The 59,249-nt window shown below is 39.8% G+C and overlaps 2 protein-coding genes across 2 annotated transcripts in view; both read left to right on the top strand.

Moving 5' to 3' along the window:
• The first annotated feature begins 12,644 nt into the window (after positions 1-12,644).
• On the top strand, positions 12,645-45,292 carry chrnb1 (cholinergic receptor, nicotinic, beta 1 (muscle)). Its single transcript, XM_084712229.1, is given in 12 exon segments — positions 12,645-12,987; positions 16,932-17,065; positions 21,435-21,479; positions 22,730-22,839; positions 26,739-26,847; positions 26,932-27,076; positions 28,169-28,354; positions 30,593-30,816; positions 37,811-37,986; positions 43,855-44,002; positions 44,519-44,653; positions 44,656-45,292. Coding segments are annotated over 12 exon segments (1,509 nt in total). The 5' UTR covers positions 12,645-12,926; the 3' UTR covers positions 44,692-45,292.
• A 5,879-nt stretch (positions 45,293-51,171) lies between these two features.
• The window catches only part of chrnb1l (cholinergic receptor, nicotinic, beta 1 (muscle) like), a 19,223-nt gene continuing 11,145 nt past the window's right edge, over positions 51,172-59,249 (top strand). Inside the window, exons 1-6 of the mRNA XM_084712517.1 lie at positions 51,172-51,598; positions 54,927-55,060; positions 55,896-55,940; positions 56,372-56,481; positions 58,495-58,603; positions 58,806-58,953. Of these exons, the coding sequence (XP_084568643.1) occupies positions 51,499-51,598; positions 54,927-55,060; positions 55,896-55,940; positions 56,372-56,481; positions 58,495-58,603; positions 58,806-58,953 (646 nt within the window). The 5' untranslated portion in view covers positions 51,172-51,498. The remainder of the gene's footprint in view (positions 51,599-54,926; positions 55,061-55,895; positions 55,941-56,371; positions 56,482-58,494; positions 58,604-58,805; positions 58,954-59,249) is intronic.

The following is a 59,249-nucleotide window of genomic DNA, read 5'->3' on the forward strand; positions in this document are numbered from 1 at the left end:
CTTATGATGAATTTGAAAAGAACGTATGATAATAGTTTACCCCAGCACTGCCCTCATGACAGAATTATTATGTGTACTGTATGTGGGCTGTTTTTTAAAGGGACACACTACCCATTTTACGGAGTTTCATTCCGCCTGTAAAAACAGTTGAAAACAGTGTCTTCCATGGGTCTGGAGGAGCTCTCTCAAGTCTGAGAAAATAACTTTAGGGACACCACTTATGTAATCAGTCAGGTCGTCAGATGCCAGTGTTTTGTCACGCCCCTCAATGTCTCATACAGATGCACTGACAAGGTACCTTTCAGTCTCTGTACGAATGATGTGTCGGGCTTTTACGTAACTTAAATGCAAACCCATCCACGTCAGGTGACGCAGTATAAAGAGCAAGCGAGTCTGTGTCTGGTGGAAGTGGGATGGACAGACAAAGGATTTTGTCCCAGGACACCGGGGGTTATGTCCTGCGTGTAACCCAAAGTAAACATTATTTCAAGTTTTAGGTTCAGTAAGGACCTGGTGCTTGAACCTGAACAAACTGTGACCATTTCACAATATCAACAATGTGTTAAAAGGCTTTCTGGCAGAAATGTCTCATACAGATGCACAAATTACTCTTTTGCATTAGAGGCATGACAAAGCAGTGTCAGTATTTGATGACCTGGGATTAGTGCATCTTGCCAAGTTCTAAAACTGAGTCCCAAACTTGGAGTATCCCCCATCCTAATCTTACTCTCAGTACCAATTGGGTACACAAAGCTATAGTTTTTGTTTAAGTTTATTCATTACTGACTATTAGGCTAATGCAACACAGACTACACTATAGCTGTGTCCCAGTTTGACACTAGACGGTTGTAGCAGGCTGTGGAGGTTTGGTAAAGTCATTGCTTTCTACCTCCATAGCCCAGTGGTTCCCAAACTGCAGGGTGGGCCCCCTTCATTGACCGCAGAGCCACTGTAGGGGGGTCGTAAAAGACCAGGCTGACCATTTGATTTAAGGAGGGAAAATAAACAAGAGTTTACTGATGCTTTTATTTCACTAAAATTCAACTTTTTATGACTTCCACAATATTTGTTAATAATTGATAAGGATTGCGGGGTGCGTGAACTTTTTTTTGCTTCTGAAAGGGAGGCAAACCATAAAAGTTTGAGAACCACTGCCATAGCCTGAGATTCTCTTAATTTTTAATCTTGGACCCTTTAGCCCTAACGGTTTCTAAACGTGGCTTAGGAAGAGTTAAATTGACACTCCTCAGACCTGTAGTACATAAGATGGAAAGATGGGTCTGTTATATTGATTGGATCTTTTCAGTGTTTATCTTGTAGCTTCCCCTGGTAAAAAAAAAAAAAAAAAGACGTAACTATTTCAAGTATTTAAAATATATATATGTTGCCCTTCAGGAGACCTTGTTTTGTGTGTTTCCATTTGTTCTTCCCATTCAACATGAAAAGCAATCATTTTTCATATCAAACGTTCATGGTACGATATGCCAGGCAGGGTAATTGTTTCTGCCTAATGTTTATGTATTGTGTGAAGCGGGGGGAGCCCTGTGTGTTCAGGAGGTGGAGGCGAGGCCAGATTGATGATCAGGACTCAGAGAGAGGGACGCACCAAAGAAAAGAAGACAGAGATTTTTTAGGGGAGAATCATTTGCAGTGATGAGAACGGAAAGCGTTTTAAGAGGGAATTATGGTAATGTGGAGAGAGTTCCCCGAGCACACACATTTACACACACTTCTCATTTCATGCATAATCCTCTGCTCCCCTGTAACCTGTGGTTGTAAATAATAATAGCTGATAACCCGTGCAGAATAGAGGCGAGCTGCTGAGCAAAGTAATCTGCTACCTGAGAGATGAAGCAAACTTTACCTCGGGTTTCCTGAGGAGAGAGAGGAGGTGAGAAGAATAAAAATGGGTCGTTTGAGAGGGAAAGACAGGGGAAAGCTAAGTAAGGGCAAAGAAAGATTATTTAACAAATAAACTGAAGGGAGGACTTGCAAGGAATGGAAAAGAAACGTCCAGTTCAATGAATTCCAACCAATTAGCGATTGATTCCCATTATTTTTGATTTATTCAACACAAGCTACTGTTAAAACCTCACTGACACACTAAAGACCTTAATTAAACCGTTAAATAGAGCCTTAGGTTGGTGCGTCTGACCAGTCACCCCCTATGGATCGCTAAATCCAGAACACAATGTTTGAGTACCATTCGCAAAGTAATTACACAAATATTTAATTAAATCAGGCTCATGCCGACTAGAATAGAATTAAGACTGTCTGGGAGCAGATAGAGAGATACTGTACTGTTAGGTGGGAGGAGAGGAGGGGTTTAGCAAAAAGACATGGCCATGACTTCTGTGACAACTGATATATTTTAAGGGCTGGGAAATCTATGTTGCAATATTTTCTTACGTATGTGTCATGTTTATTGTTTTCAGAATCAAAGAATAAACAGCTGAAAAGGAGAGTTAAGGGCTACAATTTTAAATGAAAACTGTATGTGTGCTGTACTTTAGGTAAAGTTCAGAACAGAGATATGGACAAGTATATGCACACAAGTATAATTAAAGGAGCACCGCTCAAACTGAGGAGACAGTTATATAAGTCCTATGTGGTTCTGGAGGTAGTTTTCTAAAGGTGTGTTTGGACAGAAAGTGAAGCAAATTTTCGCCTCGATATTCATACAAATTTGACCGCTGGAGCAGTGTGCAGGCACTGCTTACTCCTCCCAAACAACCAATGTACTGACTGTACTAGTCTTGCATAGCCATAGCCTTGTTCCCCAGTGCTTATTACTGCTGAGAGGTTTCCAAACCAATCACAATGGTCTTGGGCAGTGCCAAGCAAAGGATGCAGCAAAGGCGCCCTTGTAACATAGTGTTTGGGGAATTTGTTTTGGTGAAAAATTTGGGAGGTTAATGCTGGATTTAAAATGTCTCAATCACTGCAGCTGCCAGCTTGTTAATCTCTCTATTTTGTCAAAGCAAACAGACATGAAGACGAGCTTAACTGCCTTGCTAATCCATCAAAAAACACACTTCATTTAAACCAAAAGAAAGAAACCAAAAAAAACAAAAACAAATATAACTCACCAAAACCATGTTGGTTCCAGTGATCCAAAAATCACCAGCTTTGATCGTTTGGTCAAAATGATTCCTTCAGCGGTTGTGTTCTGTGCCGCTGAATTAGAATCGGTCCCCACGTCCCAGCGTCGGCACCACATTATGGAGATAGGCCTGGCTATGTGAGACTAGTCCCTGACCATCTGCTTATGTTCGTTCTTCAGAGGTGGACCATTAAATTTGCAAAATGACGAAAATCGATCAAAAAGACTCCCCTAAAGAGTTGATTTATTTGTCTATTCATCCAATTATCCAGCCCAGATAAGCACTAATTTTTGGCGAAGTAAAAGCATTTTTTATTCTATGCCAATGTGTCATAGCTCAGTAGTAACATGTCTAAAATTTGCCTTGCCTTCTGTTTGAATACACTTTTTAGAAAAATTAATAAATGAATAAATAACCATGGAGATGTTATCATTAGGGTTATTATGGATCAGGCTTAATATATATATTTTTTTAACCGTGAGGCTGCATTACATATTGGAGGTAAGGGCTTTGAAATGAGTGAGGATTTAGAAGGCATGCAGGATCTAATGAAAGACGAGTTGCAGTATGGGAAATGTAGGCTCCAGCATTTTTTGGAGCTTATTTGAGACTAAAAGTCAGGATATCTCAACCTCTGCTGCTTCAGTTTTCAACATACTTTAAAGTTCTGTCTACCGTGAGTGCGTCAACTGTATGGAAGTGCAATATGAAATTGCTCAAGAGCCCCTTTAAACCTCAACCTGCAGTATAATTTTCTGTTGTCATATGCCTGTACAGATGCAAAAAATAATAGCACATGAGGTGGCATTTATAGAAAAGAGGACGTGAATCCAGACTTTGTTTGTAGGGCTACAATTATGTCATTTCCTGCCTCAAACTCTATGTTTAAGTGACTTCAAAGCAACGAAAGCCAAGATTTTATCAAACGAAGCCATCAGCTCTCGTGACTGAGCGTCAGTCAACACTGACATCTAGTGAGTGATGGATTCATATCTCAGTTTACTGAGATATTCATACTGTGTGTGGACGATACAAATGATCCATCAGCCACTTATAGTTTCATCAGTCATTTTGCCACTTTAGAAGATGCTGATAGAGCAGCATTTTATTCCAGTTTGCAGACTGTTATTTGAACACTTATCCTCATGCTATACCACTAGGATTAACTCTCTATTTGTGACACAAGAATTTATGTTAGCGTCCATACTTTTTTGAGTAATTTGACAGTTAGCCTCATATTTTTTTTCCACAAACATTCACACTAATTACTGTAATTTTTTGCATATATTATATTTTGTAATCAGATTAATCCTATTAGATGTTACCTGTTATTGGGGTATTTTTAAATGATATATTTGGGAAAGCAGGTAGGGGTAAAATGTATCTCGTTCTGTTTGCAGTGTTATTGATTTCACTTTGCAGAAAGAGTAGAAAATCATTTATTGCGTGTGGAAAGTTTGCATGATTGCATGTGTGTGTGTGTACCACAGACTTGTGTGTGTGTTTTGCAGTGTTCATACTCCCATTTCTCTCTGCTGTAAGTCCTTTGTGAAGCCTGAAATCAGCTTCTCTGTTCCAGCCTGTCTGCTGCCCGGCCTTCAGGCTTCACTTCAAACGATTCGGCATGAATTACAGGATGTAAAGATTGCCATTTATCTCAGCGGCCGTCTATCTGAGACACATGTTTGATTAGTGAAAGCCCCCCATGGCTGAATTTACTGCTTTTAACTCACTGATAAATGTTTCTGGATTTAAATGTTCCATGCTGGCCTTTTGGAGGGCTTTGGCATCGCCATTTCTTTGAGGTGTGAGTGTGTATGTGTGTGGATATCGAAGGGGGTTAAATGATGTATATCTGATTCAGCTTCACACATCACATACACACACACCTCTCTCCCAGGGGACTCCCTTCCCTCCCATTTCTTCCGAGTCAGGGCCCTCCCTGCTTACTGAGCGAATTACAACTGCAGAGGGGGTCATCCGGGGTTGTGAAGGACTCAGAGAGGAGGAGAGAGGCGTGTGTCTCACACTGTAGTGTAGCTAAATCGTGCCCTCGCAGCCTCCCTTTGAAGTTCCACTTCCTCTCTCCCATCCCTTTCTGCAAACACAACTTCCCTTTAACCTAGCGGCAGTATGCGTGTGTGCATTCAGTGTGTGTGTGTGTGTATGTATTTTCTAGATCTCACTCATCAGCTTTCGTCTTTGTGTGTAATCGTTGTGTAACTGTGATTGAATATCTCTGTATGTTCATTATGTGTATCCGAGAAGGGAGAGAAGAAAGTCGAGGCAGAGAGAGGAAAATAGAGGATAAATCAGAGGCCAAATCAATGAGCACGAGTCCTTGGGCAGAAAGCAATAAAGTCCATTAACAAGGTGCAGCCACATTATCTGGGAGGGTGTGAAAAAAAAGGATTAATATTGATATAGAACCCAACTGTGTGTTTTATTAGAGCTTTTATTTTTCTAACACTTTGCCCTTTTTGTGAGCTGGGTTGCTGTTTAAGGGTGTGTGTGTGTGTGTGTGTGTGTTACTTTGAGGTGGAGTCCCTTCACCACATCTGCAATGCAGCAGAAAACACAAAAAAGAGAGGGAGGAAGAGAGAGAGACTCACGTGACAAAAGAGTGACGCTGTCCTCGGACAGATTTTCTCTCCCTCTTTCTCTTTTTTTTTTCAGCCCTCCTCATAAAAAAGTGCTTTTATATTGGAATCCGGAGCCTGTCACATCCTGTATAGTACTAACCAACAGATTAACTTATATAAATCAGGTTGTATTTCTAAAAAGCACCCCCTCACGATCCTGGACACATCTGCATTGCACACACACACACACACACAGAGCACCCTGCACCAAGGCAGCGCAGATGTGGCTAAATGGGGTGACCTTTACAAGCAGATCATGGAGGGACTTTACCTCTCCCAAGCTAATGCACCAACAATGTTTTACTGGTGACTTTACATTGTACACTTTGCTAAAAATGTCTGGAAATGCTGTTTTTGAAGTGATCGTATGAGACTGTCATTACACTGTCATAACCATGTTATGACATGAAGGAGTCTTTATGAATGTTTGACTGTCATTCAGTCAATGATGTCATTTTTAAAAGCGAAGTTGACATTGTTGAAAAGCCTACGAGGCCAGTTTGACGACAGGGAATACAGTACCGAGGTGGCACTCTGGGGCTGACTCAGCTAATCAGGCAGCTAGCTCCACGGCTAAGTGAGCTAAGTAGCCAATGCCAGCTACAGTTAACAGCAGACAGCAGTTTGCCGACTTTTATCTGTACATCAGATAAATCACCTTGGTACTGTACTCTATTTTTGTTGTACTCTATGCTAAAATGTCTGGTAACATTTCATTTGGATGTGTGTGCATAAGACTGTCATTACACTGTCAACACCTGTCATGAACATGAAGTTGTCTCTATGAATATTTATGAATATTTATGATTTAAGTAAAACACATTTTGAGATGTCTTTGTTATGACAGCTTGACATTGTCGATCTTAAGGAAACTGTTTAGCTTAATGTTTTAACATAATTGTTACCTGATGGAGAGAGAGTGGATGTCTAGCTTTTGTTAAAGTGGTTATTATTTTTGGCTACTGTTAACTAGTTAGCTCTGTTACCCTTGGAGCTGGCAACCTAATTAGGTGACTCAGTCCCAAAGTGTCAGGAGCCAAACCAAACAACAACAGCAAGAAGACTTGTATTCCCAGTCATGCCTGGCCACCTTCAGTCTCAGAGGCTTTTTAAACAATGTCAACTTTGCATTGTCATGTGTCGTATAATTTCCCAGACATCAACTAAAGTGATACTATCTGGTCTCTCATGAAGATGACATTGAATGTTATGAAGCCAGTTTGATGACAGAGTACAGTAACAAGGTGATTTAGCTGACAGAGTTACTTGATGGGCAGATAGCAGTTAGCTCCTTTAATTGTTGCTAAAATAGGCTAACCGCTGTCTGTGGTTTTCTGTAGCTGCTGTTAGCTAGTTAGTTTGGTTAGCCTAGACACTTAATTAGCTGACTCAGCTGCTAACAAGACCAAACCCAGAAAACCTCTGTACTACATTTCCTGTCATCAAACTTGCCATTATCAGTATTGGATGTGTCAACTTTGCATTAAAAAAGACATAATTGACAGAATGAAACTTAAGGAGCCATAACTAGTCATAAACATGATTATAGCATTGTATGGACAATGTTATGCACAGTCCTTCATATAAAGTGTCACCAAATGTCTTTATTTACCCCCTTTTTTCAATTGTATTTTGGATTGTATTTGGGGTATTTCTCAGTGACTGTAACTTGTAATGAAATATATGAGTGGAATACTGAGTATTGATATCCATTGTAATTCCCTTTATGAATCATTGTTGCTCTGTCCATGTGTGTTTGTTGATTTGATGTGTTAATTTTGCTGTTTAAATGCATATCTATTCTCCTATCACATAATGTGGGATATTGAACGATAAGAGCTTAATCTACAAAGAAAGGAAAGCTAAGTACGCCAAGACTGTGGGGTCTCACACCTCCTCCTCCTGCTCCCCCACAATCCTCCAGCACTCACCTGTCAATCAATCAAAGACCGACTGACTGACCTCTGACTTTTGATCTCTTAATGGGATTTTAATTGGCTCACCGGCAGCATGTGGACTGCTCATTCACAGTCTGTCTCTCCCTCAAACACACACACACACACATCTTCTACCTGTGTGTGTGAGATTCTGTGATCGATCCTTGAAGGATTTTTTGACTTTTTTTTGTTGCTTTTCTTTGTACTGCATGGACGATCCAAGTTATTGTGACAAAGTCTTCCAGAAAAGATTTTAAGGAAATCACCATAATCTTACTTTCCTTCTTGTCTTCCAAATGCAAAAAGAGTGCTTCAGTCTTCCAGCTATCAAAGCCACAATGACACTATTTTTGTATACAAATGGGGCAAAAAATATATCTATATATCTCTATATATAAATATATCCATGCAAATGTGGTTGGGGTGCAATAACTCCCCCTGTTGCTGGCAAGGTGGAATAACACATCTACTAAACGCCATCCAAACCCATGGACCACTCGGAGAAAAGAGCTGTCAAGGACTTCTGAGAGCAGTTTGAAACTCCTGGGTTGAGGTAGAGGATCACAGACGGACGGGACTACAAGCATGCATGCGCCAATCATTTACTGGACACCTTCAAAGAAACAGTCTTTACCCAATATTTACTCTTTAACCCCTTTAACCCCTTTAACCCCCTAATCCCCCCTCCTCAACACTCTATTATCCCCCAAATCTTGTCTCTGCATTTGCAATATGATCTGTATTTATTTCTATAATAACTTACACAAAGTCAAGGGAGACGTATTATTGGATATAATTGAATAAAACAAACTAATATATTTGTATGATTGTAACACTGATCTGCTGCGAGTTTTATTGGGTGTTTCTTTTCATTCCCACAACATACAGGCTACATTTTCACTTTTAAAATGGCATCTGTTTCTTAAATCATATAGTATGTATGTGTCTCCAACAGGGGACCCTCATATTTCCTGCATGGGGGGCTAACAAATTGTTTTGTTGTTTTTTTCAAAAAAATGAAAAACTGAACATACACATTACCATGAATCCATTAATCTAGCATATTATTAGCAAAGATAAATTGGCCTATTCATAAAGAAGAAAACCGAAACATTTAATTTACATAACACTGACAAAAGCTTGCTAGCCGACTAAATCTGTCCTATCCATAACGGTGAGCTATACCTGTTATTGAAATATTGTGGTCAAATAGCTGTAATATTAAATCCAGTACAGCTTGCAGACACTCTTGTGAGCCACATGGGTCATTTTATAACTTCACAAGCAAGACCTTACATAAGCATACCCTCCACCTCAGGAACCACCTGAAAAGTGTAGACGATGAGACTGTCGCACCTAACTGTAACCACGCTGCTGATTTAGCAGCTATGGGTTGCATTTTTTTTTTTTTTTACCAGGATGGTGAAGTCTGAATATTTAATGAGTGCTAAACATGATTTATGGTAATGTTTTTACATGATTTATATATATATACATACAACAATATATATATGGCCACTCAACCTAAGATGGTTTAGTTACCCACTTTTTTGACTGACTTTTCAAAACCAGTATATCTGTCTCTCCATGTCACACATAAGGATGATAATAAAGACTAAAGACAGTTTCACTGAATTTAAACTATGAATAATAAGCTTGTTGAGAATAAATTTTAGACCCTTCTTTTGGGAGTTTAATGTCAAACACATCTGTTCACTGTGATAACAATAATTCACGTGTATTAAATATTGATAACTTGACTTCAGCATCCTGAGAAAAAAAAAACACAATATATAAATATAAATGTTCAATGCAACATATCCAGTAGGGGTCTGTGCTCCATCTCTATAAGCTAAGGGGTTGATGGCCCGCGTGCACTAAGACAGGTCCATAAAAAATGTTTTTCTGGTGTGGAAGAACTTGACTTGCCTACACAAAGCCTCGACTTTAACTCAATTCAATAGCTATGGGATAAATGGATTATCTTGTCTCCCAGCATCAGTGGGAGACCTCTTGTGGAGCAAATCCCTGCAGCCAGGTTGCTGAGTCTGATGAAACCTTTCCAGGAGAGTGGAGGCTGTTAAAGCAGCAGATTCCTGCCCATGATTTGGAATAAGATGTTCAGCAGTATAAGATCAGGGTGTGTTCAGGTACCCACAAACTTTCTCTCCATGTAGTGTACTTTGATTACTTTCAATGGAAGTCTGAAGACTCAATTGGCAGACTTTTAATTTCAAAACTCAGATAAGACAAACTTTATCTCTTTGCAGTAATTAGGAGAATAAACTAAAAAGAAAGTGATTACACTGATGCATTTTCAATGCAATTAAAGTCAGAAAGAAAGTGGGAACTTTGACACTGTCTTGGAATAAAATATGATGATCTCCAACTGGGCAACATAATCATTACAATGACATCATCAATTTTTGATGTAATCTGATTACTATAATCCTGTTACATGTCATCTGTTACTTGTTCCAACCCATGAACATAACAATCATGGGTGAACAATCAATCTAATTTAACTTAACTACTTACCTCTGCATTAAACAGTGATCTATTATGGTTGCTCTGGGAGAGATCCCTGAATTTGAGTCACTGCCAACAGGGGCTTTATACACTCCCTCATGACCACAGATTTGATGTGTGACTTGACACTGGCTGCTAGCTGTTAATAGTTAGCTTCTATGGTAATTAAATTGGCGACAGGCCAAATGGCAGTGACAGTGGATCGTAAATTAGGGTGGCGTGGATGGCCGATGAATGTGAGTGAGAGCAGAGTGGCATGAAGAGATGAGCGGAGGGACACAGGGAGGTGGAAAGAGATATTTTACTGCAGGGGCCTTCAGAAAATACAGCATCGCGTGGCAGTTAAACGGGTTGATCAACTTAGCGTTATACTGTAAGAATAATGGCTGCTGTATCACCTCTATATGTCCTGTTATTACAGGGGATGACAGTACAAGATGGCCATGCATCCTTTAGCATAAAAGCCCACTTTGGCAACACTTTAAAATATGGTACAGGAAATCTTGAGTAGTTATCAGGGAACAAATGAGTAATGGATGAGGGACTAACTATCAGTAAACAATTGAGTTGCTTAATTAGTTAATTAAGAAACAAGCAAGGTACGAATCTGAGACAACTTGATAATTAATGAATCATTAACAAGTACGTCCCTAAGAAGTCCTAATGGAGGACAATATAGTAGATAATGATGACTTACTAGAGAACCGACTGGGAGATCCTTTATTAATGAGTCATTAGCAAATAAATTGGATCATGAATATCTTGTGAATCGATCATACAGACCAGTGTCTTTATGAATAGTTCCTGAATACGTCTGAACCAGGCAGTTATCAGCACAAAGCTAGTAATGACTCATTAATTACCAATTATTTAAACATTAGTTACTCTTTTTCTGTTCCCTTAAGTAAAGAGAGATATAATACTGAGTAGCTACTAACGTCATTATGATTACTTATCCTTTTTGTGTCCCTTTGAGTTAAGTCATGCACTGTACTGAGTAGTTACTAAGTAATCCCTTATTACTACATCATTATCTCATGATTACTTACCCCTTTATGTCTCCTAAAGTAAAGTGATATAATGATGAGTAGTTACTAAGAAGTGTCTCATTACGTCATCAGTATTTTAGGATTACTTACTCTTTTTATGTCCCTTCAAGTTAAGTTAGAATATGATAGTTACTCATTAAGTAAGGGTTCACAAGCAGTGAGTTCCTCGTTTGTTCCGTATTTGTTACATGGTAACTACTGAGACTAGACACTATGTGGAAAACCTTAGTTCTCTTCTATTTCTGTGTATTAAGCCACCAGCTGCAAAGTGTTTCAGCCACAACATGATCGGCCTTGTTTTCACACTGCTCTTTGGTGAGGATGGCTACGATGGGTGGAGGCAGCTGAGGACCCAGACACAGGGTGAGTAAAGCCTGGATTTTACTCTCAGTTGGTCACATACATGGACAGCTGCAGACACCATGGACACATAGTAGTTCTGAGACAGAAGCAGGCATTTAGAATAAATAAATAGAGAAAGCAGTCTAAGACCTTCTGTTATATCTGCATATGGCAACTGCAGAAAAAAAGGTTAAAGAGATTACTTAAAGAGATTACTGTTAGGCAACAAAACACTAAATCAATGCTATGTTGAAAGAGAAAGCCGTTCTTCTTGCATCATTGCTCTCATAGTGATGTAGTTTGTGTCAAAGAGGAACTACAGTCTATTTTAGCTTGGTTTTCTAGTCTCCTCCTCTGGGTTGCCAGGTGGTGCGCTAGATGAGTATTTTTATAAGCTAACGTTACGTTTTGGACAGTAAAATAATAGCTATAGGCGATGCATGGCAACATGGGTCCCTGCCACATAAGGAGCACACTAGTGATAAAAACTTAGCAATGACAGGGATTTAGTACCTCTGCTTTTTAGTGTTATAAACTTAGACAAGCACTAGATGTTGCTCTTCACCAGAGAGGCCTCAACTGATCCTGACTTCTAAATGTATGTATTAAATTTTGTTTACCTGCATGGACAGATATAATTATAACCCATGGTAATGTTTTCTGGCAATGACCAGTCATTCCCTTTGAACCATCATGTATTAAATGACTGCAGAAGACACTCAAATGTCTCCTCATTCATAGCAGACATTAACACCATTTTCCGAGCATACTCTCCTTGATTAATGTGGTTTATTAGTCATTATTTGTGACATCAAGATGTAAGGTATGTAGGGTTGTAAAATCTCTCATCTCAATAAAATATAAGCTTTGTCAGTATGAAGGGGTAATTAAATGGCTGGTTGAGCCGGAGAGACTGAAGCCCCTTACCGTCATATCACCATTCGATCCTCTTAGTGACATTTAACCTTCACGCTTTTTCTCAAGGACCTGTCTGGAAACCCTACAAGGACTCTTGGGGGTACCTCAGCCACAGCTTGAGAAACAGTGGTGTGTAAGGTCCACACTGACAGAGGGGGGTTAACAGTGGCACTCACCCTCCCCTCCCCAAGGATGTAATTGGAGCAGACAGCAGTTGGCCAGGCCGGCCTGACTGACAGACAACAACAGTCCAAACTGAACAAACCAAAACTTAAACTAAAGAGTTCCAGTCAGCTGCACTGGAAAAGAAAAAGAAGACAAAAAAAAAAGACGTTAAAGAGCTTGGATTAATCGCTCGAGGATCTGTTCTGCGGAGGAGAGATCGGTTTGGTTTTAGGGGTCGCCATGAAAAGCCTGGATCTGCTCCTGTTGGCATGTTGCTTATGTAGCCTGAGCACACTGGGAGGTAAGGCACAAGCTGACACAATATACCCATGTAATAAAGCTGTAGTGGTCATGTAATAATTCTTATGTGCATACTACACTAATAACACAAGTGCCACATGGAACAAAAAAAAACAACCTAGGACCCATCAGAAAATATAGTTCAACATTGGAAGCCACCAAGCGTTATCATAGCAATAGTGCTGTCTCTCTGGGACATCGTGTAAAGTCTTATTGGAATATTAAAGGTATAGCCCTTTAAATATTTCATATTATATATTTTAGGTGCAGAGAAACATGCTTAGATAGGTCCTGCCCATGTAAAAAGCTGTAGTAAACTCATACTTACTGCTTTCTTACACTCATGCTGCTTTAGTGTTTATGAATGCCTTTCCCTAGAGCCTCTATGCCAATTCCAGTAGTACTAAGTAGGCTGAGTTATTTGTCACAACAAACACACAGAATGTATCGCTGGTAAATAGGTAAACAGACCACAGAAATACTATGGAAATATTGAACACATAGCAAATATAGCAAGACTACAATTCTACAGCCATGGTAGCAGCTCTGTGAAGCTTTACTTTGACACAACAGTGCTTTGAGCTAATTGCTAACATCAGCATGCTAACACACTTTTTGTGACATGCTAACATGTTGATGTTTAGCAGGTACCTAATATTTACTAGGTTTACATTTTTAACCTTCTCTTTTTTGTATGTGAGGTTTGCTAACATTTGCTAAATTAACACTGATTAGGGTGATGGGACACCACTAGTTTTACAGATATATGTTCATTTTAAAAAGGAATTGGAAATTTTTAAATTTTGGCCTGATGACTTAAACAGACAGGGTGAATGATACTTCAGAAAGAGTCGGTGGATCCCAAAAGTCATCAGGGTTCATCCTCTGATGAACATGAATGTCTGTACAACTGATATGTATAAATTGAGAGCTCCCCAAAAATTCAATACCACTGGCATTTTGTCAGATAGTCTTTAAGGATTGATTTTATCCTTTTGCCAACTAGGCTGTGATAATAGAAAGAGCTACAAAGACAGATACATTTTTATATAGAAACCAAACCATCTTATATCCCTCACATCAACAAACCAATGCAAAGCACCAGTGAATTTATAGTAATGTTGAAACAAGGGAGATGGAATAAAATATGGAAGGAATAAAGAAAGGTAACCCAAAATTGGAAAGGAAATTGTATCTCTGCGAAAAAGACCAGTGTTACTGCTGCCAGCAGTCATAAACTTAACTAAATATCATCGGAGACTCTAAGGCCGTAAACAATCATTGCCAGGCATCCATTTGGTCAGAGAGATCAATGTCTCTCTTGTCTTCAGGCAGCTGATTTGATAACAGACCACTGGTTCCTGGACAAAAGCGGTGCACTCTCAGAGGAAGATATAGTTCATATTGAACTTCACTGCTGTCATCGTCGATTTTTAAATCATCTTTATCACTCCCTTGTTTTCAGTCAAGTTATTATGAAGGAAAACAGCTGAAAGCATATTTTTAGGGCCTTTTCAAGTAGGATGACTCATAATTTCTTCTGTCTCTTTATCAACACGACTGCAGAAGAGCAAAGTTTACAAATGACCATTCAGATTTGCCACTGTATTTTATTGCTGTCAGTATATATTCATAGTGAGCATCCTTCACACTAGCCTCCAGCGTGGTCTCACCTCATCTGATCTCACTGGTCGCGGTTGTTACTTTAGTTTAGTCTGACTTATTTACCGAGTCATCTGAACTGGGCAGGGAGAAGAAAATGCTAATTTCCAGCCTTCTACAAGCAGCCTCGCCCATCAGCAGCCATGCTTCCCTGTGCCTGGCTAATGGGGGTGCCTTGCTGGGTGATCGTTGTCATTTATTCCTGTCAGGTCAGATCCTGCCGGGGCCACGGCTACGCCAAACGTGATGAATGCTGCGTCACCGGAGCTGCTGATTATAAATGCTTCTAACCTTCCAACACTGAGGAGGAAATAGGGAGAAATAAAACTGAGAAGAATACTGTGGAATGTAAGCATTTGGGTTTTGGTAGATACACATTAAAGGTGAGACACTTACTGGCCAATGATACAGTCAGCAGGCCATACACAGGCATTAAGGGCTAAGGGGTATTAATTTGATCACTTAATGAGTTTTATCTGTTGCAGTAGTGTTAAATATTAATGGAAGACACAGCTATGTTTAGTTTTATGTATGTATTAGCTAATATATTCATATAAAGTGCATTTTTCTTAAAAAATATAGAAGATTGTCTTTTCAAATTGATGTTGGCAGGAGAGGCTAAACTGACTTGTTGGACATACTTACCCAGTATGCTTTGGAAAACCTGCACCTACACTGTCTTTGATTGGCTATGCCCTTCAAAGGCTAACATATGAAGCTAAGAAGCTTCATGAACCAGGACTAAGAGGAGACAGACTGAGCCACGGCAGCTCACATTTTTGTTCCCAGTGTTGCGTCGAAGTATGTGTCCCTGCCTAAATGTGTTTCCCCTACACCTCACCCCAACATGCAGGGTGCAGAAGCACTGCAAAACGCCCCAAAGCAACCTGCAGTGCTGCCTTGATTCAGCTGCACAGAAAGAGTGTGCTGTGACTCAGACCAATAGTTTCAGGGCTGTTCTACTTGATATATTGATATATCATATATTATAAATGATCTGGTTCTGATAAATGATGAAATATGCATCCCCTCCTGTGTGAGTGTTTTCATTTCTCTGCATGTGAACCATTGCCTCCTCATGCATGTTGTGTTAACAAATGTGACCAAATTGATAAAAAGTAAAAGTAAAAACATTTCCTGCATATTTTTATTTTATTTTAGTTAGTTCTTTAATATTTCATTTAGTTTTTGTTGCTTTTTCTAAAGTCTAGTTTTTATTTTTATTTCGGTTAACTGAAATGCTTCTTCACACCCAGTTTTAGTTTTTAGTTTAGTTTTGGTTAACTATGATAACCTTAGTTAGAATAAGTGGTAGCACCTGTGATTGATTATGACCAAGGAGGCGGACTGACTTACTTCCAGTAGCTGCAACAGCCCCCTCTGAGTAGGGTTAGGGATAAGGTGTAGGGTGAGGGTAGTTCTTGTTCCAGTCTGTCTAGTTCGCACTGGTTAGCTTCATAACTGGGAAAACAGAGTGTTAGAGATGTTAGCACATACATGGAAAAAGTCTGTGGCTACAGACAGATCTGGCTACCATTTTAGTACTTTTAGTACCACCACTCATTTGCATTGAAGTTGTGGGTTACCTGTTACTTTGTCATGGCTTTGCAGTCAGTGTGAGTGGGTGGTTGAGGCAGAAGGGTCAGTTCCATTGTTCCATTGATTGTGGTGGTTTGGATTTCCAGAGATTGGATCTCTTCTTCCTTTAATTTACCTACAACTAGCCTGGCTATCTCCTGCTGGGCGACACATCCTCCTATAATAACTAATTCTGGGAAGCATCCGCTCGCCGTGCACTATTGACTCAGCCGCTGAGCTAGAGGGTTCATTGGTCCCCCTATTTGAATGCACAACACACCTTGGCTGCCAATCAGTTCTCTTCGCCCCTACTTGTCACCAGTGTGATGGGTTTTTTGCACAGAGCACCCTGCAGAAACTTTAGTTAAAAGTGGTTGGGTTCAGTTTATGAATTTTCAGCTGTGAGAAGAACAGACGATGGACAATAAAAATGGAAATTGGTTCACAACAAACTTGAGCCAAAATAGCCACATCATTACGATTATTGTCTGCTGATGGGTTGTGAACATATCCAGCTGCCCCCAAGGCTTTTGCAGCTACTAAATAATAACTGAACGATGCAGTTGCAATCTAATTTGGCTGATGGTGTATTAAAGGGGCTACTAGCTATGGGTCTCTCCAAATCCATACTTAAAGTCGAAATGATCAATCAGCTTAAGTCATGACTGACTCTTTCATATTTACCCTTCATCATGTGTCATACAGGTGCGTCTGATGTGGAAAAGGCTCTGATGAAGTCGCTTTTTTCCGACTACAACCTTAAGGTGCGGCCAGCACTCAACCCTGAGGACAAGGTGGTGGTCCGTGTGGGTATGGTCCTCTCCTCCTTTGTTGGACTGGTGAGGCACGAGACTGTACCATGTACATTTAATTACACACATACATGCACAACAAGAATATAACAAAGCAGTTCTTGAAAGGGTATGAAAAAAGGCCTGTCCATGCATAAATCTCAAAATTAAAAAAAACACAAACGTATCATGACTGCACAATGCAGCTGGTTTCTATAGTGACGACGAGCCTAGTTTGTGGCTATCAAAAGCTAAAACTTTTTGTGACCTTTTACATGCAGAAAAGCCACTAACAAAATTATTCTCGCAGTCTTTCAGCGCACCAAAAACCTCCCAAATGTCCGACTTGGCCTTCGATGATGTATTTTGCATAACTTGGTATCCTCCATCGGCTACTTTTGCTTTTATGTCTTCCATTTTAGCCAGCAGCTAGCCTTCATTGCTATTAAATCACACAGTCGCATCCCATTATGTTTGGCAGGATGTGGGGTCAAAGGATGTGTCATAGCCTTTTACAATAAAATCCTGGCAGCTGAGCATATGTATTAGTATAAGTAAATGCTAAAAAATACTACATGATCATTTTCATTTCTGATTTCTCTAGGGAAAAAATATATTATTGTATAATGTTGTTGTGATCACCTGCTGACCTCCTGCAGTTAGTTCATTTTTACCCATAACCACACCTGTCGATTTATATGAATATATTTTTTTACCCACAGGTACCCGACCTGCAGGGTAAAAGTCTCTAATCTGGCTTATATAACAGCAGTTTCCTGTCGAAAAAAACTGATATGTTTTATTAATAATGCTTTCTTTAGGTGACTGGTGGTGTGTTGGCTGCCATCTACTGTTGAAGTTTACCACTTCAAATAATCTGAGCTGTCCATTCAAAACAAAACAGACAAACAGCCTTAAAAAATGGGATTTTTGATGTGTTTCATGTGACTGTCAGGAAATGACACCTCCTGAGACGCCTCTATCTCCTGTGCTTCTCTTCTCTTATTACCTAACATTTTGCTCTGCTTCAATACTGTAACTTAAGCACAAATACTGGGCTTACCATATTTAAAAATCACATCTGATTTCCACAGACAGATGTATCTGAATGTTTTAAGCTCAGTGGTTGCTCCCCATGCTGAGAACCACCTATATCCCTATAATCAAATATGACAGGATCACAGAATGTAGCATATTTAGCACAAAATATAGTGCTAATTTTAATTCAAAACTGTGAATATATCTGAGAGCCATCTGGTTCTGAACTCAGCACTTGCTGGCCTGCTGAGTCGAATGGCACAAAGAGTCATGCTACTGCTGGGAAATGGTGTATTAGCAGCATGCACTGACTGGGCAGCTGCCTGTGGGACTACAGACGCAACAGTGCACACACACTCAAACACACACACACACACACACACACACACACACACACCAGGTCACTATCGGTTCCTTAATTTCACCTTGACTCTCTTCTCCATATACGCTATGAAAGATCATACAGGACTTTAGTGGAACAGAGTTCAATAAACTAATTAAATTAAGTTACTAAAGAAAAATGATCAGCAGATTCCCAGCATGCATTGTTTGAGAGCCAAGACTCTCCAGAGACCCTTCTTTATTATAGTTGAAAGAAAATATATATAATAACTGGCTTTCTAAAGTCAGTAAGTCATGGTTACTTGTTTTCACAATGAAAACACTACAAGGTTAGTGTACCCGCACACACGCACACACACACTTGATTTTTTTATGTTCATCAGTGTAACTCAATGAAGAAAGCCCAACTCAAACTCTCAAGTTTTGAAAGAATTTAACCAACTACTAATCTTTTGTTGAGATAATAATTTTTCTTCTTTAGAAAAATTACAGTGTTTTAGTTTGAGGATCCCCAAAAATGATCGATTAAACTCCCTGAAGTGATAGTATTTTAATATTTTCACTTAAAACCATCACCACACCCAAATATTGGTAAAGCAGGTTCACATATCACTGTGACCATTTTTTGACCAATACATTTTTTTCTGTTTCTAAAAAAAGATTCAAGTTTGTCCAAAGAAGAAAAGTACATTATCTCAACTAAAAGTAATAATTCACAAAAAAGTTTATGTTAAGAGATTTTTTTTTTACAGTGTTTAACTTCTAACATCAAGTGTATTTGACTATTTATGTTTACTTGTTTTGAATCATTACAAAATTATCTCAACTTGACTCTTCAAATTCAGTCAGCTTTTTTTTTTCAGCAGTCCAGGCACTATTTTTCAAGTTGAAACAAATAGTTTATTTTTACAGTGTATGCACACATCAACACATGTATCCACACAGCATCACATGAACATGCACATCTACAGTGAGCATGTTCTTTACACCTCCACTCAAGGTCAGTCTAGCCCTGGAGAGGAAGTCACACGGGGCCGTTAAGTTCTGGAGTGGAACGATCTTGAACACAGGCCCACTTGGACGTTCAGTCCCCATCTGCCCAGAAGTCAGCTGGAGAGCAGCAGCGTTGTTATTAACATCACCCCCCCCCCCCCCCCCCCCATCATCCTGAGCTCATTTCAAACAGTTACAGGAAGTATGAGTGAGTGATGAGGTAGGTGTTTGTGAGAGATGGTTTAAGTGAACCTCGATCAACCCCACCCCCCTCCTCCGTGTTCCTGTCCCAGCTGTCTCCCTGACATTCCTCCCAGCGTTTTAAATAGCAGGCCTGGCTCAGGCAAGCTCCAACCTCCTGCTGCACAGACAATCACATGTATACAGACACACATCCCCAGACACACACACACACACACACACACACACACACACACACACACACACACACACACACACTCACATGCAAACATCTTTACCAAAGATCATCATGAACATCATGAACTCTGTCCTGGAAGTAGCTGGTGTGTGTCCAATACGGTCAAACCAGCCAGCTTCTCAAATGACAATCAGCTGTTTTTTCTGTTGGTGTAAAGCTACACTGTAAAAAAAAAAAAAAGGAAAAAAAACTCATCATTTCAAAGTCAACACTAATTTCTTGAGTTAAGTCAAACTAAAACTATTCTTTTTTAAAATTTGCCAGTTTACAAAAACTTTAGATAAACTTGAATGTTTGGGTTTAAAATTTTACATTGCAATAAACGTTCACTGTTCAAATACTACATTCACTACTTTTTTGAGTTTTGAATCAAACACAAACTCTTAAGGCTTAAAATAAACCAAACAAAGTTTTGCCACCCTAGAATGTTTTGTTGAGATAATTTACTTTTCTTCTTTAGATAAATTTGAATCTTTGAGATTGACAAAGAAAAAAATTATATTTCAAACATTGTTCACAATGAGCTGAAAATTAAATGGTTGCAATTTTAGATTTCTAAAACTCAAAAGATTCAAGTTTATCTAAAGAAGTAAAGTAAATTATCTCAACAAAACATTATTACTTGGTAAAACACTTTTCAAAACTGAGTTGGGCTCAAAACTCAACAATCTATTGAAGTAAGCTGCAGGGAAATTTTACATTTCCTCAACTTTTTAATTTTTACAGAACTGAAAAATAAATGGTTGCCATTGAAGATATAATATCTTTAAGCATTACTGACTTTCAGTTTAATCAGCCTACTCAATGATTTTTGAAATGCAATGTTTTTATCTCTAAAACTCATAGAGTCAAGGTTTTCTCAGAAGAAAAGGAAGTTAGCTCAACAAAAACTATTATAAATACTGGCTATATTTCAAGCATATAGCTGTGACTCTTGATGTAATTTGTGTCATTACTCTTCTGGCAGTCATGTTCTGTATGGTCTGATCATACAAGTCCAACAGCAGCACTGAAGCTGTGTTTAATTGGGCAGGACAAAAACATTTAAATAATTTAATTCAAGTATGACCTAAAAACATAAGTTCCTCTTAAAAATGTGAGTTGACTGAACTTAAGTAATTAGTTAATACCCAGAAAATATTAGCTGAAAGGCCCTGATGGACTGTTTTGTTACAGTAGATGACTATTAAAGGGACATTCCCCCTTCAGGCATGCATCCCTTTACATTAATCTCATAGCAATATAATGTGTTAGTCTTGTATCTGAATAAGATCCCTGGTCACTTCTAGAGTCATGATGCCAGTTATATTAGGTTGAGCCCAATATTTGCGTACCACTGTCAACACATCTGACTTGAATGGCATCAGATTAATGTGAAGGCTTCAGCAGCAGCAGGTGAAACATGCAGAGAAAGAAATATGGGTCTTGTTCTGCCCTCTAATAACACTGTATTAAATAGATCCAGGTTGAATAATATCAGAATTTTCCACCTGAGTGTTGAACACTGCTTGGAAAATGCCGTGTTGTGAGTGCTTTGTGTACATGAATGTGTGTGATCAATTTAAAAGCACCAATAATACTTATTTTTAAATCTTTTTGTTGCAGAATATGAAAAATGAAGAAATGAGCACAATTGTTGTCATGAATCTGGTAAGTGTGTTTATGTGTCACCGGTTGTTGCACCGGAGCTGCAAATTGGAATTGGTTGTTGAAATTTTGGTGGTAAATTTCAAGCCTTCTCAACACACAATAAATGATCTGTCAGCAGTCCTTTTTCACACTAGATGTGCCAGAATTCCTTGACTACCAGAATAGCCATAAGTAGTCGTTTTGACCTTTGACTCTATTATCTCTCATGATAAATACCAGACTAAGAGATTAATGCATTTATTCGGTTAGTTTATCTTTTTAAAAATAAAGTAACACCAAAACATTTGCATGCCATCACATGTAAATTGTTATGTGCATATATTCACAGCAGTATTCCTCTGTAGGATTATAGCCAAGAGTGATCCAATTAAAATTTTATGTTCATCAGTGTGACTCAATGAAGAAAGCCCAGAGTGAGAAACAGTATATTTCAGTGTATTTTGTAAGATTAGAAACATGTTATTTTAATATTAATAATAAGAAATTACCACCTAAAGCCATAAAAACATAGCTATGTGAAAAATACAAACAAAAAAGTTAGAAACATTTAGAGGATATTTGTAATGAGTAAAGGTACTTTGTTTCAAAATTTGAGAACTTTAAAACAAAAATTCAGTGTGTTATAGGTACTGAGACTAAAAGTGTTACAAACATCCCTGGTCTCCCCTATTTTATTTTTAATTGATATTTTTGGATTTTAATGTTGGGAAATTGGGAGTTGAGGCTACTTTAAAAATGGTCAAAATGAGGTGTTAAGGACACAACAGTTTATTGTTACTAAAGCATAAAGGTGAATGAATGGGAAGCCCTACACACAATCTTTGAAAGTGTATAACTTCTCAATATTCACATTATTTTGACCAACTGATCCGTGACTCCAGCTCCACTGAGACGGAGTGTATTACCATAACACCTCCTCCTTCATGTACAATTCAGTACCAATACGCTACACAAATAACCAAGCGAGAAAACTTGAAGTAGTCATAATAATACAGAGTATATGCAAAATGAAAAATTATGCAAATGCTGTTTTGTTATGCAAGGACCAACGCACAGGGGAGCGGTCCCTGTGGAATCTAATTACAGCAGTAGAGAAATGAAAAATAAACTGATGAAATGACAAATTGGTTACATTTGTAAATGCAAAGTTTCTCCCTTCTGTCACTCTCTGTTCTCCTCTGCCCTTTTTCATGTACCAGTGTGTGATTTTCCCACACATAAACAACACAAACACTCATTTCTTTAAACAGGAGTGGACAGATCATCGGTTGCAATGGAAACCAAAAGAACACGATGGGATCAAGGTGTTGCGTATCCCTTCAGGGAAGGTTTGGCTGCCTGACATCGTCCTCATCAATAAGTAAGCACTGCACTCACATTGACATGAATTAATCAGAAAGAGCTGAGAGGAGAACCCATTTGGCCACTTTCCTCTATTTTGGGGATTTTAGTTTTTGTCTAGGATTGTTTCTTCCCAGGCCCCTAAGGGGTATTTTGTTTTTTACCCTCCCGTACATGTTGATATGCCTGTTCTTTGTGTGAGTGACGTGTAGAAATGTTGCATTCACATGTTCACAGATGGTCACATGTTGGGAAGTTGTTCTTTTTTTAACATGGAAACAACATGGACACAAAGGGTACAGTACCACAGTAGTAGTGAAGATTCATGTTGCTATTCAAGTATACCAAAACAGTAATTTTGTCCTGAATTTTTGTTGCACCAGTACATCTAACTAATCTAGGTCACTCTACAAGGCTGATTACAACCTAATGCCATATTACAAATTATATCTGAACAAAAGATTGATATGAAATATGTGAATTCACATATTCATATTCATTTGCCATCTTTCTGTGTAGACTGTCTACACACAACAACTCAGCACATGGTATGCTAAAAATTTCACCAACTTTTTAAGTTGTTTTCTGACATAAAGGAGCATTCACGTGAATTTTCCCAATCAGAAACTTATTCTTTGAATTATTGCAACACCACATGAAAGAAAACAATAAGACAATAAGACAATATGGCAAATGTCTTAAAGAAATTAAAACTTGGTCGTAAAATGAAAATTCAGTCATTGTCTGCTCACCCCCATGTGGATTGAAGGTCGGGTTAAGTTTTTTAGTCCTCAAAACACTGCTGGAGTTTCACAGGAAAACAGCATTGTAGAATCTCACAAACAATGTACGTAAATGGTCACCAGCTTTCAAACATAAAAACAATGGGAAAAAAAAACATAAAATGCTTCCACACTGCTCATCTTATTTAATCCAAGTCTTCAAAAGCCCCAGCATGCCACGTTGACTTGAAAGACGTCATTTACACCCTGTTTTGGACCTAAATCTTCACAGTAGATCCTTAGCTTGGAGCCATGTTCATTGTGCATGTGTAGCGCGACAGAGTTTGAAACCTGGTCACCATTCCCTTACATTATTTGGGAAATTCTGCACTGTTTTTTTCCCGAGGAACTCCAGCAGCATTTTGTGGAAAAACAGTAATTTTACCTCACAGAATACAGGAGCTGTTGGACATTTCTGGCCACATCACTAAATATGATTGTCTTATCGCTTCATCAGCTACATGCAAGCCTTCAGTTGGGCTCTAGGCTGATACAGACTTTGGCTGGAATAGCAGCTAATTGTTGGTAGGTTTAATGAAGCCAGAAGAACACCATATTGCTGCAGTGGAGATTAAGTTGAAGACTGAGGACAGGTACAGTACAGTACAGTACCTATATAATGGAACAAGTCTGTCACAGCATTAAATTTGGAAATTTAGATACTTAAAACAGTCACACACGCTCCCAGTAACACCGCTGTAAATATTCCCACTGCTCCATTCATCAACACTTTATAGGCAATTAAGCAGCATGGCTCCCTGAAAACTGAGATGATGGCACCGTTCTGCTACTTCAGCGCCGGGAGGCAATCACTTGGAACCGCACACATACACACAAATATGTACACACAAATGCAAAAAGCGTGCGCACCCTTCTCTGCGAGTGTTTGATCAATGCTGGTCATATTAGCAACAGCAGCACCGGGCATTTTAGGAGGACACAAAATGAGCAGCGCCATAAAAAGCAAACACAGCAGCCTGACAGACGGCTAAATCTGTGTCTAATTGACTTGATGTCTTTGTTGTGCGCAGTGTTTTGAGCTTAACAGCCACAACAGCTCTGTATACATCCAATATTAGATGTGCACTTAGAAGTGTCCTGTGAAATGTGTTGAGTTCCTACATTTCATCCACACCAATTAAAATGTTTTAGTGGGGTCTCGCAGTTTGGGACCGTGGCCAAATGTTGATGCACTCTGTAGCTGTGGTGAGAGAATGGAAGGAGCAGTGTGACTGCAATAATCACACATATGAGATACAGTTACTCACTCTGACCACAGCTTTATCTCGTCTGTCTTTGTGGTTGGTGTTCTGCTTGACTGTAAAGAGCAAAGAGACAGGAAGGCTGAGTGAGAGGAAGTGGGATTACATGACATAAAGACCTCAGGCAAGATTCAAACCTGGGATGTCGCTATTACATGATATGTGTAGCAGACATGGGTGCCATCTACAAGACAACACTGGGTTTTATGCCCCTCAGAGTTCAAGACTGGGATGCAACGACCCTCCAATCCTCAGGCAAAGCAGTAAAAGGCAGTTGTAAAATTGCTATAGATGAATAAAATTCATTGGTGTTTGGAAGGACCACTAATAAAGTTATAACATACGCTATATTACACTTCTGACCATAAATGCAGTTAGTGAAGTAACTTGTGGCTCTATCATGTAAATTAGATATGGTGTCTGCCACCAGCTCTGCTTGGAAATATTTTAAAAGATTAAACAATGAGGATTCAAAGTGTGCGCTGCACTCTAACAAGGGATAAAATCCACTGGTCTCAGGTTTGCTGTGACATTTGGATTAAAAGAAGACAAAATTCCAAGCTTCAAGAACACTGCATTCATACTTTATTCAAAACACTTTTTCACAGTGAAATAGTGGCAAGAATGGCAGCAGTTGGCTGCAGAACAATGCGCCCCTTACTGCAAAAGCTCCTGAAGAATATGTCCAAATCTCACAGCAAGTGAGTGAGGCCTTTTTTTAAAGTTTTGCTTTTTAATTTTGAGTGATCATGAAATTTATTAGGCAGACGGATTCTAACATAGCGGTGCACATAGCGTCGCTTTCTGCTGCAGCCACAGTGGAAGGCTCCGAGCGTGAACAGAATATGGAATCTGTCTCAGTTCTATAGAATGACTGATAACACTAAATAACTTTTTGGTTTGTTTATAGTATGAAGAATTGTGATATATCACTTCCATCAGGCTGTTCTGTCAGACAGTGGCAGATCAAAGGCAAGAAATTTGACATTTCATCATCACAGCTGTAGTGAAGGTCTAGCTGCATGCAGCATGTGCAGTTTATATTATCATCATTATAATGTTGACCAACCGGTCCAACATGTAGTCTACCTGCAGTGAGATAGGCAGGTCTGGGTGTGTGGCTTCAGCTTGGCAAGTATTTCTGCCAGTAAGCACTGGATGGGGCCAATGTACAGCAATCCTCCACTGTCATGTCTCTAAATCAATCATTCTCCCCAGTCTATGCCACTGTACTATCGTATTTAACAGTACACTGATTTACAGCTATTCAAAAACAGCAAAAAAATGTGCATGTCACCCCCAAAACAAGGTGAAAATAGAAGTATTTCAAATAATGCAAGCAGGGTAACCAGAAACACAAGGAATAGGAGCCAAATGCAGGCAACTTGAGGCTGTATCAGTCCAGTTCAAGTACAGGCTTACAGATGAAGGTCAAAACAAGAAAAGGTTGTCTAGATGAGACAAAAATATCTGTAAAGGTACAGGCAAATATCCAAGGTCCAAAAACAGGCAGGGTCCAAGAAAACCAAAGCAAAAGTCCAAAACAAAAAAAGGCTTGGACACTTGACATGCAGTGCAAAGATGAATTGGCAATGATGAGGGAAAACATGCTAAATACTCTAGAGACGGACAGCTAATGAGGGATAAGTGAAACTAATCAACAATCACAAAGGCGAGAAACAAACAACGGCAGAAAGTAAAGCAAACCAAGACACATGAGGATAGACTCTTTCAAGATGAGACAGGAAATGACTAAACCAAAACACCAAACTGTAACAAGACTGTGAGGAACTCTTAATCTCTCTGAGAAATCAAAAAATAAAAGATGTTTCAAGAAAGTTTTTAATTCATATTGAATCTAAACTTGTTTGCAGTAATGACGGGGTGTTTGATGTGGCCCTGCATGTCCATGTTCAGGCTTATAATAACGGCAGAGTAACCTGGACCCCTCCTGCTCTCTACTGCAGCTCTTGTGGAGTCAAGGTGAGCAATCAGTACGTGTGCTTTCTGTTCATTTTCTTCCTCCTGTCGGACTTCTGTAACATCCCTCTTTGTTTCTCGGTCTAGGTAACGTACTTCCCGTTTGACTGGCAGAACTGCACCATGCAGTTCCGCTCCTACACGTACGACTCGACGGAGATCGACATTCAGTACGCACTGGACTCAAGAGGCAACGAGATCAGGGAGATCCAACTAGATGAAGCTTTCAGTGGTGAGAATTGGATGGGGAACACAAGAGGACAGACAGATGGACGATGGACGGATGGAGGGAATAGGGGACTTCTGGGATAGGAGAGAAAAGTCTGCAGATGATGAACACAATTTTTAAATAAAAAGAAAAACACAGGCATTAGAGTTGCAAGTTTAAGTGTTTTCAGTTTATTTTAGAGGAGCTAGTAAAGGGATAGTTCGGATTTTTCCAAGTGGGGTTGTATGACGTACTTAATGAACATCAGTGTATCACCTACAGTACCTACTGTACCCCCAGTTTGAAGAGGATTGTTTGCAAAGAGGGGCACAAGCATGGAATCTAAGTGATGAACTGCAAATCTTGCTTTCTCTAAACCAACCAAACTCCATAGGTGAAATAAGCAATTTTATTTTGTGTTGCTGGTCTACTCCTGCCTTGACGAATAAGTTTGTTTGTGTTATTGTGTGACTTTGGTGTTTATATAACTCCAGTTTTCCCTTAGAAAAGCCATTCTGACAACAAGCTAAAGCAGTGAAAATATTCTAAATATAGCGTACACTTAAACTGGTACAGATTTTCTTGAAGTAGACCTTTTTTAACTGGCCAAAATACAGTTTCTTACTTATTGTTGTGTAGTTTTCATGCTGGTGTCCCCCCCCCTCTTCTCCAAACTGTGAATGTGCAGACTTGCAGACATTTTCTGGGTAATACATCTCAAACAACCCCACTTCAAAGAATCTGAACTATCCCTTTAAATTCATGAGTAAACAAAACATGCATTAGAAATCCACTTATAGGCATTTTCAATTTAGTTTTAGAGGAAAAAGTAAAAGATATAAAGGAAGTAAAAGCTGTGCAGTGGGGGACATTATATTAGTTAGGGGGGTCATATTCTTTTGCATGATACAGTAAATTAGTTCTTCGCTCTTTAATTTTGTCTCATGAGTCACTTTATGTGTGCCTTTGCTGAGTATTTGAACTATAGTCACAGGAGTATATTTACTTGCTTACGCTTTTGTTTGGAGACCTCTTATTTTATGCAGATTTGTTGTTTGTGCTGCAAAAGCCCACATCTTGCTGATCTGAATTCATACAATGTGAATGTTTCTCCAGAGGGCGGCGAGTGGCACATCAGACACAGGCCGAGCAGGAAGAACATGAATGACGATAAGTATGAGGACATGACCTTCTACCTGATCATTGAGAGGAAACCTCTGTACTACGTGCTGAACATCATCCTCCCCTGCATCCTCATCACCATCATCGCCATCTTTAACTTCTACCTGCCTCCTGATGCAGGTACAGCAACAGTACAGACAAATACATGGTTTTATATGAGGCAAAGGTAAAGATGGTCCAAGGTGTACGGTTTCCACCTTGATGTATCTGTGTTTGGGATTATACTGCCTCATCCTCGCTCTCTAAAACTGCTAACACCATTTGCTAATTGTGTTTGTGTGGCCTGGTTGAATTGGGCAATCACACATTTGTCCGATTACTGGCACAAAGGAATTAGATTTTAGATTAGATGGTTGTTTCCCATAGAGCACCGCTGAATCAATAACTTCCAAAATGAAAACAGTAAAAATCAGCTGCACAACAACTCAGAGTAATCATCTTAAGATTGTACTCTGATCATAAAAATTACATGGTTCAAACACGATGTCTGTAATAGACTTGTTTACATTGATCCCTCCGGTAATCAGTCAGTAGGTGTTCATTACTGCACTGTACACAGAATACAAGATCCAGGTTGTACTGAGATTTGACATAAGAAACAAAAAATGTGCCATTGTGTTTGACTGAAAACTGAATACAAAATTTAAATTTGTCAATTGGAGTATAATAATTATATCATGATAAGGTTTTGACCTTATACCATTTGAGATAACAAACAAACTGACATGTTCATGGCATTTTCTGTAGTCAGAGTGCTGCCTAAATCTCATGCATGTAATACTCATTCTTTTTCAGTCATTGTCCGTACCTACTTATCCTGACAGGGGGGCGCTGGTGCTTAATCCAGCTGACACTGGGCGAGAGGTGGGCACCCAGTTCATCCCATGGCTGACACATAGAGACAAACAACCAACCACTCACACTCACATGAACACCTAGAGGCAATTTAGATTTATCAGTTAACCTATTATGCTGCATGTCTTTGGACTGTGGCAGGAAGCCGGAGTACCCAGAAAGCAAAGTCCGCACAGAAAGGCCCTGCCCCAACCACAAACTCCCAGAGGATTCAAGCTCCCTGCATGTAATACTATTATGACCCTATTTAGATGATCTATAACACATGGTCTAAAGTGCATGATGCAAGTGCATTAAGGGTGTGTCCAGCTCCATTTCACTATTTAAATGGTTTGTAGTCTGCGCACAAAATCTCTCAATTGATCCCCAAAAATCAAAAATGCATATTTTTCCTCTGCTCTGTAGTGGTATTTATCCATGTCAGGGAATAAAATGTATTTTTAATTTTGGGGCGAACTTTCCCTTCAGAAGTCAGGTGCCTGCTTCAGGCGCATTGCTATTTAACTGGCGAATATGACAGGTTGAAGAAATGAACAGGGACACTGAAATGACCCACTTGTACTGATGTGGCAGACCAGATGAGAAAAATCTCTCATTTTTTGATGGCTAGTCAAAAACATGTGGGTAAAATTTGTCCCCATAACATAATTGACTTTCAGAGTAATTTTATTTAGGTGGCTCAATTCACAACAATTGTGTTCCTGTAATAGAAGTTCAGTAAGTTAGATGACCTTAATATTTTTGCCTTTAACTAACCTAATAAAATGTTGTCAAAATAAATTTTATTACAGTCAGTGTTTCAATTTATTTATTTATTTATACGGCATTGCTAAAATCCTGGCCCTGACGGTGACATGTATGCTTTTCCTGTTTTTTTTTTTTTTTTAATCTGTCACTGCTTATAAGACCTTTCAAGGTCTGTGCTCCCGCACAATCTGTAGACATGCATGCATGCTCATAAAGTACGATCCTCTCCCCTGACACAGTCAAGGACATTACAGCGGTAATCCATGAAAAACATTTTCTGTTACAACATTGTACTACACCTCTCAACATAGGCTCTGACATGTTGAACTGTGGGCACTGCCTCAGCTTTGACAGTTCTTGGTTGTGGAAGCGTGCGCCGCCCTAATGCACATCAGTTTCTCATTACTTACTGACTCTAACCAATCAGAGGTAAACGCAGTTTGTAAGTGACCACTGAATGCACCTGGGAAGCCTCGTTCTATTGGCCAATCAGATTCACTTAGAATGGGAGATGAATTTTCCATTAGACTCATTACTGGTGAATTACATGGAGCAGCTGCTGCTGGAGTCGTAGATCTCACTCCGTTAAAGGAGGAACAAACCTTGTCCTGTAAAACTAGATGAGACGTAACACACTGTATTTGTTACTTTTGTCAACAAGAATATAGTGAACTCTTCTTAGCTTCCTTAAAAATGAACTGATATAAGATTTTCTGTACATCGTTAAGTACATTTATTATCCCCCCCCCCCACCAGGAGAGAAGATGGGTCTGTCGATCAACGTCTTGCTCACCCTCACTGTCTTCCTGCTGCTGCTGGCTGATAAGATCCCTGAGACGTCACTGGGTGTCCCCATCATCGTCAACTACATCATGTTCACCATGATCCTGGTCACGTTCTCCGTCATCCTCAGCGTGGTCGTCCTAAATCTACACCACCGCTCACCCAACACCCACCAGATGCCCATGTGGGTCCGAAAGGTGAGATTGAGAGTATAGAAAAGCAGAGTGGTTAGAGATTTACTCTGTAAATCAAACGTAAGGGTGAATGAATGAGTTTGTTTGACTCAATTGATTTTGTGGGTTCACTGGCTCTGTAAAAAAGGGGCTAAAATGTATTTTTTTTCTCTATAGACAGGTCATTCCCCTGTGTACCCACCATTTTTCACAGAAGTCTGGTAGAATTAGAAAGTTTTCTTTTTCTTGGTAGGGGCTTTATCAGGATACCAGCTGCTGCATCACAAAGATGAGGGCAATAGCTGCAATGTCAAGGCTTTCATTTTCTCAGCAGTCTGTATCAAAGAGTGGAATTATGAGTGATGTCATCAGGAAACTGGCCATTTTCAGCAAGTCCTCCGAGAGCGAATGTGGATATGTATTTCATATATATATTTATACCACTTATTCCTGAGTTCGACCTTCTCCCATGTGCTATAGACAGCATTTATGTTTCATCTAGATGTTACAACATTTGCAGAACAAATTCACAGTATTGGTAACAGCTAGCTTGCCATCATGCCCACTAATGAAAAGCTCATTCTCATGCTACCAAAACAAAGAACAAAGAACCATGGATTATAATGCTCATAGAGAAGTGACTTCATTCTTTGATCAAGATGCCATTACTCAACTATAGGATATCTTTACAAATCAAATAGTTGTTTGCTGCAATATTGAGGTTCAAAATCTCATATAGAACCTTTAAAATCTGCAAATAGATTTCAAAATGCATTCATGGGACATATTGATGAGAAGGTACAATATGTTTCTGAGATTTGGGTACACCCCTTCTTCTTCTTCTTCTTCTTCTTCTTCTTCTTAAAGAGACCATAAACTCCTTATAGAATATGCTAAATATATAATGTCAAATTTAAAAGCTTTATTCACCAAACTGTATTCATTCAGCAACCAAGCTAAGACTGGTCAGTGACTTATTAAGACTAATTAAACATTATAGGCCAGAGGACTGACAGAGAGCTGAACATAATGATGTCACAGTCAACTTAACCTTTGAGCTTTTGTATGTAGAATATACTAGAAATTTAGTCATTAGCATATGACTTATTTAGTTTTGGCCAAAACATGCTTTGTGAGGTCACAGTGATCTTTGACGTCTAAAATCTAATCAGTTTATCATTGAGTCCAAATCGTCGTTTCTGCCAGATTTAATGAAATTCCCTCTGATGTCCCTGCGATATCACTTTCTCGTGAATGGGACAGACGTGAGGTCACAGTGACGTTGATCATTGACCACAGAAATCAAATCAATTCACCCAAGTTTGAAGCGATGCCCTCAAATGTGCGTTCCAGAGAATGGGGTGATCTTGAGGTCACAGTGACCTTGACCACCAAGTTCTGATCAGTTCATCCTTCAGTCCAAGTGGTCAGATGTAGTGAAACTCCCTCCAGGGGTTCCTGAGATATCATGTTTACAAAATGGGACACACGTGAGGTCATGCTGCCCTTGAAGTATGATCACCGAAAGGTCATTGAGCCAGATTTGATGCAACTCTCTCAAATGTCTGTTCCTGACAATGGGACAATCTTAGGGTCACAGTGCCACAAATTGTACCAGATGTAAGATTCCTTTCAGGTGTTCCTGAAATAAGAATGTGACAGATGTGAGGTCACAGTGACCGTCACCTTTGACCTTTTAGTACCTAAATCTATTCAGCTCATCCTTTCTTCCAAATGGACATTTGTGCCAAGTATGAATAAATTCCCTCAAGGTCATTCACAGGAGTGGGACAGACGGACAGGCATACAAACAGACAGATAACCTGAAAACATAAAGCCTCCGGCCACAGCTGTCACCAGGGCTGAGGCATAATTAGGGTGTAAATTTACTGAAAAATAAATTAATCTATGGGCAAGCAACACCTCCATCAGTGTGGCAGTAAATTAGGGCCTTGAAATAAGTAATTAATGTGATGTTAATTTTTCTGATAATTTGGTGTGATGGAGGCAAACGTTTATGTTCAGGAAGACTATTGGATTATGCGGCACCCTGAACGTTATGTTATACCATTAACCTCCATCAGTGGCCGTTGCCCTCTCTGTACATTATGTGCAGCTAATTACAGGCCCGAGCAGCAGCTCTGTACTTTACTCCGAGTTCTGTCACACTTTCAGGGAACATTTACCTCAGACAGGATCATATACAGGTGATTTGCATGGTCTAATGGAAGTAAGCTGCTTGGTACTGGATTGATGGGAGAAAAGAACATTATAGGTTCTGCTTCTTTTCACTCCCACTATTCAGACCCATCAGTGTCGGGAAATGTGGAAAGATTTGTGAACTGAGCATTAGTAGGGGAAAATTTATGATTGTTTGGGTATGTATTTATCTTGTTCTTGACTTTTAATATCATACTATATCTTTTAAAAAGCTGCACGAATCAATATTTTTATACTGACAATGGATCAAATGATACTTTGAAATGTGAAAGTAGTCACTCATAGTGAAAAATACTTAGATATTTATCACTCAGCTTTGCAGTTTCCCTCAGCTACAGAGTATTTTTGCATTTCTCAGCTCAGTTTTGGTTTTACTGCCCCCAACTTTGCATTGTGGTTCAGTCTTAATAGCATAGTTTCCAGCAGTAGGCAGCTGTTTCCAGTGAAAAAACTCTGATAAACCATGTCACCTGTTTAGTACCAAACAACAGACAGAGTGTAAGTGAACAGTGAACATCTAAAGAACCAGGTATATCTCTCAGGAGTTGGTGGCAACCAAAACCAAGTTAAAAGTGTATATTGAACCTCAATCAATCAGGCAGCTAGAAACATGGCTCCAAATCATAGACTGTATTAAACATGGAGGTGGTCTCTGTGACATCACCCGCTGGTCTCTGAGGAACCATTGTGAAGCTCTTAAACAATAAAAATGTAACTCCTGTACAGTTGTCATGAATGGGAATATTAGCTTTAAAATCACTGTTTTTCTGACATTCTGAAAAGTTGACGTTTTAGAGATATGTAGTTCTCACAGGAGAGAAACGTTACAAACATATAAAATATGATGCATTGCTGATTAAACTATGCAAGAGTATAAAATCGTCAAAATGAGCTCAATCTTAAACATGTAAATCCTGTAAATCCATGTAGCCTATGATGAAAAGACTGTTGGTGATTGTATATTTTCTATATATTTATTTATGTCCCTGACTAAAGTATAGTACATGTAATGCTGCAGTGGGGGTTGTAGTTCCTAAAAATGTGAAAAGCAAGGACAAACACCAAGTAAGAGATAGCATGCACAGTTTAAAATGTGTATTGTTTGCAATACAGCAGTTTATGGCAGGTCTGTGATAAATTACAAAATCCAGTCTTAGTAAATACAAATCACCAGTGACAATGTTTATATTCTGAAAAATGAGGGAAATATTGACTTTTCCTCCTCAAGCATTCTTTTATTACAGTTATTACGCTCTAATGGCACCACTTCCAAGCTGGGCATTTAGCCCTGCCATCTCTCAGATTAATCTTCACATCCAAGCCAATCAGCAGAAATTTTATATAAGCTTGGTCAAAATCCCTACATTTCGAGATAAATTTGAGTCTCCATTTTTGTCAAAACTCTGGCACGTTTTGAAGAAACGATGTGCAGGAAGCCGGAGAGGTTGATATCCGTCAATGTTGCCACAGAAAATCTGGTGTCAGCAAATACACAGATATTGATAATGTCTCCCCTCTCCAGCTGTAGAATGACTGTAAAGGACAAATTCAAGTAGTTTTTTTGTACTTTACAGACAGTCATCTACACCACTAAACCTGAAGTGATAGACTCCTCGAGCCGGTGCAGTGAAGGTGCCTGTAGCTGGTGTGTAGGTGCTGCCAATGTTGGTGTAGACCCACTTGAAAATGACTTTTGTTAAGTGTGTCAAAGGGTCCATATGTTGCTCCACCAGGGAGATCTAAAGCAACAAAAAAAGGCAACCTCGGTCTCCAGATCATTCAGTCCCTCTTCCTTCTCCATCTTGATGGTTGCCTTCAGCATTTCATTTCCTTTTGGATGGCTGTTGTACGCTGCGAGGCTCCCAGGGCTGAGTTCTCTCTCCTCAGGTCGCCCACCAGGGTCCTCTGGGTGTCAAATGCAGCCTTGGTGGCTTTAAGCTCCTCCGTTTGCTCAGCCACCATGTCTCTCAGCTCTTTTAGCTCAGCCTCAGCCAGAGTCCCACACAGCCAGATCAGCAGCACTAGCTGAGTTACAGCAGCCATCGTTGTGATATAAGGTCTTTGTACAGTTGTAGATGATGTGCAGCTGTCCTGGGTGCAGTTCTCTCTCTTTTATTCATGGCTCAAGCTGTGGGAAATCTAGCAGGTATCATTTTGGGTCTGTTAGAAAAATGGGTTCAGGTTTATATTAAAACCAGCATTTACTGGATCCAGTTATATTTTTGTATTTATTATTATTATTATTATTACTTCTGTCACTTTTCCAATATTACTAATGTTGTTGCTGATATTACTGTTGCTATTATTATGTTTTGTTTGTTTGTTTGTTTTTTGATTGCCCCCCTTCTTTCATTCTCCTTCCTCCTGAATTACTACCCCATTAGCATCTACCAACCTCCTGTTCATATTCTCTGTCTAGCACCTGCTCCCTCGTGCCCCAAAGTTATTATAAATTATTACTGTTTTCACTTCTTAGTGTATGCATTGTGAGCCTCCTCCCTTCCCTTCAGTTTTTTTAATGACCTGATTTTTTTTGTATATTACACTTAACTCAATAATTCATAAGACTGCTAATTTTCATTATTATTACTATATGTTACTGCATGATTACTCTTCTATATATCTGTAATCTTTTTTCCTTCCTTTTCATTTCCCTCTCTTTTCTTTACTTACCCCTCAAACACACACACACACTTCACCAAATTACACAACACAACCATCAATGCCCCATCCAATATCCTGTCCTCCTACATCAAGGGTGGCCAGCAAAATTGCCCTGGACCTGGACATTCACTGGGGTTTCCGGTAACAGTTGGCTTTGCGTGACAGATGTTGGCAGGTCCTAACAATACCAACCACCAAACAATAATATCTCCAAAAACAAAACAAAAGAAGACAAGACAAGTTAATCGAGTTAATCTCTTGGGTTTTGGAGGACATAGCCCTCCTTTGTCACAGTACTGTCATAACAGTGCCTTAAGTCTGTTCCTATGATGTTTGAGTTTAGTGTCTGCCCAAATGCATCAAACTGTAATAGTGAAACAAGTCATTCGTCAGTTTCTGTCATTCAAAAAGTGTATCCACTCTTTTACAGCAGCTTCTTTCACAATGTAAATCTATGGGGAAAAAGTCTTTTTTGGCTGCAGTGCATCACATGAAATTGTCACTATGTGAAACTGGTTTCAGAGTGCAGGGTTCTTCCTGGAGGTCTGGTTGGGGCACGGCTTACATGGGTGCTGCCCCTTCTGGGAAGCTGGGTAATCAGAAGAAGGTGGGCTTTTAGGGTGGGGGACCTTAAAGAGACAGGAGTTAAAATGGCTTGTTTCAGACAGAGGGTGAATTAAGGGGTTGAATAGAGGTGCAAAATAAGATAAGTAAAAAATAGTTTGAATGGTGAATTGTACATTTATCCCATTTACACCTGGTGTTAAAATGTGATCTGTAGGTTATACCTAAGACCCAAACACAATGCAAGCCCAATTACATCCAGATGTGGTCAGCAGATCTGATCATATTCTGATCACATTACATTTACACCTTGCATTAACATGTGTTTTTCCTTATCTGGATAATGTATCCAGATGCAGATCACATTTTAATACCAGGTGTAAATGGGGTCGAAGTGTAATGTATTTATATATGTATAATGTAATGTTTTGCCCCAACATGAAGGGCAAAATAGTATCTCTACATCTGCACACTGCCAAAGATCAAATTTTGATGAGGAAATACTCAGTCCTGTATTCATTTATTTATTTGTCACTGACCATGTCATCAGAGCTCCCTCCCTGGCTGCTCTTTGCTGTGCTCATGTCACTGTGTGTGACTCACGGGTCTCCTGTCCTGACAAAACAGTTTGCGGGAAGTACGACAGGTGTTGGGTGTTCTGGGAAACGGGAGAACAGACATAAAGGTCAGAGAGGTTCAAATGAGAACATGGACATATTTGATTTTGAATGAAGTCACCCTTTTTTCTTTGAAACAACAATACAAGTCAAGCTGCTTCACCTCACGTATCTATTGTTGCTGCAGTAACAGTGTGATGCTTGCCAGTGGGCTACTATTGACATCCATCTGTCAATACAGGCAAGCCAAGACTCATTTCAAAAGAAGGATATCCAAGCACTTCAAAGTGCAGATAAAAGAGCCATTTATAGAGGCAAACAGCATTTATGATATTGATCAAGACTAACATTTGGCCCAATGATTTGCTGTTTTATCTTCAAGTCAAATCCCTCTTTTAAAAAGCAGGCCAACTGATGAGTATATAAAAAGAAGATTCACCCGATTTTTCTCAGGTTTTATCAAATGTTTCTATTTAATTACACACATACCTGGGAGATGCCCAGTACAAGTGTGGTCCTGTAGTCTAGAGCGCCACTGGAGTATCCAGAGTTTATATTCAAGGACACCTTGAGCATAGACGTTGAGGAATTGGCATGCATTACCCATTTGGTTTCCCCACCCACATCATTCAGCAGCAACTGTTCTCAAAGGTTATCTTGCTGCTAAATTCAACATTTTGACTCATTTCTCAGCCTTAATAGGCAAATACGGGGCAAGTACATTTCAGCTGTCCCATAAATCATGAAACAGGAATCCAAACAAATTGATTTTTATTACCAGGGAAGACGATGAAGGTCTGGGAGAGCCAACAAGGTATTGACTGAAAGAGGAAAGTACAGTTAAATAACCTTCTGTTTCCCAGTGTGGTTTTGAGTCGAAGACATAAACATGAATGGGTATTTTGGCATTCGTGATTTCCAGTTTTAACTCTCTGGCTTTCCTTTCCTCTCAGATCTTCATCCACATGCTGCCTCCTTACCTGGGCATGCTGCGGCCAAAAGTAGAGACCCCCCTGTCCCTGGAGACCATGCCACGGCGTGAGAAAAAGATGGTCGCCATCAGCAAAGTGGCTGATGAATACTTCATCCGCAAGCCAGACTCCTCCATCTTGTTCCCCAAGCCCAACAGGTAAGTCCAGACCGACTCTTGATCTGGGGTCAAACTACAGGTGTAGTGCTTGTATTTGTATTTACACGTATGCATATGCATTTTGGTCTGCATGTATGTTAATACCTGTGTGCAGGTTTTAAGGTGTGTTCAGACAGAAGATGAAGCCAAGTCAATGAAAAGATGCAAGTTAGTACAGGGCTAACTGAGATGATGCAAGTTCAAAATGTTTCATTGTACATGTTGTACAAACTAATTATGTTTTATAATGTGACAATGCTATGGTTAAAATCTTTTAGGGACAAAAATGCACTTGGTTAGGATTAGGGAAAATCGCTCTCGCAAGATCTTTTGCAGGTCTGGAGTTCCCATCTAGACATGACCATACACAAACTCTGTGCTTATGTTTCTAGCTAGCTACTCTGACTTACAGGAAGCAGGTTTTTGGAATAAGGCTGCCATTGGCCGACTATTTCAAGTGGCATTCCCCACCTCTCGTATTTGCATGCTTCTGTTTTCACAGTCCGCACCTCCGAGCTAGCAGCCTAAATACTGAAATTGGCAAGTTACCCTAACCCTTATCTGGTCACTAATGAATGTTAGCAAACTAGCAACTGTCAACTTTTTTTTTTTTTTTTGCAGGGATTTAGCTATTTTAATTCCAAGGCTCATCACTTAACATGCAAATGTTCCCCCAAAACAGGTTACCATCCAATTATTTTGCAGGGGCTCCATTGCTGCCTCCTGGGTCAAGCACCACCCAAGATGATTGTCACAGGTTTAAAGAAATACATACAAAACGAAGTGTTTCCTCTATAGTCCATAATGATAATGGGTTCAACTAGAGCTTTTCTCAAAGCTTTTTTTGTGAAATATGATTTCAAGCGTTGAAATCATATTTCAAGCTTGATATATTGTATGACCTCAGCCTATGCAACAGAGTTACACATAAGCTATACGAAGTTTTATATCCAATCATAACACAATTTATATCTGATCTGGCTTTAACATGGGTTATACGTAAAACAAATAACTCTGTGCAGTAGATGTGATTAAAAACATGCTACAAGTAAACCAGAATATGTTGGATAGCACTTTGAAATGAAATTCAATACTTTCTGTTTTTTCCTGTGTTTAGTATTCATAGACTTTTGTGTTAAAGTCTTTGTAGAAGGTTATCTTTAAGATCAGATGGCCAGCATTTCCTGTTTTCCCACAGCTTGTATTTGTCCCTTGAAATCCAATTGTCATTCTTAAATAAACTTCACCAGGGGCATAAGTTACCTCAAGTATTGAAAGACAGAAGTCTTACACACATCTAAGCCTCCTATACCTACATGTCAGTAAGTTGCCTCGAATAAGAAATGGAGCTGATGCACTGAGGCCTTTTAGGTGATTCATTACTTTGCTCCAGGCTTCAAGTACTTAAAACTCACTGTCACATATCGCATGTCCTGTGTGTGAATATCACAGTGTCATTTTTTATATGCCTGCAGTAAAAGCTGATCTTACTGCCAGAATCCATTTTTTGGAGGCGCTGCAAGATAAGGACTGATCAGAGAAAAGGTTCTTTAAAGGGCAACTCAATCTGCGTCCTTCTCCAGGATTTTTCAAATGGAAACTTAGCCCTTGGCAAAAAGCAGTAGGTAGTGACGTAGGTCAAGGGTTCCCGAACATTTCCACGCCAAGGCCCTCTAAATAGGATTAGCTTATGGTCATTCCTCTCTTTTGTAAGGTGGCTTTAAAGTGCATCGACAATAGTACAGCAAAATGAAAAAATAATACCTAAATTACAAAAAGAGAGAGATGCAATATATAGTGCAATAATAAATTAGATTTGTCTAATATGTTTACATATGGAACATAATGGGAATATAAAATAAATAAATAAATAAAAATAATAAAATTAAGAAAAATAATAGTCTAACTGTTTTAGAAATAAGGAGCTCTTCACTGTACTCTTCACATACAATAAAATGCAATTAAATGTAGTTAATTAAGTTAATTAGGTTAAGAAAAGTTGTCATTTTAGAAGTAGGAAGCTCTTCACTTTCTGACCTTTAGTTCAGCAGGGCTGGCAAAACTTGTCCATAAGATTTCATTTGGCCTACAACATGCTTTTAGCCAAACACTAAAATAAAATGAAAAATTAATTGATTATCATATTTGTGTAATTCCATGATACTGTGAAACCATGACATTCTGTGATAGACTTATCATATGAAAATTTCATACTGTTGTGACCGTAGCAGAAAATGTATTGGTAATAAATTATTAATTATTTGAAGACAATTTGCAAAAGTACCAAAAGTTGTGATTTTGGGCAGCTGGTAAAACAAAATAAGGACGGAAACTGTGATGGACATTCTTTACAGTTTTCTGACATTTGATTGGCCCGTGGCCCACCATTCATTTTCAGCTTTGGCTCTCCAAGGGAAAAAATGTGGGCACCCCTGGTTTAGACTGTGAGAGGTGTGTGTTTGCACTTAGACACCGGTGCATTTAGAAAGCAACTGGAAATATTCAAAATTGTAGGGGTGGCATGCTTTTAGAGTTTTGCAGAGTACTGCCCCTGGAGCTGTTGAGAAAGGAGCTGGATTTGAGCCAATGTTGGCACACAAATTGGTGACAAACCATTCTAACAGTGTAACCCCAATCTCTATACTGTGTACACAGGAAAAGGGTGACCTTGCTTGTGTCAATTTGGTAAAACAACGAACCGTACATCCTGGGAACCAGCTATGTGACATCCTTAACTAGAAAGCCTCCCTGCTGCTCTCGTAATTCTCACCAAAAACCCTCCTCCTCTCAGTCTGTAGCTGACTGTCTCTCTATCCTTCACCTCTTGTGAGAACCGAAATATGTCTGGAGGCAAAGGCTGGAGGCGGCAGAGGATCGTTGCTAAAATAATAATGACCTGCACAAATCGACTCTGACACATTAGAGCGGGACACGGCGTGTGTCTAGGTGAAAGAACGGGTGACAGAAGAAGGGGGGGGGGCGTCTATTAGAGCAATTTGATGAGACAGCAGTATCTCTCTGGAGTCCACACATACGCACACACCTTCTTAATTGGGTTTAGTGCATGTCTTGGCACCAGACGCAGCCAGTTTTAGTTGAATTAGTCTCCCGAACAGTCATTTACTTCTCGCTGATGAAGTGCTACTTTGAGCCACATAGGAGGGAGAAGGGAGGAAGGGTGAAGAGGCCAAATTGTCTGTCTTTACCTCCCCCTCTTATCTCTTTTTGCCTCTCTATCTGATGAGGCTCCACCTCTCTCAGGTCGCAGCCTCCTCACCTGCCACACTCACGGGCGACGACAGCGCTGCATCGTAAACCCCCCTCAAACTGTCGCACCGAATACCAAACAGCTCCATGCTCATGACCTGACTGTCCAGGTTACGCTGGTTTTGAATGTTTTCAAGTAAAAAAAACACAGTCCCATACTGCCCTCTGGTGGTGAAGTACCTGTCCTGCATCTCCTCTTATTTGTTTTCTGTTTTTTCTCAGAATGTGAGTGAATGAGGTGTTTCATATTTGAGGTGTTTCATAAGAAAACAGATGTTTGTACAAAAGCACAGCGCAGCTGTTCTGCAAGGACAATAATATTAATTTGTCAGAGCATATTGTTTATTTGGACAAGGTGATGGTGGTGACCTACAGTAGATGAGTTTTGGGGACTTTTCTAAAGGGGAATACCACTCAAAATTAAAAACAAAATGTATTATCTCTGGTTTAATGTTGTTTAAAATTACTTTACAAACATTATCTGTAGGCACACATTTAAACCTGGGGTAGGCAGTTCATTTTTTATGTCACTGAGCAAAACCTCCATAATAATCTTTCAGCATGTGGTAATTCAAGTGGTCTACAGCTATGATTCCCAAACTTTTCAAGTTGTGACCCCACAAAATAAAAAAATCTGGTGTTCATGACCCCCCAAAAAAATCCATATTTAAGAAAGTCAGCGTGATATTTGAGGAACTTTGGAAACAGCTCTGCTGACTTTAGTTGGTGATGCTTAACGTTCAGGCGGAGCCCCCAAAACCTTCACAGTCTCAGAACTCATGTGCACCCATACTTTGATTCTTGATTCACAAACATACTAAATGAAATACATTGTAACAGGCAACGTAATGTTTAAACCATTTGCCAGTCCAAAATACAGCCTTCATGCTTGCAGGACTGATTGGTTTAAAGCTACTACAAGGAGTTTTTGACTGGTAATGAAACAGCATCATTTTAATACTGATACCTTGATATGACAACAAGACTGTTCATGAGAAGACTAGCTATTTCTATTTAGTAATTCTTAATGCCAGGTCAGAAAAAGCCTGTTTTTGTATTTTTACAGGCAAAGTTACAATAAGTGGTGTGTTACTGTTACTAACATTAGCGATTGGTCTTACCTATAAATGTTTCTTTAAATGAGCAATGACAGTATTTTCACAGCTGAAAGCAGAACTTCACAGTGCAGTGATGATGACCCCTTTTCTGATTCAAGGACAAAATTTCCATCCAGTGAGAACATTTTTTCACTAGAGGCCATGATTGAAAGCTGTAAAATTAGCTGGTTTCACTTAAAACCAGATTAGTCTTCTGACATTTGTCAAGTGTTGCAATCTGTACTCACTGCCATTTTTTCTGTAACATTAACAGAATACAGTTTTTTTGCATGTATTTTGTTACTTCACAACCTGTACAGCAGTTACCATTAAAGTGGCCAAAACATATTCTCATAATAAAGCACAGTGAAGCTGCCAGAGACGGAGAACAGATGGCCTGTAGTTTTGTTTGAAAGCTCACAGCAATGTAAATACAGGAGGACTCATAGAATATGAAAGTAAATGAGGATGTTGAAAAGGAACATGAGGTAAAAACAAAGCAAAGGTAAAGCTGCTTTTGATAATTACATACTTTATTGGTGCTTTTTTGCTTTTACCTGTCATATCACATCTCATTTATGTGCCCTTTACATACAAAGTTACATATGCCAGTTTCAAATGATAAAACTGTCTCTACCTATGTACTGCAATGTGTCCTTTAGGTTGACATGATGTTTGTGCTCAGAGTCAAAAGTTACCAAGAAGTAGAAGAAGAGTTAAAAAATATGGGTCCAATCTTCTTAAGTAGGAAGGATAGCGGTAAAAACGCTCTATGCAACCAAGTTTCCTGCATCTTATCACTTTGGCTGTGAACAGAATTTCATCAGAGAAAACCTCAGCTCTATTATACAATTTAGGATGATAACGGTTCCTTAGGAAATCCTTCCTTTAGCAGCATAACAGATTGCTTGAAATTACTCTAAACTTTTGGGTTTTGACTTTATTTCTTTGCTGAGACTTAAAATAAAGAGTGAAAACAAATTTGACCTACAGTTAGACCTGTCGTGTGAAAAGTCATGAGTGACAGCAATCTTTTCAGCCTCCCCCAGCAACTGCTGGCACACCATAGCAGCTGATGGTTGGTAACTGAGGGCGACAGGTAAACACAGAAACATTCGCACACACACACACACACACACACACACACACACACACACACACACACACACACACACACACACACACACAGAGGGTTTCTCAACCAGAGCAGTCCAGTCAGCAGATGCAGAGCGGTGACTCCCACACTGGCAGAGCGAGCCCGGGGAGCTCCTCTGACCTTCTCTTTATTCCTCTCTGGATGACAGAAAAGTGCAAAGGAGACGTGCAGCCTGCCTCATAAACGCTTTACTCTTTTACAGCTTTTAATTAGCCCGGCCCGACATCTGCTCACACATCACTACGTTCTGCAGCCTCGTGTGCATTTGTTCAGTTTGGATGTTGACACTTTATGTGCACGTGGGCCATTTTTCCATTTTCATGTGTGCGTTTGTTTGTTGCCATGTAGATTTCAGCCAGAGGGCATGTGCACAGATCTGAGAAAGTTCATTGACGGCCCCAGCACCTACCTCACGCTACCTGAAGAGCTTAAGTCAGCCATAGATGCCATCACATACATCGCTGAGGCTCTGCAGGCTGAAAAGGACTATGAAGCTGTAAGTTTGAGTTGGTTGTAATGCCCTTGTCTTTTTTTTTGCTTTTTTGTTCTTTGATTCTTTTAAGGGTGGGTTCACACCTATCTTGTTTAGTCCAGTTGAACCGAACCCTTTGGACCAAACAACTGCTACCTGGTCCACCAGGGAAAGGTCATGGTGGGAATGAGAATAATGAGAATGCCTACATTATTAAATTATTAAATACCTGATCTTAAGTCTGCTGATATGCTCTGCAGATCAACACCAATAGCACCTGAAGGTGACCAATAATTGGAGAGAATAATTGAGACATTTCCACCACATGACTTGTAAAATTTCTGTTTTGTTGGTTGTTGGTTTGATTCAGGAACTGGACATTCAGGGTGTGAACCTGTCCTACAAAATATTATTTGAACTTTGCTCTGTTTTCTTTTTGTCCCTTCTGTTTTTCTAACTTTCTCTGTCCTACCGCTGCTACCCCCTCCCTATGTTCCTTCATTCACTTCCATTTTCTCCTTCCTGTCCGTCCTCATCCAGCTGAAGGAGGACTGGCAGTATGTGGCCATGGTGGTGGACCGCATGTTCCTCTGGATCTTCGTCGTCTTCACCACCGTGGGCACCTTGGCCATCTTTGCTGACGCCAGCTTCAACCACACACCCACCGACCCCTTCAAATCCCTCTGAAGCAGAAGAACATTTGGTTCTCCTGAGCTACACTCATCCTGATTTACTGTACAAGCTCAGCTAATAGGGAGGAAGAAATCACTGTATAACACTGCCAAATGATTCTCTGGGTGTAGGTCACCATTGGCCCATTGTGCCAACAACTGAGAAAACATCTCGTGTCTTGGAAAGTAGTGCCAATTTAATTTACTTTCTTTGACTGATAAACCCCAAATGACGTCAGGATGTTGCTCTTTTCATTTACTGCTTGTATAGATGTGTTAAATGCTAACATACATCTTGACAATATTCCATTATCATCTCAAACTATAATCTCTAATAAATCATTTTCAGTCTTGGCTATATGGAAGGCAAAGACAGTGATTTTATACTCTGACTTTGACCCCATGAAGCATAGGTCCTCTGTAACCAGTTCATTGCAGATTCAAGACCGATTTTGAGGCACCAGGTCAATTTTTGGACATTATACTTGACCAGAAGGACATGTATCTTTATTCTACCTATCCTTAGAGGATGGCACGTTGTTTGGCCAGCTGAAGATTGTCAGTTTGCATGCTCTCAAGAATTCCTGCAAGGTTTTGTCTGCAGTCAACCACAGTTTTGAAGTAAATGCAAATGAATGAACAACTTAAGATTTCTTGGCTGAAAGAGCTATTCAGCCACAGTATTGTCGCCTTAAAATGTCTTGTTGCCTCTCTTGATATAGATCATGCAAACTAGGCAAAACTGTGCAAGAGCATTGTTAATTGTATGAAATATACCAACCAAGCCAATGTTAGTGTACTTGTGTACATGAAATGTGTATAAATACATAAATCTAAGCTACTGGTGTGTATTTTAATATATGAGCTACAGCAGGACTCTTGGTCTGAAGAGTATGGCGTCCAACGTTGGATAGTCATATGTGGTGTTCGCACATAAACACCAAGACAAACCAGATGCTATAATGAGCAAGCAATGCTTTTCATTTCCCTGTGTCAGAATGTGCTGGAGTGTGGCACATGCTTTGTGGATATTTCTGCAACCATAGTAATCCTCTTTGTATTTTCGGCACTGGTTTTGCATGGATGATATTCTTCATGTTCCGTGCAGAGCAGCATGCCAACTCAATTCACCAGCTGCATCAATAGCCTGTGGAATTCCCATTATATCGGAGACCCGTGCCTCGTAATGTGTCGCTTTCTCACAGACCAGTGTTAAAATTACACCATGGCTTTTGGGGGAGCCCTATTTTTCGGGGTTGAGAGGTTGCACATGAATGCTTCATGCGCATACATGAATGCACCCGCCCACATAGAAAAATATACTATTAATACATTTAAATTCACACAGAGTTTGGACAACAATAAAGCAAGTTAATATACAAACAGTCATTAGCTTGCTAGATAGCATTTTGCTAACATTAGCTAGCTAATATAACACGTTACTATATATTGCTTTTACAGGAAAAAGAGAAAAGTAAGAAACAAAGTACCAGTACTGTTAGTAGAGCACAGAGCAAAAGGGGTGGGACCTAGGAGAGGTCAGTTATGGACAGGCTGAAATTCTTTTGTGGCCTGGCCCAACAACTGAAGCACTGTGTGCCTCAAAATCAATTTAAAAAATTAGAAATTTAATTGAGTTATAACTGACAATGCCACCTAGGAATTTACAAAGCCTCAGACCCTGAACAGGGTCACAGGTTCTGCCGAAAGATTAGGGGAGCAGAGTTGGCAAGCAGGAGGATAAAAACTTAAAAGGTAATTGATTTTTATAATTTAACAGTAGTGATTGGTGGTACAATCAATTTTTATTTTTAATTGTAATAAACACTTATACTAAAAACAATTTAATGCAGTTCCTAGTTGCTAAAATACTAACAACAGTTGTTCAGCAGTGTTATGTCCCAGTCTAGGGGAACCCTGGACACAACAGATAATGTGCTCCCTCCGTCTTCCCACACCAAAGAAGGCCAGCAACCACATTTTCAGGTTCAAAAAAGGAGCAGTTTTTATTTTGCTTCAGGGGGAAACACAGGCCAAAACAATAAACAAAACAATCTAAGGAAAACCCTAAACTTACCTAATGAAGAAAAAACAAAAGGGGAAAGAATGACAAAATACTACCCTGATCTCCTAACAAAAACATAAACAGGAGAAAACAGGTTCACAAAATAAAGGCTGCTCCCCCCCTACTAAACTGCCCTGCTATTTACACGTATTTACAAAAGGGTTCGAGGCTTCCTCGAAATATGCTCACAGTGCTAACAACAAATTACTCGGAGCTACTACAGTCATCTACTGATCTACAAAGATTACCAAAACCAAACAACTCGTAACACTGTGCTGGCGGTTCTTTGCGGTGGGGAGGCTGGGGAGAGGGAGAATGCAGGCCGTCGGCGCTCATGTAGGCCTAGGACTCTGCCCCCTGACCAATCGCGCGGCAGCAATCGTCGTCATCATCATCATCATCATCCAGCGCCACCTGTTCCCAATTCACACTGGAGCAACACACACACACACACACACACACACACACACACACACACACACCTCACTATATACACAAGGATTCTCATGATCTTCCTGGGCCGGAGTCCACGCTGCTGACCCAGGCCTAAGTAGAATGGCGTTGGCGGGCACTGCAGGCTGCTCATCTCCTTGCTGCACTTCACATGGATGTGGCTGGTGGCCCTGGGAAGGGCTGCTTGGCGTAGCATCTGCTGCGACCTACATGCTCACTTCCTGCTTCACTCTGCCTCTATGAAAGTGCATCCAATTGGGTCCCCCCACACCTGTTGCTTGTTGGGTAATTAGGTCATCCCTGGGGTGTGGGTGTGTCTTTTTCAGGGTCATGACAATTCAGTCCACTGTTTAAAAAAACACACCTCAAAACACAATAAAAACAAGCAAAGCAACCCAGGTAAAGTTATATAAAAACACACAAAGTTAAATAACAGCACAGCACACCAGTAAAAACATGCAAATAAATAATAACAGCAAAACATGCACACACATGAATTGTTAACCCTATTACACTTTTCCAAACTTTGCCAAAAGCAATTCTGAACTCAACACCCTGTGTATTTATTAGAAAACAAATAAACAAATACTTGAAAATTCCTTAGTGTGTTGTAAGGTTGTGTAGGCTATTTAATGCTTTCCATATTCTTAAAGGAGAACAACATTTTCATCTTCTGTCCAGTTTGGTTTTCTGTCTCCTTTTTGTCTTTTCTTTCATGTCTTCTTTGGAGGAGCTAGCTAACACAGACTAGCTAAGCGTGTTAGCTAAAGTAGCTACCAAGTGACAATAACAATGTCTAGCAACATTAAAGAATGATGCAAGCATGGTAACTGAAGAACACACGTCCTATATTATGACATGCAACTAGGCACAGAAAAATATAAATTCAGAAAAAAACAGTGGCATCAAAATTACAGTATTTTAGAGCTCTGTCTAAATTTCTCAAATGAGGTTTTCTGGGGTGCTCGTGTCTCTTTAAGAGGAGCCGACATCCCGCTAGATCCCCAAATCGATATTTCGAATCCTGTCACAAACATACACACACGCCACATGTCCTTTTTATTTCTCTCACATGACAAAAACACACCTGCCCTTTTAATCTTGCACTTTCATTCTGTTTTTGTTTTTTAAATAAAGATCTGAGGGGAGGATATCAAAGGCCCCATCTGTTGTGAGAATGCTGCCGTGAGAGTTGCGACCCTCGCTCCATCACCTGCCTGCTCTGCTATTAATAATCCTTAATAATCCTACACACACAAACACACACGAGCACACACTCACACTGGCACTGGTTACCGGACACTGCTGCACGGGCTTCCCTGACTCATGCATGTATGAAGTGAGAGCTGAAGCATTTGAAGGCTCATAGTCTGCAGTCATTCTCAGCAGCTCATTGCCGCAACGGTGCTGATAGTGCTTCAATATGATAGACCTGACTGTGACATTGTTTGAATCACACTCATTTCCATCCTCCGCTTATTATCCAACACTTTGACCTTGCATGAAACTGCAGTATTAGGGAGACGGGCTGTTCGACAGATACACAAAAAAAACACAGGGCCATTTTGACTGATGTATTTACTGGTAGCGGTGGCATGCAGGAGGGCAACTCAGAGACATTTTCCCTCTCTCAACTCTCAACCTGGGTCTGATTTATGGCTTGTTTGTGTTTTTGCACTGGAAACCCTGAGCAGTATGAAAGAGAGAGAGGATAGTATGACTTGGATACAACAGAGAGGCGGTAATAGAGAGTAGAGAAAGAGTTGGTTATGGGAGTATGGTGAGTATTTCTTATCTTGTGTAACATCAATTTCATAAAAAGCAACATGAAGGATCCAAGAAGCAGCAGGATCCAGAGTTCACTCACGGCCTTCACCTCATCGATCATAACACTTGTAGCCTTCACGTCTCAGAACTTCCCTCACTATTTCTAAGCAACAACATCCATCTTTATTTTTATATCTTATTTGACATGCTTTATCTTTTCTTGCCTCAAGTTCACCTCAAACTCAATATCGGCAAGACTGAGCTGCTCTTTCCTCGCTCAAACTCATGAATCCTATAAGACCTCTCTCTATCACTATCGACAACACCTCACTGCTCCTGCCAAGAAGTTTTCGTAATTCTCAACTCTGCTTCAGCAACTTCATCCTGCAGGTTTTCACTCAAACACAGGACTTCCCATGTGAAACCAAGTCAACCTTATCTAAAGTTTGATGTTACATAACAATTACATGCATCATGTATGTTACGTCACATAATATAATATATTTTTTAAAACTCAAACCATGATCTTTTCCAAAACAACTAAACTACTTTAACTACTATGTTAAAAGGACTTCCTGGCAGCATCTCATACAGATGCTAAAGGGTAACTTGAACAACTGCGTGGGACTCAAAGCAGTGTGACTAAGCAGCATTGGTATTTGTCAACCTGGGAGGAGAAAGGGTTGAAAATTCCTGTTACTTACAGCCATTGTGCGCCTAAAGCCCCCCATTTTTATGTGATTATTTGATCTTTTTTCCTGTATAAAAAATTCCAGCCAGAGTTGATACAGTTGTCCCAGGTCAGATCCATGTGATATTGTCATAATCCCACCCCTCAATTTGCTTGTTCATGCCAAACTGCTCAGCCTGTTTCCCAATTTATATCAAGGTACCAGCTCCTGGCGACTCATAAAGATGTGTACAGTACCCATTAGCAGCTGAAAGAGACGCCCTGGGCTTTCAAGTGACTTGAATCTTTACCCATCCACAGCTGTATGAGATGGCACAGCCTATCGACGTAGTATAAAAAGGAAGAGAGTCCACATGTAGAGAAGGTGGAGTGGATGGATAGCATATTTACGACTCTAAGTTCAAAGACTTCTTGAGATTGTTCTGATTCACAACACTTTAAAAACCTTAATATATATATCTATATCTATCTATCTATCTATCTATCTATCTATCTATCTATATATATATATATATATATATATATATATATATATTATTGGCTGCTCTGTTTTATACTGACTACTGACTCCTCACTGACTTAACTGGCAGGTAGGGGCTGCAAGTCATCAACAGCTAGGCTAAAAACAAATCTCATCTAGTCTTTTGCAGGCCGCATTTTGGCCTTTGTTATGGTTGAAAAACTGACAATTAAAAAAGGGGCTTAAACCAGAGCATCTGCAAATTAATTGCATACTCTATACGCTATGATCCACTTAAGCTGGCCATGATAAAAGACGAATAAATCCATGTTTTTCTTCACCCCCATCTTGACTGTAAGGGAGCTAGGAGAGATAATTGAGTAAGATCCAACTCTTTTTTGCTTAGGAGAGAAGAAGATAGCAAGAGCTTTTATTTTGTGTGATGTATTACAATGGCAGTTGTGGTGGCTTTGCAGTAGGTGCTTCGTCTGTTGCTTGATGGAGATCTGCACCCTACTGACTGGTATGGTCAGTACACATTCAAGATCAGTGGTCTAACAGCTCTCAAAGGACTCAGAATTGGAAAAGTCATAGTCATGTATGAATTATTTGATTATTTTGAATAAAATTAATTAAAATTTGATGACCAATTCTACCCTGAGATATAATGTACAGCTCTAATTCCAACAGTGCTTATAGTACATCTATTGCCAGACATAACACAGCAAAATGGGGATGATTTCCACTGCACAAAAGAAGGGAGGGGTGGAAATGAATGCTTCAATGGATGAAAAAGGTTGTGGAGATCTGCGTTAACAGGAAGGGAGGTCAGGAGGAGAGGTTAGTTACAGAATAAAGAAGGCATTAAAAGTGAAATGAGCAGGACATGCCACCTATTAACCACTTCATCTCCAAACGACCGCCAATCATTCTTCGTCCACAGAGAAAGTCAACCCCCACAATCATCTCCACGCTCCACCCTGCTCGCTTGTTCTCCCCCCAAAAATATCTCCATTGTCATAACCCCTAGTCCATTGCCATTCCTCCCACCCACCATCCCCACAGTGCTAACCTCAGATTGGTGAGCACCAACAGGTGCCTGCCCCACAGGCTTCCCAGTACAAACACATTCCGCCCTCTCGTCACTCCCAGCACGCGCACCCAATCAGACCGTGGTTTCACCCATGGAGCCATGGCCACAGAGAGACGAAGGCACAGGACAGGGACAGTGTACGCTGCTGAAGGTTCCAACTAGCTGCCATTCTGCTGAAGGTGTGCATGTAGATGCCTAAGTTGGAAAGGCGTGTCATTCCAGGACGTTCCATCTAGACTCCAGGTGAGGGTGTGGACGGTCAACGTGCCGATATAGCGAAGAGTCGGGCCTTTGATTGACAGATGAAAGTGTAAGATGCCATGATTGTCATGATTGCACAAGAGAAGATGAGGATGAACATTCCTGTGAAGATGAACATATTTATCATCATATGCAGCTGCATTTGTCTCACTTTTACTGGTAAGGACATTTTATAGAATTCATGTTTAATGTCATTTCAAATGACTCAGTGTTTTCTCAGATTTTTTTAGTTTTACATAAACTGATATTTTAACATTTTCAAGAAAAAAAAATGACAAAACTAACATAAGCATGAATGTTTCCCTTAATCAGAATTTGTTTAATCTAAAAAAAAAAAAAAGAAATATATTGCTCCTGCATCTTTTAAATAAAGATGTACTCTGTCAGAAAACAATACAGGAATTTGGTGGAATCAACTAAACTTTTCTCATTAACTTAACCTAAATATACAAATTTTGATGATTCAAGAAAATTTTAATCTCTACTGTTTTCAGAACACTTCAGAGCATTCAGTTCATGTCTTTTGACTTGAAAAGATGAGTTGAATGAGTGTACTGTACTGAGTTTGATCAACTCATTAAATTAAGTTTCTAAGGAAACATGACCAGCATATTCGTAGACTTCCCAGCATGCATCATTAAAGTTTCAAACTGAGAAAATTACAACTACAAAATTACCTCAACTTGTCTTTTTAAATTCAGTCAACTTAAAATTTTAACGCCGCCCAGACGCTTACTATTTTAAGTTAAAACAAATAGTTTATATTTACAGTGTACATGATGAACTTCACAGGGACAGAAAGAGATGGAAAGAAAAGGAGAGAAAGAAAAACAAATATGCTTGGCTGCCTTTGACTTTGACCTTTGACCCTGCATTGTGCTTGGAAAACAAACAGTTGCCCTGTGCTTGTTGGCGACCTGTGGTGCAGTGTTCCCATTCCTCTGTCTGTCCTAACACTCCTAATGTACATGTATCCTGTTGGGCCACTCAAAAGATAATCCTTTCCACCTCTGGTTGCAAGCATACACTTAAATATTAAGGCATTTATACTCAAGATGGCTACAGTATGATCAGATAATAGAATCTCACAGCTAGTGCACTCTGTCAGTTCAGTTAAATTGGTATTGATTCCACTTCCACTGGGTTTTTTTTTGGGGGGGGTGCAAATTCAGAATTAGAATTGATTTGCGATGACTAGTTCTTATCTGAGCTCAGCTGAGGAGCTTTGACTTTGACCCTGCGACCCCACAGTGAGAGTGGAAAGCAAAACCTGCCATGCACCGGCTGGTGACCTCCACAGAGTTTTGTGGTGTATTGTTCCTGTCCACTCTAACCTACAACCGGAGCGATTTTACAACCGTATTTCCCCAATGAGGGGAGCCAGCAGCAACAGGACTGAGAGACATGAAACAGGAGACGCAGAGGGGGAAATCCCAGCGGAAAGAAGTCTTTATTCTATGTCCTGTCAAAGATGCCTATTATTCCACGTGACAATCAACAACCCTATACTGTCCAGCTCTGGAACATATAATGAATCATATTAACACATCATTGTTTGTTAATCAGAGTCTATTTTTGTCCCTGATGGAGCTGGTATCCCAGACATCCCTTTGATCCCATTCCCCTGCTGCATATCAATTACATTAGCTCAGTCACCTTTGCTACCCATCGTACAGCACCTGCCCTGCTGACTGCTTCTTTTGCGTGCCCTGTCTGTCCTTCTCGGCCTTTTCAACGTGTTGTTTTGTCACATATTTGGACTGAAAGCCAGTCCATCATCAGTAGTAATTGACACACATTTTTGGAGATGACTGTCATCGCACAGAGCACTAAATTCTGCTAATCATTAAATACTTAAAATGTAATAGCACACTTTAGCTGCTTCACTGGTGATTAATACAGCCTCATTTCTGTTGACGAGGTTCCTCTGCCAGATGAACTAAATCTCCTTGAATAATACATTTATTCCACGTGCCTCAAGTATTTCTTTTCATATCAATGAGTAATAATATGCACTTTGCATGACGAATTAGATAAATTAGAATCTGAGTCAGAAAAGCATCAGTAAGCCACCAGCACACAGTTTATTTTTAGCCTGGGTCATCCAGTGGGAATTGAACCTCTAACCACTGTGTGCCCGGCTCACTGATCCGCTAAGAACAAACATGCTGCAGTCTAGGTGTCAGTAGCATGTGTCATATGCTTTGGTTATCTTGTACTTCATCTCATTTTAATAGCTCTGGTCTTTTCCACTTAGGGTTCGTTTATTCTTGTTCTAGCTCTGCATCTGTTCCGCTTTCTTTCTCTCACATTTTGCTTTAGATTTATTCTTAATTAAACAATAAAACTTCCAGACTTTCTGTTTATCTGGTTTGATCTGAACTAAAAAATAGCCAAGCCTTGGTCCAACTGAAAGAGGTGATCTCAGTCAGCATCAGACTGAACTAAGGTTTGGTTTGCTTTTAGTATGAAAATTTTGGGGCAGACATTTCAGACTTTTGTAGACTCACAAGTCGGTCTGTAAATGCTTCACTTAATATAAGCTGAGGACAATCTCCTAGTAATTGTTGCTAAAACGAAATCGATTAGAGAGTTTAAAAAAAAACCTCCACTGCCAAGCCAACTCAAAGTCTTCAGGGCAGCCCTTCATACTAGGAGGGTGACACGGTGTGAATGTACTGAGGAGAACGGGAGCAGAACATTGTTTCCTGGAAGGCATGTCCTTGAAAAAATGTAAGGGGCCCACTTTTGTTAGCAGCTGTACTTGCTGTTGTTCAAGCAACTACCTTGCATGTAGAAATCCCAGAACAATGTAGGTGGCCAGATATCTGATTGTCTGGTGTCCTGAGACTAGGACTTTTGGACCAATGATAGGAAGTTTTAGCAAGTTATCATCAGAACTGGAAAAAGGAAAAACAATAAAACAAAATGAGCTGTGGTAGCACATGGGGAGAAGAGGAAGAGACCAAATTTTTAATTGAAATTTGGTTTTAAAACTTTATTTTAAGACTCGGTTGGAAGGAAAATCTCACACTCTTCAATTGGTTTTCACAAGGATGAAAGAGAGATTAACTGAACTGAGCTGACAACATCCTGAAGTCAGACGCACACATGTCTACACACCAATCAACTGCAAGTACAGGGAGACACAGATCATGATCGGTGATGACAACAGGACTTTGGAGGATGTTTGCTGTCTTTCCTTGTCAGCATGATGACCTACAGAGGTCTGAATAAATTGTAACTGATGTTTCCTCAATAATTATACTTCAAGTAAATTCAAATGATAAAATTAACACATTTCATATGTGATCAAAAAAGTAAAACATTTTTGTTTTTCCCTATTTCTTTGTTGCCCTACAGTTTTTCTCCATATCACCATTCTCTGCTACTCGTTTTTTTTTCAGATGGCTGTGGCTCTTGGTTCATTAGATATCATTTTATCCCTCATCACTTTCTGTCTCTTTGCATCCACACTTTCATCCAGGGGCCTCGGAAACAGAGCGGAGGCTCCATCAGAAGCTCTTCGAGAATTACAACATGAAAGTCCGACCAGCTCATTACTGGGAGGAGAAGGTGATGGTTCGAGTGGGGATGACCCTCTCTCAGCTCGTCAGCTTGGTAAATACAAATACACACATGCAAGATGGAGGCAATGTGCAATTTGCAAAGGCAAACACACACACTAACTCTTTTTTTGAAGGGGTGTGCATAAGACACTTTACAATGTCATAATCACGGTGCCTGTCATGATCATGAACGTCTGTATGAATGTTTATGCCATTTGGTCAACTATGTGATCTTTAATGCGAAGCTGACATTGTTTGAGATGTCTTCACTATGATAACTTGACATTAATCAAGTCAATAATGTCTTTGTTATGATAATTTGACATTAACTGGCTGAACTGGAGATCCCAGCTGGACCAAGCACAGCCTCTTAAACTGACAGTAGACACTTTAATGACAGGGAATACAGTACTGAGGTGGTTTTCTTGTCCTGACTTGCTCCTGGCACCCCAGCACTACCTCAGATAATTAGGTGGCTAGCTAGCTGGCCAGCTACGGATAACAGCAAGTGTCATGACATGATTATGAAAGTGTAATGACAGTCTTATGCACAGCTTAAGATAGTGTTACTACACAACCTTATGAATTATTTTAGTGGAGTGATGTCCAATGGAGTTATGAAAATGCAGTCCTGTCCTTAAGCACTCCAGTGACACACACACACACACACACACACACACACACACACACACACACACACACACACACACACACACATTGTTTGCCAGATCTGTGCTGGGTGCTGCACGGTCATCCATTCATCCAAACCCAATTAGTTTCCATGGAGTAGGATTGAAAGTAACAACAAGATATGGTGGCATCACTGATGTATGTCCCCCCCTTCTTTCTCCCTCTGTTTCTGTCTCTCGCTCTCTATTCCACTATAGAACGAGAAGAACGAAGAGATGACAACCAACGTGTTCATGAATCTGGTACGAGCATGGAAACATTCATCTTCATCACCGAGCCTCGCTCTGCTGCTCCAACTCCTATCTCCCCTCTCCCGGCCTGTCCGCCGCTCTCTGCCCTCAAATGGACTTGTCACTTTCTATAACCACAAATTATTTCTTGCTTTATCTCTGTGATTCTCTGACTCACTCTTTCATTTCTGTCCCTCGCCCTTGCTAATTAGAATCCGAGACGGCTTGAGTGTTTGTGACATTGGTGTGTGAGTGTGTGTCTGGATCAGTGGGGTTTAAATGACTTATCAAAGACGGGAGAAGCTAGGATGTAAATGACAGAGACATCAGGGTGCCGTGGTAATGATTTCACCTTGTCTCTGCTCTGCTGTGCCTCTTATTCACTTTCTTTTTCCTCCCTCCCTCCCTTCCTTTCCTTTCCTCCTTCATTCCTTGCTTCCCAGGCATGGTCAGACTACAGGTTGTCATGGAACCCAGAGGAATATGACAACATTAAGGTTTTGAGGATTCCTCCCAACAAGGTGTGGCGTCCTGACATCTACCTCATAAACAAGTGAGTGCACCCCCATGTTTATCCATATTTATCATCATACAGTAACTTAAACAGTCCCAAAGACAAATCTGATAGATTCTATTCTATCTTCAACAAAACATGTTTCACTTTAAAATGTTAGCAAGTGTGTTATCCATATTAGCAGTGTGGCTCAATGGATAGCAAGACTGAATTATTACAACAACAACAAAGTATATCAGGCAGCAATTGAACACTCTGTTCTTCAAGTTGATGTGTTGGAAGCAGGAAAAGTCCCAAACACCTTGTCCTAACTGCATGTGAGTGTCATAGAGCATTATGTAGCATCGCATTACATCACATTGCATTGCGCACTCTTTATTCCACAACAGAAGATGCTCAAATGTTTAACTAACTTTATCAATAGTTTCATTATGTTTGACTCCGTCTTTCTGTCTCTGTCTGACTGCTGCATCACACTCATCAAAAGTACCGGAAAGGACGGTTCTCACTGTGTCTGAGCAGGGTCATACGTTTAAGTGAAGATTGAATCTTCACTTATTAAAAAAAAGTGACTACTATCATGCAAAATGCAACTGTTTTATTGTGTTTCCTCACACAGCAGTGCACCTGTTCAGGGTGGGAGGTTAGATCAGATGCCACTAAAATGCTAGAAAAATCTGAAAGTGATGAAAAAATGATCATGATGATGAAGGTTATTTTGAACATTTATCTGACTGGTAGATGTTTACATTTTAATAAGTTAATTTCTCATCCTGCAACATCGATCAGCTGTTCCCCCCAGCAATGTCTTTAAAACATTAAAACTTTCTTTTCAACACAGAGAAGCTGAGTACAAAGCATGTTTAAGAAAGTTGGCTTAAGTACAATTGGAGCACAGAGCGAAAAGAGGCAGGAGGCAGGGAGGGTCAGTTGTGTGGGGTGTGCCTGGTCTGCAGTGGTTAATGGAACAAGGAAGGACAACTAGTGAACCAGGAACAGGGTGATGGGTGCCCAATGTTCACTGATGCGTGTGGGGAGTGAAGGCTAGGCCGTCTGGTCAGATTCCACAGAAGAGTCCAGGCCTCAGTGGGTCAGAACTGTTTTGGTGGCACAAGGGAGACCAGAACCATATCATAATAGTAGTCAGGTGGTTTTAATGTTGTGACTGATCAGTGTCTGGACTGACATGAAATACTGAACCAGGAATTGCAAAGCCTACTGGTTTCTATTGCCAGCATGAGAGTGGAATTTGTGTTATTTTGAGTGAAACAGCAAATTGCCATGAAATTCATGTCACCCTCAGGATGAAGTATAATCATTCTGCAAACTAGCGCCAAATCATACCAGTAGTTACCTCAGGCCACTTCATTTAGAGCTAGACTGTCATCTTTATAAGATTATTCACAGAGACCAAGTAATGCCCATCATGAGCAAGCACTGGGCAACAGTGACAAGGAAAAACTCCCTTTTAACAGGCAGAAACTTTGACCAGAACCAGGCTCTGGTGATTGATGACTTTTCATCTGGTGCCATCAAGTTTTTAATTTGTTCATTACTCTAAACTGATGACATTCCTATCAGCCTTAGCTGCACTCTTTGTTTAGTGGTAATTAAGAAATGTTAGCATGCTAAAAAGCTAAACTATGATGGTGGACCTGGTAAACATTGCACCTGCATTAGCATGCTAGCATTGCCAATAAGAGCATGTTGGCATGCTGATGTTAACATGTAGCATTTGTTATATATTTTTAAAAGTCAGTCATCTAAATTTGACAAATACAAATTGACTAAACCCAGAAGTGTTTTGAATTTTAGCACAGTGCTTCAACATAGAGAAATTTGGTGGGGCAAGATAATTATATATTTGAGGGTGTATTGTTATAACATCTGTGTGACATCTCATATATCAACATATGTCTCAAATAATAAACAGTATGTTGTCAACAGTCCACAGAGGGAAATGTATTTACAGGGACCAGGATGTAGAAGTCAAAAATCATGGTATACTAAAATGCCTGAAATCACATTTATCATTCAATTTCCTCCCTTCAGTAATGACGGTCAGTTTGATGTGGCTCTCTACGTCAACGTCTTGGTTTACAGTGATGGAACAGTCAACTGGCTTCCTCCAGCCATCTACCGCAGCACCTGCTCTATACAGGTGCTGTCTTTAATACATACACCTTTCTTTTAGTTCTGTTTTTCTCCTCTGTGAACGACAATTTATGGCTTCGTTGTACTGATACTGAATATGCATTATCCCAATGATACTTTACATTTTCATACAGAATTCCATACTTGTGAATATTTCCTTTCCCTCTAAAAAGCAACGTAAAAGTTTGGAATTTTTTCAACTCCCACAGGTGTCGTACTTTCCATTTGACTGGCAGAACTGCAGCATGATTTTCCGCTCGTACACCTATGACGCTTCAGAGGTGGACCTGCAGTACTTTCTGGATGATGATGGCCATGAGATCCACGAGATTGTTATAGATGAGAACGCTTTCACGGGTTGGTGCCTTCAGTGACCTCATCCACAACCTATAGTCCTGTTCATATGCATGTTATGACATTTACTGTATGAGTGAGTAGTTTTTCTAATACAATAATGGTACAATTCACTTTTTAAATCTCATTCTTAATTCTCTTTTAGCATCATGTATACAATAAAAAATTCTAAGAAAACATTGTCAAAGAAAATTGTCCTTTTTTTCATTTATTTATCTATACATGATGGGAAACTTTTTATAATATTTACAGAGAATAATTCCCACCATGAGCAAGCATTTGCCAGCAGTGGTGAGGAA

This window comes from Lutjanus erythropterus, chromosome 23, assembly GCF_056507025.1.
Source record: "Lutjanus erythropterus isolate fLutEry1 chromosome 23, fLutEry1.hap2, whole genome shotgun sequence".
In the NCBI taxonomy this organism is placed as follows: Eukaryota; Metazoa; Chordata; class Actinopteri; order Lutjaniformes; family Lutjanidae; genus Lutjanus; species Lutjanus erythropterus.